This window comes from Mercenaria mercenaria, unplaced genomic scaffold (assembly GCF_021730395.1).
Source record: "Mercenaria mercenaria strain notata unplaced genomic scaffold, MADL_Memer_1 contig_3260, whole genome shotgun sequence".
Taxonomy (NCBI): Eukaryota; Metazoa; Mollusca; class Bivalvia; order Venerida; family Veneridae; genus Mercenaria; species Mercenaria mercenaria.
In genome coordinates this window covers 1-54,192 of record NW_026461382.1, presented here as the reverse complement: position 1 = coordinate 54,192, position 54,192 = coordinate 1, and the positions used below count along the sequence as shown (strand labels likewise).

General features: G+C 34.3%; 1 protein-coding gene and 1 long non-coding RNA gene across 2 annotated transcripts; both read right to left on the bottom strand.

The window, feature by feature from the left end:
- Window positions 1-10,327: 10,327 nt before the first annotated feature.
- On the bottom strand, window positions 10,328-13,807 carry LOC128552884 (uncharacterized). Its single transcript, XR_008369196.1, has 3 exons — window positions 13,550-13,807; window positions 12,684-12,824; window positions 10,328-11,014 (listed from the first exon to the last, which is right to left on the bottom strand). It is a non-coding gene; the product is annotated as an uncharacterized LOC128552884 (long non-coding RNA).
- Window positions 13,808-19,487: 5,680 nt separating this feature from the next.
- On the bottom strand, window positions 19,488-50,708 carry LOC128552883 (serine-aspartate repeat-containing protein F-like). The gene is made up of 7 exons (XM_053533952.1): window positions 50,643-50,708; window positions 50,230-50,290; window positions 45,385-45,551; window positions 39,098-39,338; window positions 32,811-32,903; window positions 32,367-32,456; window positions 19,488-30,468 (listed from the first exon to the last, which is right to left on the bottom strand). Exons 1-7 carry the CDS (start codon window positions 50,660-50,662, stop codon window positions 28,108-28,110), a joined length of 3,033 nt encoding a protein of 1,010 aa, XP_053389927.1. The 5' UTR covers window positions 50,663-50,708; the 3' UTR covers window positions 19,488-28,107.
- Between the last annotated feature and the right edge of the window lie 3,484 nt (window positions 50,709-54,192).

Here is a 54,192-nt window from a genome sequence, read left to right as displayed (position 1 = left end):
CAATTTGGTGTAGCCTTACGAGATCATCACATGTGATCAATCTGTCTGTCTCGAGTACAAAAGCGGCTTTTACCAGTTTCTTCATAACAGTAATGTGTATTATTAGGGAAGGACATGACATCAGATTACCTTTTTCTTTTATCTGACGTGTGTTCTAAAAACGAACTTTATCATGATCGCTTTGCTATCTGCTGGTGTATTGAAATTATTTAGAAACAAATTTTGTTGCAATAAACATAGTGAATAACCTTGAAATAATTAATGTACAAGTCTGTTCTATAAAACTTACATCATTTTGCGGCAAAACAACAGTTATCTTAATTTCCCCAGAGCAAACGATAAATACCCAATAATGCTTACCGATGACAACCAATTTGTATCTCTATGTAGTTGTCTGATTTATAATACATTCAAATCGATACAGAAACAAAGTGAGCCAAAATAGGAAGAGCATTTTTGTACCAGTTATTGGACTATGGTTGCCCTGAGCATTTACATTTTCAGCGAGATACATTTTCCATTTAAGTACTTACAAACACTTAGTCTAAATGAAACAAAAATGTATTATTCCTTACCCTGCTAAATGTCTACAATGAACTTGCCCATCTTTGAATTTGGACAGTACCATTAACTGTTAAGAAGGTTGCTGACCAAAAAGATACCGACCAAATGGCGAACAGTGCAGATGTTGATCAGACTGCACGGATGTAAGCCTGTATCTGATTTCTGATCTCTCTGTCGTGGGGGCTTTGTCTCACTCTGTCCCTCTGATCAGAACGCTCTGTGTCTGTACTAGTAGAGGATGAATTATGCGCCCCGTGTGGCTGCATTTGAACTATGTAAAGCGCCTTTGAACGTGAAATTGATCATGAAAAGGGCGCTATATAAATTTTGTTGTTGTTTTTTTGTTTTTTGTTAGATTTAACGTCGCACCGACACATGATAGGTCATTTGGCAACTTTCCGGCTTTAATGGTGGAGGGAGACCCCAGGTGCCCTTCCGTGCATTATTTCATCACGAGCGGGCACCTGGGTAGAACCACCGACCTTCCGTAAGCCAGCTGGATGGCTTCCTCACATGAAGAGTTCAATGCCCCGAGTGAGGCTCGAACCCACATCGATGAGGGGCAAGTGATTTGAAGTCAGCGACCTTAACCACTCGGCCACGGAGGCCCCAAATTTAGTATAATAATAATAATAATAATAATAATAATGTGCAAACTGATCATGATCTGCACTGATCGCAAAGGCAGAATTAATAGTGTCTAGTGATAAGGGTTAAAGAGGTAAGCCTTCATCAAAATATTGAATGAATCTCAAAAATTATATTATTGTTCAACACATGTGAGCATACCTTGAAATTTTAGTCATGGTAATGTGTTCCCGTAAAATTTTAACATGACGTTCGACAACCAAATACAAAAAACCTTTAAACATTGTGTTGTCTTGTATGTAAACGGTAGAAATCTACACAAAACACAGACGAAGTAAAATATAAAAGGAAACGACGACAAACCAAACAAATAATGGACCACCTTAGAAAGTTCCGTGACAAAATGCTTCAACCGCTTAAACATGCATTCTTAATTCTCACCATGTTCCATAGCTGCATGTAAACATACGAGTGTTGTTCAAAAAGAACGTAGACTTTTTCTTTAGCTTTTATATACTTTAATGAAACAAAACAAAAATATATATATATATATAAATCTTTCTGCTCACTGCACTGCAAATTTGACATGATTCTGATCATACAGTCAGGAATTACGCCACTTCGAAAACAGTCACTTACACGAACCCGGCGCACGGTGACCATATTTTAACGACTTTAACGACGTCGAGCCTTCATCGAGATGCTTTCATTAGGTTTGCATTATTCAATATTTGTAAATTTCTTTTATTAATTTTGATGAACAACGCCTATGTCATATTGAGTTGTTTGGTTAGAATACAGAAAATTATGAACACTTTTGACAAGCATCTCAGACAGGGTGCTAAACGTGAGTACTTGGTCTTTATCCACGGCGTCATACATTGACGTTAGCGCGGAATCACGAATTGTGTGTTTTCTCCCTTCACCTCCACTGTCTTTAAGTAAGTATGGGACATTTGTGAATCGTTTGTACTACTTGAAAATCAAGACACAGATGACCGAACATTGTTGTGGCGTCTGCTTCATTAGTTTTTGAATTTCAGTTGCTTTTCGCCAAAATTTCTATATAACTTAACAATTGCCTGATGATGACGACATAGCATGTATTATAAACAGTGATACTCACTTAGTTTAAATGTTGTTTACTTTCGCCTCTTACGTCCTATTGATGCCTTACTCTCGGTACATGTCGCCCTAACGTGTTGCTGCACTTTGACGTATTTTAAGTGCGAATATTAGCGTTAAAATATGAAAAAGCGACTGCGCCGGTAATCCGTAGTTATGGTAATTAAAACGTTCCGCGCGTCTCGCCTATCAGCAAATATGTAACAAAAAATGTATGACCAAATAAGAGAAAGATTCCAAATTACAATGATATATTTCACATTGGTCTTTACACAATATGAGTCTTCTGACACCAAAAGTCTACGTTATTTTTGAACCGCCCTTGCCGCCCAGTGAATTCCTTACATACGAATTGGTAATACAGGGCACAATATGTAAATTACAAAAAGAAAATGCTTAGCTTATAAATAGACATAGTATTATTCACATTAATTATATGTTTTGTATATAAAGAAAAAAAAGCGTTTACCTTCGTATAAATAACATTGTTGCAATGATTGAAAAATGGTCCTTTCCGCGAGATTGTATGCGCGAACTGACGAATACAATTGCTTGGTTGGAATAAAGCTTTCAGAGTTAGACTTTTTTCTGACGGTCAAGATCAAAATTAAATCTGCACGACTATATGTTTTTCCTGCATTTAAGAATATATTAAATGAAAATCAGGATTTTTGTCAGATGGCGGGTTACTTTTTAACATGGGCTTTTGGTTGTTCTATTTAAAAGTTGAAAAGATTGATATTTTGATATTTATGTTGATTTTCTGATATTCATGAATAGCAAAACACTTACTTTTGTCGCAAGCCACGGTAAAGATGTTAATATACATAAGGCCATTAAAAACGCAAGTTTGGGTTTTGCATGATTTCTAGCCCATGTTAAGGGATATGATATAACAAACATATACAGAGCTGCTATTCCAATCATTTATGAACAATTTCATCCATGAAAAAACAAAAATTAAACAACCGTTGCCACGTCAGAGCATATTCTGCAAATACACTGTACAAATGAATTGTGACCAAATTTGTTTTGCACTGTCAACGCGGTCAATACCGAGTGTGTCAACCATTAGCTGTGATCACTGCATGGCAACGCCTCCTCATTGACCGTGTGAGACGTCGGATGAATTGGATCGGGATTTGACGCCACTGTCGACGAAGTGCCGCCCTAAGGTCGATGGCATTATCGAGATGCAAATTCCGAATTTTTTTCTTCAAGTAGTCCCAGCAGTGTTCAATTGGATTAAGATCAGGCGATAAAGATGGCCACTGATCAATGACGTCGACCTTGCCACGTAAGAACTGACAAGTAAGACGGGCAACGTGTGGCCTAGCATTGTCATGTTGTAAAAGCATTCCTGGATGCTGCTGAATAAACGGTACAGCTACAGGCCTAAGTACCTCGTCGATATAGCGTTTGGCCGTAAGCCCACCACGCCCAGCAGCTCGCCGTCCACCTCTTCAAAGACCATGATGGAGAAACACCAGGTCAGTTGTACCGTCATGACTGATCCCTCCCCAGACCATTGTGGGCGCCCTGCCCCATCTATCCACCTCACGTATGCAAGGCTCTTGTGAAAGTGCAAAGTGGCCCAGTTTCTACGCAAACGGCAGTGATTGCCAGTGAGGTGAGCTCCATGATATGGACGTCGGCATCTTATCCCTGCGTCCCGCAGACGTCGGCCAACTGTTTTAGCACTGATTGTCGGACGAGTGCGGCCTTGTGTTTCACGTGCAGTTTCTGTGGCAGTGCGGAAACGCTGCCTCAAGTCTGTCAGCCGGATGTGCCTGTCTTGCCGCTGTGTCGTCACGCGTGGTTGACCTGGACATGGTCGATCTTCTACCGAGCCCGTAGCAACATATCGCTGATGGAGACGCGAGCTTGTGGACTCACGGACTCCCAAACCAGCAGCAACATTTCTGAATGTTCGAATTTGGCCGATTGCCCGGGCGCGCGCCACATTTGAAAGTATCATATTCCAAAAATTAGCACTGTTTAATTTCTACACGGTTGAAACTCTTTATAATCAATGACAAAGCTTTTGCAAATACCGACATGATTTCTTCGTGCACCATGTCCACGAGGAAATCACTTTGTTAGACTTTATCCGACCGTGAATACACAAAATGAACTTGTAACCAGTTTTATCGATTGTACAAAGATAATCCATCATCAGGAGACATAAAATAATATTGAAAGTTTTCTGAGTTAAAAAAATCTCACACCCAAAAACTTGCGTTTTTAAGGGCCTTAAGTATATAAGAAATGAATGCTATTTTTAACGTTGAAACAACATCGGTTCACCTTGCAAATTATCCAAAGTATCGCTAGTTAATTAAGGGATTGACGAAACAGACTGACTACATGACGAATATAACAGCATCCTGTAAGATCTGCCTTTCGTGGATTCTGCAACCTGTACCGTCAATCAAAGGAAAATGTATCGTCCAACTTACAAAAGGCTGAACCATTTCTTCAAATCAAATTTTTCAGCTAACTCACCCAACTTCCTTCTGAAATGCCTCACAAATAACATAATAACCAGGATGGAGCTTTGTCCGATGTGTCAAGCTATCAGTCTTAGTACATTAGTAACCGTTAAAGAGTCAAGCTTTGTGCATCTCTGTTTGAGGCGCGAAACATTTTACTTACTTACCTATCCATAAAGTGATCAAGATTAAAGGGAAAAGAAGCTGATTGTATTTCAGAATGAAATAATAATGAATTCTCGCCCTTCTCCACTAACAACATTTCGACATCACGGACGATATATTTTCACATTTCTTACATTCTTCCCGAATTTTCGACTTCTTTCATTGAACTTACATTTGTATTAAAACTTTCATACAGTAGTTGACATTTTTGCTGCTGGAATATGTCGTACGAGAGATGAAAATGACATATTTTGTTTCGGGAATGCAAGACAAATTTTCTTTTTTAATTAGAGCTACAGAAAAGATAGCCCGCTACAGGAATATATCCGTATACTTGTGAATAAAACAAATGAACAAAATAGATTCAAATATACATAGCGGCTTCTTTCAATGCCTCAAAGAATTAAAGATAATCGTGTTAAGTATGATGTTTTGTTATGAAACCAGAGCACAGAGATAATAGAAACTTAGAAGTTAAGAGAAGAAAAGAGAAAAGAAGAAAATAGTCTGAAAGAATGTAAAAATGACAAAGTTTTAATGGTTGGTATTCGATTTCAGTCAACAAGATAACAATGACATTCACAACAATCCATTTAACATTTAGGAAAGGGAAAATATTTATTGATTCTTATAAGCCAGCAAATATGAAATAGGAAGGAATTGATAAAAAACAAGAACTATAAGAATAAGCATGTATAAGTTTCATTTCCTTATTTATATTTAACATAATTTGCATATTCTATTATTTTCTGTTAATACAACATCTTCAGGTACTTATCATGGATCATCTTAAATGTAGACAATTAAATATGTGGATCCATTCGCTGAAAAATAAGAAAAAGTGACATTATATAACTTCTCATTTCGTTTATTATGTTGTGAGTCCATTTTTGAAAAATAAAATAATACTAATATTATTAATTTGGAGCAAAAAGTATTGCGAAATTGGAAATACTCAACATAATAGTACTTCCTCCTTCTATGTTTGTTTTCCCGTAAAATATTTTATTTGATTGTTTAAATTTTATATTTGAAACATAAATTTATATTTCATATAATATTTTCGCCTTTAACTTTCTGTCTCATCTGTTAATTCAGTATTGCTTCTTTCATATCAATGTTACTATATAAACCATAGTTACAACACGAGGCCCGCCTAAAGGGGCATAATACGCCTAATAGGACAGGGCAGTAAAACTAGGCGTCTTCAATTTAGGGAGTGTATTTGGGGGGTATGTACGAGGTGTGGCTGAGGGATACTAAGATACAATGTAAAGACGCAGAATTCAATAAAATAAGAGGGTAGTATCCCTTTGGCCTTGACCTGAGAGCCACTGAACCCTTAAACAAAAGACATGTTTCACAAGTGGTACTAAGTCGCTGTGTAAAGTTTGAAGGCCACAGCTTTCTTTCTGACTTAGAGCCCGGTAAAATACCAGACATTAAGTCAAGTCCTTGAGACATTGACCTTTTGGCCACTAACCAAGATCGACAGGAATCTCCCTCTAGTGGCGTTTAAAAACTGTGTCTATTATACTATATCACTTAAAGTCGTGAAAACAGTTTCAGTCTGCAGGTTAATCTGACCTTGAATTTTGACCTATTGATCCCAAAACCGATACGGATCCTCCTCAAGATTTGCTGAAAGGGTATCAAACCATGTGACATTTCGATATTGTACACACTTGGAAATCGATTGATTCAGGTAACACTTTTGCCTATAATTTCCTTATTACTTGACTGATTTGAAGACAGGAAAATGAGTGCTTTACCGACGCAAAACAAGTGCCGGATATTCTCAGTACTTTTCCTAAACACTTCGCCCAAATATTTTCACGGACTAAATGTGTAGGTAACGTGTATACTGGGCTTTGGGCGACGTGTTTGAAGTAAGTATTAAGAATGTGAGGCTTTATGCCAAGGAAAACATACATCTTCCTGTCTTCGATGCCTTTTATCTTATCAAAATCCGTCAAAAGATAACAAGATAAAAAGAGAATTGTGTTTCCATTCTCATCCATCAGAGGTTCGTCAAAATCCCCGACGAACTAGGTAACCATGGTAAACATCTGGTATCCGAGAATGAATTGCTCCCTGAATCGAGTAATTTTCCCCGTGTATTCGATAGTGAATGGTCAACAAGTAGAGTATTAAAACTGAAGCTTTATACTTTCTATCTTAGAGCCTGAAAACGATAAATAATACCAGAAAATAAGTAAGATGTACATTAACTATGATTTTCGGTGCAATTTACTACAATAATGGAACCGATTACCTTACGTGAAACATTCACATTGTATTCTGCTGGTGGACCTATTCTTATTCAGTACTATTGAAGCTAGCTGCTCTTCTTATTGCCAAACTTGCAAGTTTTAACCTGGTTGCTTCTCCTTGAGACTACTAAATCATTTTTCTGCTTTTACATTTCAAGCGTACTTTCGTGGAACTGTATCATTTATATTATAGTATAATATTAGATAAAAAGAAATGTTATACGCTAAACGATGTATCTAACTTCTAGCGATAGGAGGTCTGAAACTCTTACTAGATTACCTCCGTTTTAAATAACCCCGAGTTAACTGGCGGACGAGATGATTGGTGGACGAGTTGACTGTAAACCATCCCAACAGCCTTCAAGGCTCCCGCTAATTTTGCCTGTGCATTGTCAAATATTTACCTGTATAAATACACCGCATAACGAATTGTTTTTCGTACAAGACGAACTGTTATCTCCGCATGACAAATTGATAAGTGGACATGATAAATCTATAACGAACTATAGATTGGACGGCTCAAACTAGTAAATGCACAACAAAAACTAAGAAATGTACTGGACAAACTAGTAAATGTACATAACAAGCTGCTTCATCTACAAGACAAATTATGATTTGTACCGAATATAATGGAAAATGCACAAGACGAACTATTAATTGGACAGCACAAACTAGCGAATGCACAACACAAACTAAGAACTAGTAAATGTACATAACAAACTGTTTTATCTACATAACAAGTTATGATTTGTACCAAACATATTGGGAAAAACACATAACGGACTGTTAATTAGACATCGCAAACTAGTGAATGCACAACACAAACTAAGGAATCTACCGGACGAACTTGTAAATGTACATAACAAACTGCTTTATGTACATAACAAATTATGATTTGTACCGAATATATTGGAAAATGCACTCGACGAACTATTAATTGGACAGCACAAACTATCGAATGCACAACACAAACTAAGAAATCTACCGGACCAAACAAACTGCTTTATCTACATAACAAATTATGATATATTGGAAAATGCACCCGACGAACTATTAATTGGACAGCACAAACTATCGAATGGACAACACAAACTAAGAAATATACTGGACAAACTAGTAAATGTACAAAACAAATTGTTTTATCTGTATAACAAATTATGATTTTTACCGAATAAATATTAGGAAAAGCACATGACGATATCAAGACAGTTTTGGCGTTCCATTGTTGCAATATCATTTTACGAGGCTGGAATATCGGCACGTGTGTGCCATTATGCTCAATATAAGAGATATTGATCATGATAATTTTATATGTTTTATTGATTAATATTTGTGCATAATTATTTGTATTGTATATGAGTATAGGCTGAACGCATTCACATGTAAACATGATATATTTACAGAGAAGGAACACTACCACTGACCTCATAAAATAGGCCTTTCAACATTATCTCCCTTGTTCTTATCGTTAAGGAGTGGAAAATGTAATCAATTTTATGGACATGTTTAAAGGTTGATTAAACCGCAGTCAGGTTAAATATATTATATTCTAAATGTTTATGATCCAACACCGATAATGTCAGATTCTTCTCGAAATAAAAATGCTTTAAAATAGCGATTAAGGTAGTGGACATGTATTGACAATCAGCAAGTTGCGTATTCCCTGTCTGTCATTCCGGTATTCTCCGTTTATATAGAGAATAATAGGTTAGTGCCGTAGATGAGAAAGTTTATCTGGCGAGGTGGAGGAGGTTATCGGGTGAGCCGAAGGCGAACCTGATAACGTCCGGAGCCGAGCCAGATAAACTTTCTCCATCTTAGGCATTAACCTATTATTCCATTTATCTTGTCATTACTTCATTTTCCGATATTTGGCAATTTATTTTACAAAAATAAGTGTGCGACAACCGCTTTAATGACGTCATATTCGTAATGACGTCACTTATATAATGACGTGATTACCGGCAAAATCGCAATAACTTCTTCGTTTTTGAATAAAAACTCATTATTTGACCACTCATTTTCTTAGTTCGGACATTTCCAACACAATGATGATGGTTTCGTTGCAAAATTTCTTATGACAACAATATCGATCATAAGGTCACATGATCAACTGACCGTATATCACTGGTCACATGATCAACTGACGGTATATCAAGAAAGATATACGGCACCCTGATATCGGGTCGAAAATACTGCAAGTGACAGGATAAAATTGAATACAACGTGGGCGTTGTGCTATATTTACGTCCGTAGAATATCGAATTGCCTAACGTGAATACGGAAATTGCCGACTATCAATGTGTCCGGAGTAACGTCAAAAAAATTGGGAACCCGTTAAACAATGTATTATGTGATCATAATTCACTGATATATTTTTTTCTAATTTACCCGTAACCCCTTCCCCCCCCCCCCCCCCCCCCCCCCCCCCCACCCCCACCAGAAAAAGGAAATAACTGGGAATGGAGATTATGACGATAACTGCCAATTCTATAAGGTTTTTTTACCTTCATTAAGAAAGAACTCTCCTTTTGAAATATATGTGTACTTAAGTAAATAACAAATACACCAAAATAGTAAAATAGATAACGACCAGTGTAAATGACACCCTTTTATTTGCTTCAATTAGCATCAAATTTCCTTTTGGAAAGTACTACAGCACCTGTGATTCATTAGCTTCAAGGTCAAAAACTACCATAGACTTCAGTGCAGAATATTGAGTCTATGACACAGGTAAATAAGTGTTGACACTGTTACCATTCTGCAACTTTATAGCCTTGGTTACAATTAGTAAAGGTAAGGATCTATTATAATATATTTCGTGATCTATCATGGTAGTCAATCAGTTATAAAGTTCGGCAAATCACGTGTTTCCCCGTATGTGATTTCGGTATTGCGGAATGAAATATTCGCATTCAGCTGCAGTTTACAGCCGAATTGGCAAGCGGGAATACATAATTATTTGGAAATTGTCGTTCAATTATTAGCAGTGTGCATTTGTAGCCATCTGTCACAGCAACGTGCTGATTTAGTTTATATATATATATATATATATATAGATGTATATATATATATATATATATATATATATATATATATATATATAGATATATATATATATATATATATATATATATATATACATGTAGTCAGAGGGAAAATATCTTATCATTCATAACAAATGTAACCCAAAACATATAACTCGAACCCCGCCTGTACACGCAAAGTAAAACCTAGTCTATTTACAGAAAATGTACAAACAACTGAGATACAACACATTTCAGTACATCTATTCTGAATCACTTTCCTCGCTAGTCTCGCTATCTGATTCACTTTCGCTATCCTCGTAGTCGTCTTCATCTTCTTGGAATGTAGCAAAAACTCTTGCTGGCCCTCAACTGCCTTCGTATATTCTAATAACCGCTACATAGATCGTAGACCCATATTCCGGAATTGAGTCCAAATTCGCGACCAACTCAACTCCAGGAACATTTCCTTTTCCAAGACGCTGGTGTACAGGAAAAGTAGCCGATTAACCGAAATCAGTTGAAGGCGTGTCTACACCGATCCTATTAACAAATCGTTCTGTAATCAACCAGTGAACACTCTCATTTTTCCAGCCAGGAAAATGAAAGGTGATTGCATCATCTCGGTTCCAAATAAAAGTGAGTCGTTTGAAAATTTTTAAGACCATCCAGAGTTCATAATTACAACTGACCCATTTGGAATTCTTTTGTTGTGTTTCGATTCCCAGGCTCCTAAGTCATCCTTGGAAACTTGGTAATCCGGATTCTCGGCTACCTTCGCCTGCAATAAACACCAGTTACACCACATTGTTTATTATTTTAAAGTTTAAACAAATAATTTGTATAACAGTACGTTTGGCAGTGTTTTAAAGACACATCAGACACTTTTCTATATGTATATAGGCAAAACTTTTCCTTCAGACAGAATTTCTTTAAACTTTGTGTACTAACTGTGAATCACATTTAAAACGGAAATATGTATTTAAAAAATCACAGGTACCTGTGCTTGATCTTGAATTATCTGCCCTTGAAAATAGATTATTTTTTAATATTTTCCCATTTTCAAGGGCAGACAATTCATGACTAATTGCTTTATTTTATATTTCTGTTTTTGATTTGATTCTCTGTCAGTAAACACAGTTTAAAGAAGAAATTTTATCCGTAAGAAAATTTTGCCCATGTCAATATAGACACTATAGCACTATGTTCTTGACTATGAATATGACAAAATGATACCTCAAAGCCCTGCTCTTTCCTATTGACCGAACTTCTTTAAACTTTATGTACTGAATGAAAATGATTTTAATACATATTTTCATTTTAAACTTGATTTTCAGTCAGTACACAAAGTTTTAAGAAATTCTGTCGGTAGGAAATTTTTGCGTATATACAATAGAAAACTATCAGATGTGTCTTTCAGGATTTTGCAACATCTGTTTATGGATCGTATCATTGAATTGATCGAATGTTTATGCACTCTATATTTTGTCTCAGGAGAATTCATCCCTCTCGAAAAATGATTTATATAATCTTATAACCTTTATTCATGTCCGTGACTCGGTAGGTTGGTTGATCGGTCGTTATGTTGCTCAGTCTCTTGATATTCCGTCACTTGATGTCATACTGATTGCTCGTGGTAAGTACAATTGAGTTACGAACTTTCGTAGCAACGTGCTATATATTTATAAGATTTTATCAATGGTAGATGACCTTCTTTGTTTTTTTAATGGTTCATAACCGATTTCTTCTGACAGATCACTTGTCCGAAATATGCGTTTCATAAACAGTGTTTGTATCTTATTGACAAAAAACGAGAACTTAACTTGCCTGTTTTTGTGGAATTTGTAAAATTTCCCTACTTTCTAGTGCAATAATGGCCTAAACTTTGCTATATCTTATATATATTGCAGGATAAACGAAGGTAACAAAAACTATGTCTGATTTATTTACTTCTACTTCCAAAAAGAATGTTTTATATTAAACTTTTATAATTGCTGTAAACAGTACTTAGTGTAGGGATGAGCACAAATCATTTCCTCAAATTTTAATTATTGTGTTACAAGGGACGTGTCTGTAACCGAATATTGTTATATGTTATGAGATTTGTCTCTATGAGCATGACAAGTTTTCGATCAATTTCACGGTCACTGAATAATGAAGCCATTTACTGTAAGGTTAACAAAAAACAACTAGAAACGGTACTTGAAAAATTAAAGAATCACATGTACATTTTAATTGATTTTTGTCAAAAATTTTCTCAACCCGCTTGTTTAATAACGTTAACTTGAGCAGTTAAAAAAAAAACAACACAGAAATCAATATAAAAAGAACCTTGCATCGCATGTCTCATGAAAAACGACTCAAAGCATTTTATCAAACGCGTTTTCCTTTTATACTTCCTTTTATACTGAAAAGTTAACAACATAAATAATATATATTTTCTTTGTTACTTTAACATTGATAATAACTCCTGGTCCTGCTAACTTTCCATTGGAATTTCGTGTACCCTCTTAGATCCTTCGGAAAAATGTGCTCATGCGTCCAGATGTATCCCTATATGCTCCACTGTTTCAAACTTATTTAATTCATACCTTTGAAAAATATAAGGAAAATGTTGCAATCGCATATATTATATTAACAGAATTTTAAGTTCTTTTATATGTGTGATAAAGCTAGGCTAACTAGGAGTAAATGGCTGAAAATGTTTTCTAAAATCAAATTTAGCAATATGTGTATATATGTATATATATATATATATATATATATATATATATATATATATATATATATATATATATATATATATATATATATATATATATATTTACAGAGAGTTTTATAAATAGCAGATTATGACAGTCAAAAATACGTGAACAGTTGTTTCAATATTTTCTAGATTTTACGTTTGAGTCGCATGTCTCCAGATGAACATCAAACATTTTAAAACAGATAGCAACTGTTGTAAGATATTAAAATTGATAAACTAGTATTGTAAAGTAGATGTCTTAATGTGTATCAAATAAATGTACTAAAAGTTATGTCCCTCTAATTAATACCAATTCTATTGTAATAACGTTTCACTTCTTTCAAACACTCTGAATTGATTAAAAGGCGTAACGTTGCTGAGTGTTTGAATAAAAATATTGTTTTATATAGGAGTCATTTATAATCTCTGTATATTACAACTGATAACAAATGAAAACATTTTTAGATTTTAAAAATATGTTGACACAAATTTAGAGACGTGAAATTTTAAGGCTGACCCTAAAACAGATTTATAGATCATTTTAACAATAGAATATTTCTGATGCTTTACCAATAATCATCGAATTGTTCTCGGTACAAGGTTGTGAAGATATAAGGTGGATCGCCTGGCCAGTTGGGTGGGCTTGGACCAAGAATGTGAGTTAAGTCGACAAGTTTTAAATCCACTTTGCCAGTGATGAAGGCCAATACCGTTAGCGTAGAAAAAATCGGAAAATGCATTATCCCTCTGGATAATCTGAAATAGGTTTTGAAAATGTTAAAACTGATTTGTTGTAGGTGTTAAGATTATATATGTTGGTTTGGTTGCTTTTTTTGGTTTAACACCGTTTTTCAACAGTATTTCAGTCATTTAACGGCGGGCAGTTAGCCTAACCAGTGTTCCTGGGTTCTGTACCAGTACTTATCTGTTCTCCGCAAGTAACTGCCAACTTCTCCACATGAATTACTAGAGGACGAATGATTTCAGACACAATGTTTGATTATATATGCGCTAAATCAGAAAATGGTGGTATGAACTTAAAATAAAGTTGTTTATATTTTAAGAAATGTTGGTGTATGCTGTAAATTTAGCTCTGAGTTTAGCTTAATAGAGATTTTTACATTGAAGACAGCGCGATTCGTGGATTTGCCGATCCAATTATGTCGTTCTTTTCGCATGAACTCTGAAAGCAATTAATTCATTTCTTATTTTTACATTATATTTCCTTTTCTATCATTTATAAACAAAATTATATATTCTAACATGGCTCGATTTGATGACTCGGTTGACGCGTGGACCTGTAGAAGAGCATTATGACGTATACATTACTCCTCGGGTAAAAAAAGCCCAGCATAATGTTTATTAAAATATGTCGATGAACATGTCAGAATAAAAACAAGCAATGCCTTCTTGTGATTAATCGTCTAATTTACCATGGTTCATCGTTCAGATGCTTCAGTATTTAACCACTCTGGCTAACGCCCTTGTGGTTCAATTCCTACGCATCTGAACTCTGAACAGTGGTAAATTAGACGTCAAATTGCCGCATGACGTCCGATACATTACTCCTCGGGTAAATGAAGTTCAGCATAATATTTATAAAATTATGTCATTAAGCATGTCAAGAATGAAAACAATCAAGACCTTCGAGTGGTTGTGTTTCCCATCTCCATATCACATCTCCATATCAGTCTATGTGATGATCATATATTAGCAAATAATAGCCTTCACCTTAGAATCACAAACGGTCGGAGACCTCGGACGGTGCGCAGTTATAATCAATGACTGGATGATTAGAAACAAACTGAAAATGAACACTTCAAAAACTGTTGTTTTTTATGTTTGGAAGCAGACCTTATTTGAGCAAAGGTTTTACAAATTCAGTTAACATTGCTGGTGATTATATCAAACATGAAAGCACAGTTAGATATCTTGGTGCATTTCTTGACGAAACCGGAACTTTAAAGATCATGTAAATAGCAAATGCCGTACAGCCACGTTGAATTACCTACGAATTAAAAACATCCGAAAATTTATTAAAGCAGCCACTTTTAGTTTTGTATTTAGTTATTTCACATCTGGATTACTGCAATGTCATTCTATTTGGTGTACCTAAGGTGCGTAAGATGCAACGTATTCTAAATATGTGTGCAAAACTTGTCCTTAACAGGGGGAAATTTGACAGTTCCAAACAAGCATTATATGAATGAAATTGGTTGCCAGTGAAAGCAATGACTGAGTTTAAGATACTGTCTTTCATGTACATCTGTCACATTGGCAGAACATCTATGTGTCAAACAGAACTACTTATTACAGAGTATGTTCATAGTAGACAAGGTTTAAAATCGGCAGAAAATTCTGATTGTTGTTATGTTGTTCCATACAAAAAGTGCAAAACATTTAATGATAGAAATTTCGTAACTATTGGTCCAAAACTGTGGAATGAACAGCCGTTACCATTAAGCAAAAGAAGATCACTAGCTTTGATACAATAAAAAAAAACATCTTGAGACTGTATTTTAGACACTTCATGGGATTATTTTTAATGTTTTGATAATTGTTTTGATTACAGCAGGTGTGAGGTTTTACATTTTATCATTTGTATTGTAAGGCTTTTTAAATTAAATGTGCAACGCCATTGAATATGTCATTGTATAGAAATTGGCGTCAGTTTTAGTTTTCCTTGCTTGCACAGAGAGGGATATAATATAGGACTAGTGTGAATAGAACATGATACTACATAGGGTTAGACTCTGTATGAAACGTGTATGAAGGTAGAATAAAGTTGTAATTTATATATTACCCATGTCTATATTATCAAAATGAATTTATACATATATAAATTACCCTTTTTAACAACATTGCATGAAACAAACTCACCGTATGAAATATATTCATCTGATCTTAGCGGATACAGTGTTTAATTGACGAAATTACATGCGGCTTAGTATCTGGATCTGTAATGCTCAGTTCTTGGTAAGCAATTTTATTATAAACCATTCAAAGATGGATAACACTTGTACTGGAACAAAAGCATGAGCATTTATTTTATTTGCTAACTTGGATGGAGGTCGTAAATGGAACCAATTTATAGGAAGTATAAAAGTGTTGAATTCTGGAATATCATATTAAACAATATCTAAAGGATATGATATTCCCATTCTATGGGTATATGTTTCTGTTTTGGATATAACACAGTATTTCAATTTTGTAACGGTTTGCAGTTAACCTAACCAGTGTTCCTGGGTTCTGTACCAGTACAAACCTTTCCTCCGCAAGTAACTGCAAACTTCTCCACATGAATCTGAGGTGGAGGACGAATGATTTCAGACACAATATCTTTTATCAAATCGTCACGGAGAACACACGCCCCGCCCGGGGATCGAACTCAAGACCCGCGATCCGTAGATCTACGCTCTCCCTAATTGAGCTATGCGGGCGGGTCTTGATGGGTATATGAAACGACTTACCTTCTTACTGACAACACGGTCAAGCACAACAAGTATAAAAATGTCGAGGATGTCGGTAAGATCATTCGAAATAGAAATCCCTTACTCTCGTTCTAGGACACTTCAGGCTAGATGTATTTTCTTGTTAGTTTTTTTTACAGACTTTGTATTAGTACATATATACATAGCAATCAAAAGAAGGATTCCTATGCAAGATTTAGAAGTTTAAAATGAGATATGAATAATGATACAAATGCATACAAAGTTAATGGCAGCCTTCATCTCAAAATGCTGCATGGTAACAGACGCGCAAAAAAAACAACTGTGCGTAGTATAATCAATTATCTAACACAAAACAGTCGGCCTCCAAAAGGTGAAATTCAATTAGTTTTATCAATATGGATGTCAGTTTAATATACAAATTTACAATATTATTAGTATTGTTCTACTATGTCATAAAGGGAAGTTTCGTGTGGAAATTTGTATTCATGTTCAGTTTAAAGGTTTACTAGTCTCAGATTTCATACAATTGCTACATATAGTTTTATATGTTGATATGAACAATTATAACATGTAGTGTAAAATATAAATACAAAAGTAACATGCTACAGTATATTTAAGTTCTATTCAACTGGTTTGAAATAGTACTCAATCAATACATGTAACACAGTGTAGATGTGTAATACAATTAAAAGGCTTGAGGTCTACTGTTATTGTATTACATTTACAAATGACTGTTACTCTATAGACACAACTGATTTCTATGTCTAGTAAAGCTATTAACATTTAAAAAGGATTGTCTACACTTGAAGAAAATAAATAAATATAAAGTATATGAGTTTATATCTTTGATATAAAAACTAACATATTCACTAGGCTGTAGTAAAGCTGTTAAAACTTAAAGACAAACTTGAAATTAATGCATTTACCTTTGTATCATGCTCACATTTGTGCTGTCGTGGAATTGTAAAAATAAATGTCTTGTACATATAAAACATATTGTTTCCAGTTGAATCGCATTCACAAAGAGACGAGAACATTGTACAAAGATACGAGTACAAAGACACGTGAACAATGTACAAAGATAGTAAACAATTTGTAAATATACCAGAACATTGCCATTTTCAACAAATAGTGATAGTAAATAGTAGTATTCATAAGGCGTATACATGAGTTATTATCAATTAACTTCACCAATGATCTGTACAACATTTGTTCTGTCTGTTCTATTTAGAAACAGAGAAGAATTATTTTAAATAAGTGTCTCTTGTTTTGTATTCTATTTCTTGCTAAAAGTTATTTCTCAGTGGAAAGTAGTGTGATTCAAGACTGATCCATTAGTTCTGTCATTACTGGAAAATAGATTTGCATTCACTGAGGTGCCGTATTCTTTATCTTTATATTCCCAAAAGCATTACTACTAGTAAGCAATGTCGCCACAAAAGCGGCAATAACTATACAGCTTCTATCCTATGCCAATTTTGAAGATACCTCTGGAAGAACTGATTCTTATCTGATTATTATCTTATATTTAAAGCTAAAGTTTATTCGACAACCAAGGCATCCTTCATGTCGTATTTTCAATTGTACTTTTAATGCTACTTTTAACATAAAGAAAAGCATAATGTTGAATTAATAGGTGCGTAAAATGCACTTGAAAACAAAATATGAAATATTATCAGTTTCAAACGTTTATTAAATATAGATCTACTTCAGTACAGACAGATGAACATCTAAGCAGACAAGTACATTAAGAAAAACGACCATCACACTAAAATATGCGATTGCTAGAATTTCGGAATTTCGGTTATATCATTGAACAGACACGAAATAAAAAGTACATACTTTTGTTCCCCGTGTAAGATCAAAATAATGGTATATTCTACTCGCAAGCATCAGATTTCAAGTTTCCAGTTTTGACTGTGTCATTTACATCTCAACTAAATTTATACCATACTGTTGAGAGACGAAGCATAAGAAACAAAACATAAATATGTCAGATAGCTTTTTAGACTATGTACACATCTCAGTGACGAGATCTTGTCATCTGATTGTCTCAAGCACTTATTTATTACCCGCTAAAGTGGTTGTTGTTTTTCTAAGGTAGCGTTTAAACGTAATTGATCTGCATCTGCGTCCAAATTTTTCATTTTCTTTCAGTCAGCAGTTATTAGGATCATATGTACTAGTAGTCAGGGCTAACTTGGGTCACTCCTTAGTCAAAGACAGACAGATGGGCTATTGTATTGTGTTGTATGCGGCGTCCGTCCACAGTTTTTAACTTTTCAGTTCAAAGTTCTTCACTGATTTATTTGGAATCCTTAAAATGTCAATCTCCACTTAAGTCAGATCATGAACAAGGGATCATTTTGATCTAAGCTATGGGACTTATCAGTTTGCTACGCATGGTAGAATGTTTTAGAATATTTTTTTCTTAATTTACAAGACGACTTACAGGTATGATTATTTATATATATCATATGCTAGATGTGCTCTACCGAGTCTTTTCAAGTACGATCCCTGGGGAAAAACTTGGGACCCTTCGGAGGGTAAATGTTTTACTTATTGTCATATCAGGAACCCTTACTATCAAGGGTTAGACGACGCAATTGTACATGCGGTATTTGCTAGTGCTCCTGTGAACTAACTGTGGGCCACTGCAGCGTCATGACTTCGCAGACGTTTTTAAATATTTATAGTTTGTCTTCTCTGAATTGAAGGTTTATATACAAGATACTGTTCATAGAATAACACAAGAACAATTTTCAAAAATAGTTTTCTCCAGAGATGCAAGCGAATGCAACATATCTATATATCAAACACTTGCTTGTTGCTTCGGTTACATTTTTTTGCAACCTAACTCTTGGAAACAAACTTTTAGGTGCCACAGGGATCTATACACATCATCCTATGAAGAAACAATTTTTCTTGTAATCTTTGTCTCTAACACAGTGTCTTGTTATCAATTGTTGGTTATCTTTTGTACAATAATTTCTGTTCCACTTATTAAACAGAATGTTATCTGTTAAAATAGTAGACCACTTCTGTAATTGAAACACATATTATATAAGCTTTATCATTGTAAAAGCAACTATCAAACGTAGTATATAAAAGACAAAACAAAAAACATCATGTAAGAATTCAATATATTTTGTCTCACTGTCGTTTACGAACTAAATTATATAAGAGGAACAATATTCTTTGCAATAAAACATGAACGTTGTATCGTCTGAAAACTGTAATATTGAAGTTACAAGCTGAGTTACTTCAAATTACTTAAAACGAAAATTTACAGTTAAGTATGATTTTTATTGTATTAACAAACGCAGATGTGCTGTATATCGACATAATATCAGTACTTCGAGTTCGAAATGAAAGCTCCTTAAATGTTTATAATGCCTTAAAACATTGTCATGACGTCACTCCTTTGTTCTCGCTGTACTGTATTTTTAATATTGGACTGCTTTCAATGGGACTTAGTACAGTATTTTTCACGTGGAGTCCAATATTATTTTAATATTGGACTGTGTATTTAATATTGGATTGCACGAGGAAAACGATTTATATACAGAATCAATGTCTTCGTGTAGACCAATATTTATCAATACATGTAGCGTAATTCCATATAGAAATATTGTAATCAAATGAAAGCAGTCCAATAAAATAACACAGTACTGATAATAAAAAGGAAAATTAATATCAAAATTAAATTTTATGTATAGATCTAGTGCATAATATATCTGGACAAAATCGCAAAATTTTAAAAATAGCATTATACATATTCTGCATGCGTCAACGTAATCTTACTCCCTAAACGATGACTTCCTAGAGCAACAATTTCTTCAATATTGTTCACGCTTCCAGTTTTAAAAATTGTGCAAGAATTTATTGCTCTCTGTTAAAAAGCAGTTTTATAAGACCAATCATGATAGTTCTTAGAGGCCGTACTGTCAATGGCCTTTATGATTTTATTAAGTTTAAATGAAATGTCATTAATATTTTTCAAGTAATGCTCCGGACAAGCCTTTTTTTTGTATAATAAAGGGAGATAATCCAACAGCTAGAGCTATGGTTCTTTGACACTGCTCTTTGATTGCTCTGTGATTATGTGAAATTTTAATAAAATGCCGTTAATACTTTTCAAGTGATACAACGGACGGACGGACGGAAAGACGGACAAAGTGTCAATCAAAGTGCCCGCCCTTCGGGAAACAAAAATAATAGTAATAATAATTCACGATTTACGAAAATTAAGTGAAGCATTGCATCCATAGCTGATATTTTGTTATGTCACATTCCACATTTTCCGAATTTATCCGTTCATCTGTACATAGAAAAAAACTAAACAAATGCTTACACGTTAATGTTCATGTAAACCCCTGAAAATGATATGAGCCGCGCCGTGGGAAAACCAACATAGTGCGTTTGCGGCCAGCATGGATCAAGACCAGCCTGCGCATCCACGTAGTCTGGTCAGGATACATATTTTTCGATAACAGTTTGTCAAATTGCAGTAGGCTTTGAAAGCGAACAGCATTGATCCTGGCCAGACTGCGCAGTTGGTTTTCTCATGGTGCAGCTCATAGATTTGTTGTGGGTATTGACAGTTACAGTTTATGTTTATTTGAGTATTACATCCGTATTGAAAAAAACTGTAAAAAACAGGATGTTCCTTTCAAAAAAATAAACGTTTATAGCACCCTACGTAGAATAAATTGCCTTCATTTCTTGTGTTTGAAGCCATTGTGAAGCATTTGCTCACATTTGTTCAGTCTGTGAGATTGCCTATTGAAAAAGAAAAACAACTGCAATTAAGAGACACATGTACTTGCATGAACCTTAGTTTTGTCGAAATATCTTTTAATTTTGTACTCGTATATTCTATTTCATTTTATGCTATTTTATGAACTACTGAGATGTTAGTGAAAATAAATCTAATAGATTCAAAGTGAATGATATCAAATATATTTTTCAGTATTCCAGTTGGGACTACATTAAACATCCATTGTGATCATCAGGCTGGTAACATTGCCCGATCGGGCTTTCGACATAAAAACTAATATTTCTTGAAAAATAATGAAGATAATTCTTTCAAACTTGGTCCATTTATTAAGCATAACGTATGATGCATGTTAAGATAGAAATAACTTTGTTGCCTTCGGTTTTTGTTAGAATTACTTCTCTTTTTTCAGATTTTTATGATGCATAATTTTTGAAGCCCTAAAATTAGTTTTTCATGCAGTGTTAAAACGGAAAAAGGTTCAATGGCTTTCTATTGCTACAAACTTGTGCACCAATACCTTTATTCAGTATATTTAGGGTGAATGATTTGTTTCTAGTGCAGATGTATGAACACTTTTTTTTTACAACTAATATTTTATTTTTTTAAAGAGTTGTAAGTGAAAGCACAGTAAAATGTTAGGCAATGTTACCAGCCTGATAATACTTAAATAAGGGTAGCTTCGAGTGCATCAATAAAATTCATATTGAAAGCAAGTTTTCCTTAGTTTTCAGCTTCCGCCTCGCCACTATGCATCGTTTATTAACCATTTAAAGGGAACGAAAATAATATCACAAGTTTAGTATGATTTCGACTTACCAGTAGCCTGGTAGCTATATCCGATAATATATTAAAAAATGTCTGTTCTGTAAGTCTTCTTGCACTAAATTTGAAGATTTTCGGGCAAATTCATGTACAACCCAACAAAAACTGTCATTGAACTAATAAATCACAACAGTATATTGTCAGGCGTGTAAACAAATAACCCATTTTCTCATTTAGTGCACATGCAGCATGCATTTTCTCCAGTTGTCCGACTCCAACTGCTTTCAGTGAAACATTATCTTAATCCGCCATACCCTTGTAAATTTTAACACAAAGAACGTTTCCTTGTACACACTTAAATGAAAAGAACATAATCACTTTATCCTTGCCATGAATTAAAATAAATCCAGTTTTTTGTTTCTAAAATGTCACAAAATTTCTTTCCTCTCGCCGCCACTCATGAATACTACTGTTTATTCCGTACATCAGTGTACATGTGTAAACACAATAGCATCACGAGAATCCCGGGCTAACGAAAGTCCAATATTACGAAGGCGAGAAACCCGAGAAAAACGCAGTCGTGCATTATGAGAAAAACGTGCGTAAAATAGTCATGAGGATCTACAGAGTATTTTAAATCATATAGCAACTGTTATTAAATGCGGTAAAATGAATAAAAACCGAATTATTTTAAAAATATTTTACGTCAATGGTTTATATGTAATTTTTTGATTGGTTATGTCATTAAAACAATGTTTTAAGTAAGATATAAGCCTCAAACGATCCAATATGTAAAATACTGGAACTACGCGCTTCGGACAGTCCAGTATTTTACATATTGGATCGTTTTCGTCTTATTTCCTATACTTAATGTCATATGAATATATATGAATATGAAAATATGATTTTTTTATTAAGAAATCTTATCATTTTTCCTTACGAACAATCAAACATGGTGATCGATTCGTTGTCATATGTAACAGATTGTTAATCGGTTGCATGGGCCAAATTAATGTAACTGCTTACTAATTGATGAAGTTCTTTTGAATATATAATCAAATACGTTAGATTACTTTAGATATAGTAATTATGATAACATGATGGTTATATTCGATTAAGTTCTCTTAAATCATTTAAAACTTACCTCAAAGTGTTAACGGTCCTTTACAGTATTATGGACAATCATAAATACAGAATTACAGACTTTCATCAAACAAGCACGAGCACAATTATACATTTTACATATAACATCCATGACAGCTCAAAGTTTCTTCCCATTTTATACATTTCTATGTAACACTTTTACCTGGTCTCTCGCAGAATTTTTGTTTGCAGAATGATAACATCATCCTCTGTTGCATGCAATATTAGGTTTACGTTTGAATTAAATCGCGAAATTAATAACAGAGACAAAGAGATAAGTGAATGTGCATCAAAATGAACTAGGAACCTGGACACAGATGCAACGCAAGGAAGAGTAGGAAAACTCTCAATAAATTGTGTTTAGTCGAGCTAAATTTCTTGCTTTGAGTTGGAAGTCCTTGTTGAATTTTATACGGTTTCTCGTCTGGATAGGAAGTGAGATACATATATGCTAAATAAAACACCACATCTGCAATTTACTCTTTTGCAAATATCCTAAAATTTCTGCATGTACTTTTTGAAAACTATTCATACATTGAGATCAATATATCGGCAATAACATGCTAAGAGATAAAAAATATCGAATAACACAGAGATAAAATTTTATTTATTTTAATACCACGTCCTATGTTTTAAAAATCACAAGAGGAAGCGTAGTTGTTGTGTGTTTAGAAAATGGGTGAATATCATTTATAAGGATTCCGATTTACTTGTCGAAACTGGTAAAATATCAAACAAATATCAAATGATCTTTTTTGACAGAGTATGACAATGACGTCATTTTGTTGTTTTTTGCCGTTCATAACCTTTACCGATAGAACTAAATTCTAGATATTTTAGTGTATTTTTGTGACTTGTTTCATAATACGGTTGAAGTAGTACAAGAGCTGTCCGTAAGACAGCGCGCTCGCGACGTTTCTCAGTGCTTGACTCTGAATTAGAGCTTTGCCAGTTAAAAAATTTCCAGATTACAAAGGGACATACTTCTGTCAAAATTCAAATCAGAGTAATGGGGATTGTTTCTCCTGGTGTAGACTTTGATAGTAAATAACTATTTGAAGTTTCAAGTCAAAAGCTTTAATAATAACAGAGATATTGGCTTAATAAAAAAAAATTAACAAAAAACATCTAAGTTAAAAAGGGGCATAATTCTGTCAAATTTCAAATCAGAGTTATGGGGATTGCTTCTCCTGGTGTAGACGTTGATAGTAAATAAGTGTTTTAAGTTTCAAGTCAATAGCTTTAATAGTAACAGAGATATTTGACTTTATCAAAAACTTTAACCAACGCCGACGCCGACGCCGGGCCGAGTGCAATAGCTCTACTTTTATTTCGAAAAGTTGAGCTAAAAATGAACAAATTTATTTGATGTCATTATCAGATTTTGTTAAAACTGTTCGAAGCGTGAGCTGAATTTCAAGAAAGTTCTTTCCCTCATTTCTTAAGATATTGTCGAAATGATAATTTTTGGGTTAGCCGTCTTGTTCTGTATAGACGGGCCCCTTACATAGTCCTACAACCTCAGAAACTGGACTATAATAAAATAAGATTGTTTAATCGTAAAATAGAGATACAATGTGCTATGTTGATGTTGACATTGTTTGCCGATGATGTAATGGTAAATTATATCTATCTGTTCTGTTTCATCTTCTTATTTATATGTTGCAATATATAATCTGCAAAACTAAATAAAAACAACAACATACATGTATTATATTATATGACCAAAAAAGAATACCATTTACGATTTTCCCATTCACATGAAGTCTTTACTTAGATAAGATCATCAACTATTAAAATTACATCAACACTTTTTCATATATTGACCTGGTTTTCGACAAGTTAAAATCGTAGCGAACAGTACATGGTGCGAAGCCTTACCCTGACAACAAACAAGTTATAGGCAGCCACTAAAATATACACCATGCACCAATACAAATTTAAATTTTTATAAAATAAAAAAATGACCATCAAAGTTCCATTCTTAAAACGCCATATAAAAATAGTAGGTGGTAAGTACTAGCCTATATTGAGCGAATAGCCTTGTCTTAGAGAATTCATAACAAGTCATTAAACTCAATTCACCTACATATAAACACAATCCAATCATGGGCCGGACCCCTTCTTTAAGAGCGAAAGGCCATGATCCAATCCCATGTAATTATACAGTCATGCTTTTAACCATCATAGTGTAAGAACAATTTATTTTATTGGTAAATGCATTATGATATCTACTTCTAGCTTTTGAGACATGGTCATGGCAAATTATTCAGTTACAGAATTAATGTTATTACGACAACCTATCAATAACATAGTATATTGATTGAAATGTGTGTGTTTATTTAATAAACAGATAGTACATGTACATTATGTTAAACTAAAGTATAATACTATGATTATACAGAGGTATAAATTTCATTTAGCCTAGCAATGCTTATTGAAAAGTGATTTATTTCATATTTCTATGTTTAATTAAGAATACGTGTTTCACACTCACGTCATTCTTCTAAATTGCTAAAAGTGTTTAAGGCCTTGGCAAACAGACAGTCGTTTATCTGGAAAATGACAAAAAAGTACTCGAGATTTCATTACAAAACTTCTTATGGAGTTACAGGGCAATAAACATATTACGCATATTAATTTGTGTAATCATATCTTATATCTATGTTTGTAATTCCTATGGCAAAGGATACCGCAAAAAAAAATCCGAAAGAGAATTGTAGCTTGAAAATTATTTCAGCACTAGACGCTGTCCCCACAAGGGTCCAGGTTCGAATCCTAGCAAATGTACAATACTATTTCTCTAATTCTGATAAGCTCATAACACATTGATGGACCGTGCTAATTTCTTAGATTAGGAGCTGGTAGGTGGTACCGACCAGAGCTTATTCCGACATTTGTTGGCATGAAATATAGACAGTAATATCCTTATCATGAAAAAGTACCCTACATGTACGTAGGACACAAGTGGGACATAAAAGATATAAAATTATTTGTCCTAATCCTTTGTATTTTGTATGCAATGTCGGTTTGTATAATTATATGGATTTTATGTAAATTTATGTAGTAAATTGCATTAAAATGTTCCTACGATAATGTACATAAAATCCATATAATTATTATTCAACAAACTCGAGAGCCTAGTGGTGGAGCGTCCACTTTGAGTGCGGAAGGTTGTGGGTTCGATCCCCGGCCGTGTCAAACCAAAGACGTTAAAAATGGTACCAGTAGCTCCCTTGCTTGGCGCTCAGCTTTAAAAGGGAAAATGTCTTCTCTTCTGTCATACCAACGTGGCGATGGATTCTATCAGGAATGAGGTGTCGAGAGCGATTAATATAAGTTGAAGAACTTGCTTAACAATAGACCTAAAATATATCAGAATAAACTAATGCATCTAATTGTATGGCATATGTTATGCCTTAGTTTCTTAATTTGAAATATAACAATTATTTTGTAAAAAAAATATAAATTTTAAACTGATCACAGGATCACAGCTTATCCATTTAGTATTTTATTACATAGTTTTTACTATTTCAGAGTCTGCAATTTTCACTCTTTGCATTGCTCTCGGTGCTTCCGATGGATCTAATACTAGTAACATTAAAACTGTGTTTGAGTCTCTGACAATGCATTCAACGGCGTGCGAGAAGTTTTATCCTCATAACTGTTCCAAATATGCTGTTCGTTCTTTTCCTCTTAATTCCAAATCTTTTGACTCTTATTTTTGATTGTATATCTTCAGTTCGGTTTACAGAGAAGGTATAGTGAAAATTCGATAACTGGATTTTGTTGTCAAACTAAAGACGCCATTATCGTAATAGTAAAAAAGGTCAAACAAATGAAAGTGATCACACATTTGTGTTTATAAACACGACCTATAAAAAAACCTGTAATTTGATGTTATCACAAACTCTCTACCACTGTTAATGGAATATAACATGAGATGATATTATTGAATTTCATCTATATTTTCTGTCTTAATCTCGTCAGATCATCCATTCGGAAAATGACGATAAATATTCAAAATATTGTCACGAAACGTAGTATTTCGTTTGGAGTGGTAATACGGAAATTAGATACATGTGACTCATTTTGTTTTGTCAATGAGACAAAACTGTAGATCCTATGGAAAATACAAAATACGATAGAGGATAGTAATTATGTAGCTCTACAATATTATCTCAGCGCTGTGGCGCTAAGAATCCGAATTCAAAACCCAGCAAATGCCCAAAATATCACTGTAGTGATATCCCAATTACGGAAACGTACCTTAAGGGATACAACGGGACTACATTTATTCATCCTAATTATTTGTTGTTTGTTATCAATCTTGGTGGGTGTCTTTGAATTTTATGTACATTTACATAATAAAATATATCCATTTCTCATACAATTGATACATCTTACTGTAAGGTATATAAAATTATTAAATTGTTTGCAATATTTTCTTTATTTGATAAGTAATTTTATTCTATATCTATTTCATTTATCTAGTAATCGTGAACGTTTATTTGCAACCCGTGACCATACAATATATTACCGCACTGGACTCACGTTCGTACAAACAAAACTGTATTTTCCTATTTGGACGGTTCAACAATCCCATGTTAAACATACGATAAAGTACCCAGCTGGGAAAACCGTATTGGACTCGCCTGGCGGCTCGTCCAAGATGGTTTTCTCAGCTTGGTACTGGTCCAAATATATCTCCGGATTGTACAGAAGAATGTTAAATCGCCTAATAATATTTGTTTTGTCCTGGCAGTTGCATAATTATTACGTTATAATTACCTAATTATATATATTACTGCTTGACAAAAATAGCAGATCGAGGTCTAAAGAACACATGTGAATTTCCTATGTTTTGCCATCGTTTTGATACGTCATTCGAGTTGTGTCCTGTTCTACATATAAGTTGCTCAGTTGTCAATATTCTAAAGGTTACCCAAACGAATATTAAATAGTTTTGCTACGTTCAAATGATTTTAGCACTAATTTAAATTATTGACGACGACACGAGCATTTTCAGCCGCCAAAACGTTTTCTTCATGGCTGTCATGTTCATAGATTATACAAGGCGGCCACACAACCAATACAATTTCATTATGTTCCTTGCTTGTGTCTCGATAAGGCTTATTGAAAGTGTATGTTTTAAGTCCATACTTTTCATAGACATATTCGAAGCTTTTACCAGTAAAATTGAACTTCAGCTGTACAGGTGGATCACTTATTACTGCTTTCCAGCAAGTGTTTATGCACACAGTAACATACTTCCGGAAATGTTTCAAACATGTGTCATTACTGTCTAATTGCATTATGTAATTACAAATGATTTCATTAGTATCAGTACAGATAGCAGATTTGCAGGGTTCCGCACCTACTTCGTCGTTACTTGTATAGCTTTCTGCAGTGTCAGATATTTTGCCTTCTTTTCCACATACTTTCTGATTGGTAAGGTCAGTTACTTTCTCTACCGTGCAAGATATTTTGAATTCTTTGTCTCTACCTTCCTGTTTGCTAGAGTCAAGTACGCTATCTGCAGTGCCTGATATTTTGCCCTCTTTGTCGCTCTCTTTCTCTTTGCAATGATCAGTTAACCTATCTTTAATGTCAGATATTCTGCCTACATTGCCGCTTCCTTTCTGTTTGGAAAGGGCAGTTACGATATCTACAGTGCCAGGCATTTTCCCGTTTATGTCGCTCTCTTTCTCTTTGCTAGTGTCAGTAACGTTTTCTACAATGTCAGATATTCTGCCTTCATTGCCGTTTCCTTTCTGTTTGCTAGGGCCAGATACGATATCTGCAGTGTCAGGTATTCTGCCTTCTTCGCCACATCGGACCTCCTTGCTAGGGTCTGTATCGCTTTCTGCAGTGCTAGGTATGTTACCTTCTTTGTCATTACCTTCCTGGTTTTTACAGTCAATATTGCTTTCTGCAGTGCCAGTAAATTTGTCTTCTTTGTCGCTCTCATCCTGATTACTAGGGTCAGACACGATATCTGCAGTGTCAAATATTTTGCCTTCATTGCAGCCTCCTTCCATTTTGCTAGGCTCAGTTACATTCTTTGCAATGTCAGATATTTTGCCTTCTTTTCCGTCTTCTCGTTTACTAGGGTCAGCAACGTTACCTGCAGAGCCAGATATACCTTCTATGTCGCAACCTCCTTGTGTGCTAGGGATAGTAAAGCTATCTACAATGTCAGATACCTCTTCTTTATTGTCGTTTTCTTCCCCTGTGCTAGGTTCATCATCGTTTTCTGCAGGTATTTTGCTTTCTTTGCCGCTCCCTTCTTTCTTGCTGGGATCAATTTCACTTTCTGCAGTGGCAGGTATTCTGACTTCTTTGTCTCTACCTTCCTGTTTGCAAGGGATAAATACGCTATCTGCAGTGCCATATATTTTGGCATCTTTACCGACCTCTTTCTGTTTGCCAGGGTCAGTTTTGCTATCTATAATGTTAGAAATTCTGCTTTCTTTGCCACTTCCGTCCTTCTTGCAAGGGTTCGTACCGGTTTCTGCAGTGCTTAGTTTGTTGCTATCTTTGTCGCTACCTTCCTGCTTTCTACAGTCAGTTTCGCTTTCTGCATTGCCAGATAATTTGCCTTTTTTGTCGCTCCCTTCCTTCTTGTTGGGGTTAGATATGATATCTACTGTGTCAGATATTTTGCCTTCTTTGGCGCCTCCTTCCATTGTCTTAGGCTCAATAATATTCTGTGCAATGTCAGATATTTTGCATTCTTTGACTCCTCCTTCGCGTTTACTAGTGTCAGCAGCATTATCTGCAGAGTCAGACATTTTGCTTTCTTTGTCTTCACTTCCCTGTGTGCTACGGACAGTTAGGCTTTCTGCAATGTCAGATATCAAGTCTTTATTTTCGCTTCCTTCACCCTCGCTTGGTTTAGCATTGCTTTCTGCAGTGCCAGGTATTTTGCCTTTTTTGCCGCTCCCTTCCTCCTTGCTGGGGTCAATATCACTTTCTGCAGAGACAGATATTTTGATTTGTTTGTAACTGCCTTCCTGTTTGCAATGGTCAGTATCAATATCTGCTGTGCAAGATATCTTGCCGTCTTTGCCGCTTTCTTTCTGTTTGCTAGTTTCAGTTTCGATAATTGCAGTTTGAGCTATTTTGCCATCTTTGTAACTACCTCTCTGACTACCTCTCTGTGGTGTGCTTGGGTCAGGCACGTTGTCTGCGATGTCAGATATTTCGTCTTTATTGCCGCTTCCTCCCTCCTTGCTATGATCAATATCACTTTCTAAAGTGCCAGATATTTTCTCTTCGCTTTTGTCTGATACGATAACAACATTACAGTTTCTTTGTTCTTCGTCAGATACGCACTTTGACCAAAATTCCTATAAAGTTAAATCACAAAGCACCCGTCATATTGAAACCAGCATATTTTAACACAACATTGGAAATGTTTATTAGTATTCAAATATAAATAAGATTTTTGAATAAAATTAAGTTTAATACAGAATAACATTGCACCAAAATTCATTGTCATTGTATACTATGTTACATTTACAATATCCCTGTGTCTGCAAATGAACGTAAAATCATTTTGGTAAAAATATTACAAATGACGTATTTTGTATGTAATGTGGGAGAGCCACTCTTTTTTAATGGATCAGTGTCAACAATGTTGGTAATAATTTATTATTTATCAAGTCTCACATTTCACATTTTATGAGACTTTTGTATCTGCTTATTCATTAAGGTATCCGATCCACAAATAGATGACATTTCGATGTCTTGTGACCCCAAGTGTATCATTTGAAAGAGCCGTGCCTACTAAACAATAATCAGTAAATAATATTGACCATAATAATATGCACGAATAACTACACTTATGCTTTTGACTGCGAAATGATAAGTCTTACCTTTTTAAAACTTGACATCTGTTGAAATATCATTGAAAACTATAAAGTTAAAGGGTAGTAAACATTCTATAACATTTTTGTCATGTAATTTATCATTTCTTTTCCAGCAGACTAAAACATTAAACTACTATTTATACCAACATTAAATTAGCTTACCAGGCATCAATATGTGATATATTTTAATAGCACTATTATATAAAACGTTCTTATTTGTGGACCGGATACCTTAAGTGCAGATTCTAATACCTGATAAAACATAAAGAAAAATTGTTTATGATGCTGCTTACAGTTTCAACTAAATATTAGGGTCAAATAACTTAATTTCTGTTCTGTGAATAAGGCTTGATTTTAATTTGCGATGGGGATATCAGTAGTAGAAAAAGATATTAAGGTATTAGATCACTAATAGAGAACCTCCTTTTTGAAGAGTATTCAATTCCTACCATAAACCTACTTTTACTGCAATTCTTGGGGGGGGGGGGGGGGGGGGTGGCGTATGTTCAAGCCCTACTGGGACCAAATTTTTTTTTCCTTATTTTCCTTTTTTTCTAGTATGTTTTTATTTCTTTCAAGACTTATTATTGATTTCTTGTACAAAAATGAAAAAAGATTAATCTTATAAGCGATTTCTTGGTGTTCAAAGTGAATTTACTACTTAAACAGAAGGGGTAGAGTTACACATCTTTAAAAATATTGAGTTACACGCGGTGAAGGTTCTCTATTTTGCTTTCACTCTTAGATTATATATTGTGGAAGAAATTTAGGTAGGTTTTACGTCTGCCCTAAGGTTATTTTTAAATGGAGTAAGCAAATTTCAAAACAGAAACACAGCATTTGACCTTACTTTTTTCAATGTTGAAGTATGAATTCTGTCTCATTAAATCCGTTTACTTGAGGCACCATAGAAAAAACGATATTGACATTTTTATTTTATGTTTTATACTTGTTTACCAATAGTTTGATGTTTCTTTTATTAAACTTAATGGTAAAATGAGTTCTCTGCAAACGTTTTGGGTAGTGGCTATCACTTTGAAATTTGTCTCTACTTGTGCTTGAGGAGATACCAAAAGTTATACAAAATTTATAAAAAAACGGCACGGTAAAAGTTGTTTAAAAATTGCAAAATAGTGCAAAACACTGTTACCTTTCAGAATATACCAAGCAAAGGCCATTTTGTAAACATTACTATTAGTTACCTAATACCTTAAATGAAGATGATTTATGATTCAGTCATCTTTGCTCTTGCTAGTTGTTTCTTTAAAGGATGACTGCCAAGCATTATCAATTTCAGTACTGAGACATAATGTATTTCAATGTAGCATCGTCATTTGATATTAGCATATTGATATGATTAATTTAGAAACATCTACCTGAACAATGCCTTCCATTACATCGCTGCGCATTCCGACAATTTTTCGCATCTTTAAAAAGTAGTATCTTTCAACATCTGAACACTTAATCTGAAGTAAATGAAGTAAAATGAACCAATATGCCAACGAGAGAATATATTCCCTTGAAAAACACGACAGGCTTTAAGAACTATCCTGAAACTTTTCAAACATCTGTAATATACTGCTACTACAAGGTGATATTTGACAAATGTATATATATAGCCATGATATTGTGCAAATGCTCGTGTTTAAGTATGTTGTAATGTTCATGACATTTTATATTTAGCATAAATGACATTTTGTATGCTAAATAAATCGTATGTAGTTGTCTTATTCGTGAAATAGGAAACTGTTTTGAAACAAGAGCATCGTTTATAAAACTTATCAAAGTATGGTAATTTCAATAACTCAGTCGATACCTACCATACCAAACTCCAGCTTTGTATTTGTGCTGAATGCTGCCAAAAACTGTGATATTGGTAAGTTTGCCTTTGTCTCACAAAATGTATAGCATTCCTAGAAATGTATAAATAAGTGATGCATTTATGAAAACCAAATGTTAGCTTCAAAAATGTTTGCAAAATCTCTTAACCTACATTTGTAATTACCAATTGTTTATAAGACAAATTACCATTTGTCTCAAACAAAAAAAAATCAAAAGAGATATAACATACAATCGTATAGTTTAGTAAAATTTTAGACAATTTAGGTCTGATGTGGCAACGTTTGTGGTGTATGCTATAGTGTATTGGAACATAGTAGAAAAGTACCACCAAACACGAAAAACTTATAATATAATTTTAATTTACCGACGTTTCGCCGAAAGTCTTCATCAGGGTAATACATAAATAGCGGAAATGACGTAACTTCAGCGTGCACAATAGCACCAACGCGCTTAACAACGTTAAATGCATAAGCGGCAAAATGCATTTAACAAAAATCAAAAATACAGCATAAGGTATACTTGTAATATTAGGCTATCGGATCAGTAAGATATGAAAAGTTTATATATATATATAGTAGAGAGAATTTATACGAACTAAATCACCACCACGATATACCAGACCAATTACGGCAAAGCGCCTAGCAGTACAAACGAACAGGCACATGCCACAGCAAGTCCACTAACCCAATAAGATTAGTTTCGGTGCTGCTTTATATACGAGCCCGAATTGTACTACACATTCGTACTGGTTCAACATTTGCATATATATACTCAAATCTCTGTTTTCATGTATAGAGCAGTTAATTCGACTTCAGAAATATTGCTGTAAAATGTCTTAGGCATTTCATACTTAAGTATTTCATGCGTTATAGCTTCTATATAGAAGTCTAAGTAAATGTCTCTTCCGCTTGGGAGAATAAAAGATCTTTTATTAAAGAAAGGTAAATGTTCATGAAAATCATCTATTATGAAAAAAAAACTCTTTAAGCCTCATTCTGCGTGAAAATAAAAATGTCTCCTCAGGTAGTTGTATCTTATCATGACTTTTTATTCTTGGGCAGAAATTTTTCTAATAAAATATATTCATCATAAGTAATAATTCTATTAGAAAAATTTAAAACCGTCTTTTTACCACGTTGTATCTGGCGTTTGCGCTTTTTTATTTCTTCCAGGCATTCCTTCTTTTTTTTCGAATGCACCACTTTGATTTCTGTTTCCTATCGCTGACACTGATACGAGTATCTGCACTGTTTCTAGAAGTTTATGAATATGGATCTTAAGTGTTTCTTGTTCATTGGTTGAGCTACCCGCGGGTGGACACCGCGTAACTCTTGTTTTTGCCCGGAATGTTCACGGTTTTTGGCTGATTCATGGATGGAAGTTTAATTAATTTCTGTGTGGTGTTTCTGTGACGAAGTCTTGTCTTGTTGACGTTTTGATATGTTATGCTTCACATTTTTGGACTTCAGAGTAGATTTCCGTCGCGCTGAATATGTGCTAGTTAAAGTCTGATCATTGATATCACTCCGTCGATTCGGATGGTGTTTTTTGACTGGATGGATCGGCAAAAATAAAATCATCGTCACTTCTTCTTGCTGCAGATGATCTTCTATTTGTCTTGTTAGAAACTGAACTATCAGTTCCATTTTTTTTTTTTTTTTGCTTCTTGATCTCGGCGGATCGTTGGCTGAACATTCTTGGCAGTTTTTGTATGCGACTGTATTTTGGGGCAGTTGTCTGTATTATCACCTCTTTCCTGTAATTTTAGCAAGTAATCAAGTTTTTGTTTGTGCTGTTCTATCATTTTGGATTGTTTTTGGGCAAGTCTTTGGTACAAATCATTGTCTATAGCAGACATCACTTCGTTCGTTGACGTTGAAGCAGTACTGCTACGAAGTATTTCTACTTCTTGTTTCAGTTGTACATTTTTTCTCATATGATCATCTTTTATTCTGTCGCATATTTCTATACTAACCTTGTTTAATAGTCTTTCAATTGACGACTGAAGATCCGAGAATCATTTCCGACACTCACCTTTCATTTTAACTTCTGTCCTTTAGGAATCACTCCTGCGATACAGAATTCTTCTAAAAATCTAGAATGCAATCCGCTTCTTATATGTTTATCCACTAAATAGTTTATAGTTTGTAGTGCAGTTAATATGGTACAATACAGTTTGGTACAATACATTACAGTACAATACAGTTCTGTACAGTAAAGTACAATAACAGTAAAGCATTATACTATATTACACTTCATTTTATTACCTACTTATTGGTAGGGTGACTTCGGCCAAGAAAGTCCACTATTTCTAGAGGTAACCCGGACCCAATTTTTAACAAGGCATGTTATATACCGAAATGTTCGTTAAAGTTTGTAGATTCCGAAAATGCCGGCATAAATTGGCATAAATGGTTGCGAGCTGAGAAATCCAAGATGGCGTCCAAGATGGCCACCATAAAACGAAAAAGGTACTTTTTGTAAAAAATAAGGTTTTCTTCATCCACTTTTGATGAAATAAACTGCTGGCATGCATTGTTTAGTAGAATTATTGCAACACACCTTTCATGAATTGTAAAACATTTAAATTGTTACATTTAAAGGTAAAAAAATTATGTCAAAAGGTCAAAATCCTGCTAAAAATATAAATTTTACCCATTCATTATCACTAATTTGTAGTTTTGAAAAACTTATAAATCCTTTTGAAAGAATTCAAAGAATGGCACAAAAGGATTATCTGGTACAAAGAATGACAATTATTGATGTTTTACAGTAAACCTGTTCTAAAAGGTACTCATACTAATGTGACTTTGTACGCATTACAAGCAAGTAAACAAAAAAGTACTTGAAGTAGTTGATACATATTGATACATGTGTCTAATTTTCTTCCTCAAGTTATGCAGGTATGAAAAACAAATGTTGCGGTTAGTTTCTAGTTCTATTTTATGTTTTATATTCCCCCAAGGATGGTGATTTTTTTATCCATTATGAGGTCAGAACATCAGAATAGTTACATATTTGGTTCATTTACGGTAATTGTTTTAAATTCTGTATATTAGTACATTTATTTATATTTGTTATCATGGACGCGGATAATGTCGTATTATCCATAGACAGGTTTTCAATGCTATTCAATTATTGTGTGCATATTGCCTCAAGCAAAGATCCTCAAGCAAAGTTTTGCATACAAAAATAGAGTATATTTTTGCATAACTTGAAATATATGCACCTTGATAGAACATTATAAAACGTTTCGACGATGTCACTGAAATAATTAAAAGTCTATTAAATCAGTTTTACAGGAGCTGAAAAAAATAAACATCGACATATTTTCCAAAAAAATATATAAGTATATTCGGTTTTAAATGTCAAAACTGACAACTTGACACTATTATCCTGCTTAAACGTAAGAAAGCTATTTCTTCAACACCTTGTTTAATAGTTGACTGATAACCTGTCCCAAATAGGGATATGGTAGGTTGACAAAAATGTCGCCCCTTTTTCGTTAGAGAAAGGGGCATCAATTCTGTGATGCGTGTATGTGGTCGCACGGTCACATTTTTTTTTACAACGGTGTCCCTTTTAGTGTGGTGAGATATGTTCAGTGGGAAGGACTCTAAGTGTGCCGGGGTTACAATTTCTCAGTGATCATTGCTAATGATCAGTGTGGACTGATCACAGCTCTGAGTACTTTTCACAGAACATTGATCATCTAGTAGTGTTTACGGGTAGTGTTCACGGTACTGTACTGTGAATATTGCTCACTGGGTAGTGTTCACGGCACCGTGAGTACTGAGTACTGCTCACTGAGTAGTGTTCACATTACCGTGAGTACTGCTCACTGAGTATAATTCATGGTACTGTGAGTACTGCTCACTGAGTAGTGTTCACGGCACCGTGAGTACTGCTCACTGAGTAGTGTTCACATAACCGTGAGTACTGCTCACCGAGTAGAGTTCACGGTACCAAGAGTACTGCTCACTTAGTAGTGTTCACGGCACTGTGAGTACTGCTCACTGAGTAGTGTTCACGGCACTGTGAGTACTGCTCACTGAGTAGTGTTCACATTACTGTGAGTATTGCTCACTGAATAATATTCAGGGCAACGTGAGTACTGCTCACTGAGTAGTGTTCACGGCACTGTGAGTAATGCTCACTAAGTAGTGTTCACATTACCGTGAGTACTGCTCACTGAGTAGTGTTCACGGCACTGTGAGTAATGCTCACTAAGTAGTGTTCACATTACCGTGAGTACTGCTCACTGAGTAGTGTTCACGATACCGTGAGTACTGCTCACTGAGTAGTGTTCACGGCGCCGTGAGTACTGCTCACTGAGTAGTGTTCACGGCACTGTGAGTACTGCTCACTGAGTAGTGTTCACATTACCGTGAGTACTGCTCACTGAGTAGTATTCATGGTACTGTGAGTACTGCTCATTGAGTAGTGTTCGCATTACCGTGAATACTGCTCACGGAGTAGTATTCACGGTACTGTGAGTACTGCTCACTGAGTAGTGTTCACGGTACTGTGAGTACTGCTCACTGAGTAGTGTTCACGGTACTATGAGTACTGTTCACCGAGAATGAACTTAATGACATGTTTTTGCATAAATACTTTTGAAATCTGAAAATTGTCTTGAAATCATATGCTAAATATATACTTTTATCTATCCGATATTTGAGTTTTATGATTATTTCACCTTTTAACCTTTAATCTGCATAATAATTTTAGGCAATTTATGTTATAAAGATACTCATAAAATATGACATATCGTAGTAAAATATTAAACAGAAAAATAATTAAAATTTATATGAAAATGTAGACATGATTGTGTGTTTAAACATTGTAGTCATCATTACTTTTGTGGCGGCCATCTTGGACGCCTACTTAGATTTCTCAGATCGCCACCATTTATGCCAATTTATGCCGACAGCCTGATAAACTTCAGACCTTTACAAACCTTTTGGTGTATAACTACGCTCAACTTTTTGAATGGCCTAATTGTTGCCCTACCATATGCAAATGGCAGGCTTTATCAATCAAGTTGTATTTTCATCAGCTCTGTTTTCTAAACTTATATTGCCCTAGTAGGTCCGTTTGGCGGATTTCTCTTTCGTCATGCTGTCCTTTCCGGGATTTCCATTGCAAAAACAGTTGATATACAACTTCTTGTATCATTGACTCGGTGCTTTGAGAAACTATATTGTCCTTGTCGGTCGGTTTCAGGGACAACTTTTTGTTCGTAGGTACGAAATGAAAAAAGAAAATTACATCAGTGTGTTGATCTATGTACCTATTCCGTCCTGTTTGTTACTTTTCTTATTATCCTCGTCCTTTGGACTCGGGAGATATGTAGTATAACACACCCAGCTAAACATAATACAAAGCCCTTGCAACACCCTAGTTTGATGTTGCTTATGTGCTTTACCAGAATGTATCATTTACCACATTTATATGTACAGAAAGATACTGCAGCAAGTCGAAACCGTTCTCACAGAGATTGTATTATAATAGAACGTTCGTACATATACTTATATCCCTTCATCTTGCCGTTACTTTATGCGTGTGTTCGAGACGTTCATGGGACTTAAAGTTAATATCATAGTCTTTGCATATTTTATAATATATTAGACATCTGCGAATTAAACGCAACACACCGATTTCTTTTCGCGATCATGGTAACCCAAAACAGCACATGTAAGACTGTGAAACCTAGATCAAGAATCAATTATTTCTTGGTGTCATATATAAGAAATCTATTTTAAGATTCTTCGGAAGCATAGTTTGCAACTGAGCAAAAAGATAAGTTCTGTTTCATTGACTCTGTTTAAGAGAGATATAACAGTGCAACGTCTCTCACGCGTCGGCTACAACGAAACTCACCATGATCCCAAATGAAAAGCAATAAATTTCCAAGTAACGGCAATTGTTTACGCCCACCATACTTGAAGATAATTGTAGGGATAGTTAATTAAATTTATAGAATGTCGCAGAGCCATTAAAACTTGCTAATGTTTAGTCATATTAGAGAGATTTGCTGACTGTCATCCAGATAAAACTCTTGTGATTAGTTTTTGTTATATTAAGCATAAGCAGTTCAAGAATATCAAGAAATTGAATGTAGAATTTGTAGTTTTTAACAAATATTGCCCAAATTGAGATAAACACTTAATTGTTTACCTGCAAAATATAATGAGCATACGTGTTTTAAATAAATATATTGAACTACATGTATAAAAGATGTTAGAATATAAAAGATATTTACCTGCAGGATGTAGCTTAACCATTTGATAACATCAATTTCCGTCAAAGAAGATGTAGGCAGAGTCGCACTTCTATTGTCATTATACAAATTAGCAATCAATGATCTTTTGGTGTCTCTCCATTCATTCTTGAATATTGTCTGAATTTCGGTTGCTAGATGCTTTGGCTCTGTTAAATCAGCAGAATTCATCCACTTCCCTTTTGCCGCTATCTCTATACGACTACTAAGTAACACGTTGATACTGGACATTTGAAAAATTACAATATTTCTTTTCATAAGTGTATTAAATTTCAATAACATAATAAGTTTATTTATTTACTTTTAAACTGGGTGCCAGACTATTTATCTATATAGATTTAGATTTTAAAAATGAAGCAATATCAGTTTTCTCTGCAAGGAATAATAATTGTTTTACACCTGTGCACGGGCATTATTATGAATGTAGGCATATGAAACAACAGGGTATGCAAATCCTCTACATGTATGATAAACAACATATTATTATGTACCATTTGTAACAAAATATGTTGACATTTATAAAGAATATTTTTGTTTAATATGAAAATCAGGTTACAACGACATTTTCTTTCAAATTAGATATCGGAATTAGAGACTCCAAACATCGGATTTATCGATAGAACTTTCTACTCTAGGACTTCGTTATAAGGTATGCAGTTATAACAACATCAAATGTACATAAAACGTAATTGTTGTATCTCTCCACAATATTTTTGTAATACAGATATCTTGAAATTCAATGTATATTGTAATAGTTCATATTGATGATTAGTATGTTTCAGTGTCTGCAAACTTTGTTTAGCTGATACATTTAGCACTTCCGCTTTATTGCATTTTTAGACGATTTTCATTTGACAGTTTTAACAAAAAGACTGCAAAAATCCTTACATGTCATATATTGAATTAAAGATGGAAATAACTATTGATTCAATTGTATTCTATCTTTTTATTTTTGATAAAAATTACTGCTCATACCATGTCTTCAAATGACACAAAAACGTAAAAATAGAATCACTCCTGTTTATGTTATATACAATAGATACAGCGTAAGTGTTTAAAACCATAGACGGCTCATCCAACAACCTACGGCGAATTTAACAAAAGTCAAGAGGTACACAGCAATCTGGATGTGCAATAGACATACTCTCTGATCATTATCAAAACAACACTTTTCGGCGCTACACAATACAATTTAAGGTAAAAAAAGCCTAATTATGAGTGCGAAAGACGTATAGAAGATTAAGCCATGACAAACGTAGCTAAATTTTGTGTCTATATTATTATCATTGTATTGTACGTTTTTGTTTTATGATTGATACTGTACGCTTTACGTCTGTTCCTCCATTTTTCCTTATCATTATATTAAGTTTGATATTCATATCCAATGTTCCGTCATTTTTATTGCAGAAGTCATGACTATAACTTTTAGTTATTTCTTTCATTCTCTTTTTATATTTGTTATTGTTATTCAATGATTCATCAATTCTAATGTATGTTTAACAATCATATTCAATGTTTCGTTATTAATATTGTATATTTGTAACTGTTAGTCATTGTTTAATTTCTCTAATGGTACTATTTGTCATTTATATTATATATCTTGTAATTGTTATGATTGTTTATCTCGATATTCTTATTATATATCAGATATTCTTATTAATGTTTTTGTAAAGGTCGTTACTGTTTTATATGTTTCGTTATTCTTATTTAAAATTTATGTTTGCCACTGTTATTTAATTTTTCGATATTCTAAGTGTAACAGTTGTGATTGTTATACTATATTTGGTTATTATAATTACAAAAGAAAAAGGAATTACAAAAGAAAACCAGTGCGATTGAAAGAAATAACGACATTTATGCAAATATAAGCATCTTAACACTTTAATCTTGCCAATGTTTTTCTGTCGTTGTTGTGGGTGGCAACATAAGTTACTGTACACAACGATTAAATGACAAATCAAACAATATCGATTTATTGCCCTTATTCCTTTCCTTTTTTGTCACTACAGTTTTTTTCTTTTAATTTAGCAGCCTGTTGTTTTTGCAAGGCGAAAAAAAACAAGGACAACCGTAAGATAACATAACTTTCTGTGCAGTTCTTTATATATTGTAAATGTTTCAGGAATCATTGGAATAAAATATGTTTTAAAAAAGAGCGACAAAATGACAAGACGGTGAACCGCTCAAAACTGTCGTTTGGTAATTTTGTAATTACAAATGTATTTTGGGATGGACAAAACGACAAAATGAAACAATTAAGAAATGTTATTGGGAACGTTGATCTGTCGTTGTGATGTTCTGGCGCATCTGCTAGAATGACAGTAATGAGGCACCGTTATTGGCATGCGAAAAGGTTATTTTTCGGCGACGCCGTCTAAATTCGTTTTCGTTACCTATGCCACATGACTTCAGTTTGCAAATCAAACTACTTGATAACGCATTATAGATAATTTATCAAAATGGAAGATTTATGCAACACTCTGCCTGATTGGACAAGAGTGTCAATTTCTTTCACTCTGTTGATTGTGCTACGCTGAGTGAAATGTAGACAAAGCTTTTATCCTAAACGACGCTGTTCACAGTTTTAAAGCTATCTTTGGCTCAGTATATTTAGCAAGAATATTGATATATCTCAAAATGATACGTAAGTTTAATAAATATGATAAAAACCTGTTCAAATACCAACATATATCAAATTAAAGAAAGAGCTGAATACGGTCTGCGTATCACATGAATAAGGGTGTGATAAGAGTCTTTTATGTAGAGAAGTGCTTTTTAAAAGATTTTCCTTGTTACAATTGTCGTCTGTATATGAAAAGGTTTCTTGCTTTTGTGACTTATTCAGATTGCATATTAAAATGAGTACTTGTTTGCTTTGATATATTTGTTATAAATTATTTAACTGATTTATTATATATGAATATTTTTCTTTAGTATGGTATGCAAATATTGAACTCAGTTGAAATCTGTTTTATAATATATATACTATATAATGACTGAATCTCATTACACTGAAATTAAGGTACGCTGCATACAGTTTATCAATGTGATATGACTACGGTCAAATTTTGCTTATGAAACAGAAATATTGAAATAATTACAATTGTATGTTTTGCTTGACCTTCACTTTTTTTATAGATGTGACGTCATTGTCCAAAGATTCATGAATAGCGAATATGCTATTTGTTAAAGCGGGATCAGTTGGCCTATTTTAGAAATAAATAAAAATAATAAATAAAAAAATCCTTTAATTGATTTTTTCTCATGTATTCTAATCAAACTTGATTTGTACAAAAATGTAGCATCTTTATTAGACCCGCAGCCAACTTTGTTCAGCTGGGACATTTGACCCTTTTTAGGGGCTGCTAGAGCTAAAACTAGAAATGCCTTTATACAGCGTCTCATGAACAGCTTGGTGGATCTTTGTCATACTTGGTCTGGAGCATCATTATAAGGTCCTCTTCCAAATTTATTTATATAGGAACTTGGGCTCTATTAGGGACCACTATAGCTAAAAGTAGATATGCCTTTCTTCGCATTAACCACTAAAATGTAATGGATTTTTATCAAACTCGATGTGTAACAATATCGTAAGGTCTCCTGCTATTTTGTTACAAATGGGGATAGGGCCCAATTTAGCTAAAAATATAAACACGTTTAATGACCTCTTCTCATGAATCGCTTAATGAATCTTCATCAAACTACTGCTGTAATTATTCGTCTAAGGATAAACGAAACAAAATTGCAACCCTGCGAAACCTTTGCGAAAAATTAAAAGAGAACCATTTAAATTGTTAAAGTGCGGTGTTTAGTTTTGCAATTTGAAAAATGTTAGATGAAAGATGAATGTTAGATGAAAAATTCATAAACTTCTTTCCTTATTACAATTCGCCGACCATCATTTTTAAAGATATTTCTTGTTTGTTTTAGGAATGCGACATATTTAGCAACGAACACGCAGCAATTTAGTGTTTCGTTTTTGCGGAAGGACGAATTAGAAATTACCCACCATACAGTTCCTTTGGTCTGGTGATTCGGAATAAGCCCGGTTTAGTTTCTTTTAAGGCAAACCAGTGGAAAGCTTTCTTACCAACTTGTAGCGGAAATCACAAAGGATAAATATAGAACAATGTACAGTAAAACACGAGATATACAATAACAATACAGAATGTTAATAACAAGTTGTACAATAAGAATAATGAAACATTGAACTACAGTCACAAACCTACGATAACAATAACGGAGCATTTACTATTTATTCCGAAGACACCATAAGAATAACGAGATAAACAATTAATTACTAGATATACATTATGATTGAAATGTTTTACAATTCAAATAACGAAACATCGAATATCAATAACACGAATACTAAGAGTAACGAACTATTCAATAACAATAAAAGGTTTGAATTACAAAAAGAACATTGATAAACAATAACAAACAATGATAATAACATATGCATAGATTATTCATCGTCAGACTCCACATTTAATAAAAATAAAAAAATTAGAGACAAGCGTGAGCAGTTAGAAGTCAACAACCAACAAGACAGGATAAGACATAAGCTGGCAAGCAGTCACAACAGTGATGCACATAGAATGAAGGGTAAATGAAGAAAAGTTAAGATATATTTTATACGATGTCATATAGAAACCAGTTGGTCCAGCCTATGTCTTTTCGTCACACTCTACGCAATGTTTGACAAGAAATATATATTAGCAGTCCAATTTTATTAATATTCTAAAAGTGTACTGATGTAACCTTAACACCAAAAAGCCACTCCCAAACAGTTCCATTTGAAAATGAAGACGGCCATTGTTCCTTTTAGGAATTGGAGGATATGATTCTCTGGAAGTCAGATCAAGAGCTTTCTAATATATGTCTAACTACGTACAATTACCGAACAAAATGTTTCTTTCAAACTTTTTATAGAACAATTTCAAACGCAGCATATACAAATCATACATGTTCATAGATGCATAAGTTACATGTTAACAACGTTTTATGCTCCAAATTAATTCGTAATTCGTGATTGTGTAATAAATGTAGTCTGTATTCAAACCCAAAATTTTGCTCGCAGGTGATAACTCCTGAGACTATTCAAATTTTGAATAATTATTCCCGATTTTTCTCAAAACATAGGTAGATAATCAGAGCTAAGAGAGAATTTGGTGAGATGTTAAAAGCGAAAAAGTGGAAATGCAGAGAAAATATAAAAAAAGAAATAAATATTTATAGCCGGCAGCCAGATTTTATCATTCCCATTCATCAGATGTTCGACATGGTACCCGAGACGAACCGGGGAACCACGGTATAGATCTGGTTTGCAAGAATGGATTTTATTCAATCATGGATCGGGTAAGTCGAATACTGGTTAAATGCAAAAGTGTCCGAAACGGCTCCAGAATGTCTTTTCATGATCGACAAAACTAAATTATTGTAGATTGCAAAACTTTGTCAACGAGCATGCAAACAAGTTTGTACCTGTTTACTATCAAAAGATTTTGATCAACGATTACTCCCATGTTACTGAGGGATTTCCCTTTAAAATACATTTTATCATGAAATTAGAAAAAAATCAAATCTAGAAGTCAACATCTTGTGGCACGGCGGCATTTACACTTTAGGAGAGATTAACGCACAGAACATCGCATGTTTCCACTGTCAGAATTGGAATATTAAATAGAGCAGAAATAGGATAGTGAGCAATAAGCTTTGCAAATTGGGAAACCATTCAATTTGCTAGGAATATATATACCATATCTCACTTTTTTGAATGGTACAGTATCTGTCTCTGCTTGCTTAAATGTTTTGTGCGTGTACACAGGGTATTCTTGAGATGCATTATACATTATTTTCTTGAAGTTTGTCGCAACGTCTTTTTACGACGTTTCCCATATTTTTGTGATGACATTACGTCATTGTATTATTTCAAAAGCGCTTGCAGTGAAATATCAACATTATTGAAAAAAAATCAGAAATCTACTGCTGTTAATCCTTGGATATTGAACTTTTTTATATATTGCATAACGGTTATCGTCAATATTAAAAAATCTGATCTATTACCAATATGGCCCTTTAAAAAACGAAGTATTTATTAATCCAAAACATTTTCCAAACCCTCGTTTATATAGCCATGGAAAGTAAGATCGAATTTTACTAAAAGGAGTTTTGCCAATCCGCGACTGTCATATTTAACCTTTATTGTCAGATTTTTTATTTATCATTATCAGCAATTGCCTGGCTTACAAAATACAATTACTTACAGTTCTTGCTGCGAGTCTAACAATTCTGATTTTGAGTACTCTTTTTCTTTCTGACACCTTGTCTTATCTCTTTGTTCTCGGTATTCCATTTGTTTGAGATCTGTGTTCTTTAAATATGCAAATTCCGTAAGATCTATGGCATCATTTTTTGTAGTCTTTTTATTAACCTAAACATAAAAATATGAAAATGCAATTACATTCACTTGAAAATAATGACAACGCGACACACTAAAAGCCACACAGCTTGGAAAATCTATATATTTTTTTATCTATTTATTTACTTATTAAACATAAAGTATTACAGCATGTCATACAAAAATAAAGCATTAAAAAGCCATTCTCAAAAAGCATATAAACACTATTAAAGTACATGGCACGACAGCTATACATAGTAGTTATAAATCTATCATACATAAACGTTAAACAAAATTTTAAGAGAAGTATATAAGTGATGTTAAAAAGTAAAAAAGTTGCTAGTGGTTTATGTGTACATGTATGTGTGAGAGTAAAAGTTAATTGCAGGACATATAAAATGAAAATACCTGAATAGTAATTGTATGTACTGATGAAACATTTAATAATATCTTTATAGAAAAATTATCTTGACGTCAGGTATAGCCTAAAATACAATTAGTAATGGCTGTGTGATGCTACAGCCTTGGATATAATAGACAGCTCAACAATGACTAAAATGACAGACAAATTATTTTAGTACTATACAGTGACATGTTTTTGGCTGTAACTTGTAACATAGAATATTTGTAGACTGTAAATTTCAGTTTTTCTGGCATACTCATACGCATAAGATAATCGTCCCTTTCAAATAAAACAGAACGTTAATCACCTTACATTTTACATTGTTAAATCACATAATAATATATGATTCGTTTTCAATGGGTTGAAATATCGCAGAATAGACACATACGGTCTTCCAGTGCAATTCTTTCATATCTGCCAGTTTCTATTCTGATAGACTGCTTTTACAGTAACATTTCAGTGGACAATTTTACTTTTTTTAATTATGTCTCCCACCACACAATGGTGTGGGAGACATATTGATTTACTCCAGTCTGTCTGTCTATCTGTCTGGGTGTCTGTCTGTCACAAAGTTTCTCCGCACTCTAAGTCGAACATTTCTCATCCGATTTTCACCAAACTTAAACAAAATGTGTTTGACCATACGACCTCGGCCAAGTTCTATAACTAACCAAATCGGTTTAGGGGTTTGGAGTAATGGCCCTCGAATTACCACAAATCGGCATTTTTACTCTTGTCCGCACTCTAAGCCGAACTTTTCTCATCTGATCTTCACCAAACTTGAACTAAATGTGTTTGACCAAGAGACCTCAGCCAAGTTTGATAACTAGCCAAATCGGTCCAGGCATTTTGGACTTACGGCCCTTGAATTACCGAAATATTGGCCTTGTTAGTCTTGTCCGCACTCTAAGTCGAACATTTCTCATCCGATCTTCACCAAACTTGAGCAAAATGCGTTTGATTATGAGACCTCAGCCAAGTTCGATAACTAGCCAAATCGGTCCAGTCATTTTGGAGTTACGGCCCTTGAATTACAGAAAAATTGGCCTTTTTACTCTTGTCCGCACTCTAAGTCGAACATTCCTCAATCTGATCTTCACCAAACTTGAACAAAATGTGTTTGACCATGAGACCTCGACCAAGTTCGATAACTAGCCAAATCGGTTTAGGCATTTTGGAGTAACGGCCCTTGAATTACCGAAAAATCGGCCTTTTTACTCTTGTCCGCACTCTAAGTCGAACATTTCTAATCCGATCTTCACCAAACTTGAACAAAATGTGTTTGACCATAAGACCTTAGCCAAGTTCGATAACTAGCCTAGGCACTTTTGATTTATGGCCCTTGAATTACTGATTGGATCCACTCGTCCAGACCATATAATTGGATCCACTCGTCTAAACCATCTAGAGATACTAGATATTTTTCATAGGGGCAGTTGTGGGAGACATGCACTTTTCTTAAAACCATCTCTAGTTTTCATATCGTTGTTCGAACAACAGTCTTTTGAGCATTTAACAAAAATTGCATTTCTGCTGAGTTTTTTGTATAAACATTCTACCTGCTAAACCATAGTCACAGAGTCACTGACCTGTTCCAGTAAATGAGATCATACGGCTTACGAAAATCTATAAAGGCGCAGATTTTTAATAACTTCTTTCCGGTGTATCTATCACACTTGTGAGAGTATGCATTTGGTCAATTATACCGCTTTTGTTTTCGAACCGATTTTGTTTATCGATCAGCAGTTTATTGGCCTCGACCCAGTCATTAAGCCGTGTATTTAAAATATAACAGTATAATGTATAATTATATACATGTATATACATGTATATCTTTATATGTCTGCCCTGATGATTGTAGATGAAACCGGTTGGTAGACAAACATATATAGAGAGAAAACCCCATTGGATGTTTTTAATTTCTATTTACACGTATACACGAATTGAAATGAATTGGTTGCATATATCATATACCGTTGCTGTCACTACTCCGATGCAATCATGGAACAATGTAGTAATTTATACAAGTTATACATACAGAAATTTATTAAAATACATTATCTTTGATAAGTTAACGTGTGAATTCTAGTTTGTTTGGACATATAATGTGTTTATAAACGACAAAACGTACGTTTATTGATTAAACATTGAAAGTCTACAATATCTTTTATTATTTACTCAGCATGATACCATAGATATTCATTCTGCAAACTAAGAAAAATGCCCAACTTTATAATGCTGCCTCACTGGAATATCACGCCGTAGACACGTGACGTAATATCCCACATCCCACCCAGTTACATTATAATGACACCGTTTCTCATGTCTTTGGTATGAAGCGGTCAGGGAGCGAACCCACGATCTCCCGCACTCGAAGCGGGCGCTCTACTTCAAGGCAACCGAGGCGGTTGTGTAAAATGAAAGCGATGATAAAGGTGCAGTCGTTCCTAGTAAAGTAAGCCTGGCAAATATGTTCTTATTCGAATTGTTGTCGTTATATACAATATGTATATGGAAAACATACCAAATGGCTATATACACAAACATGATATAAAGCAAATATACTTGGCAATATTTTTATAACAGACGAATTCTATTTAATATATAATAAAAAGTAAATAAAATTATTAGTCCCCTATTGGTTGAAAACCAGTTTCGGGGACTATAGGAATGCACTTTTCCGTCATTCCGTCCGTCCGTCCGTCCGTCCGCAATTTCGTGTCCGGTCCATAACTCTGTCATCCATGAAGGGATTTTAAAATTACTTGGCACAAATGTTCCCCATGATGAGACGACGTGTCATGCGCAAAACCCGGACCCCTAGCTTAAAGTTCAAGGTCACAATTGGAGGTCAAATGTCAACAAGACTTTTTTCCTGTCCGGTCCATAACTCTCCCATCCATGAAGGGATTTTAATATTACTTGGCACAAATGTACCTCATAATAAGACGATGTGTCATGCACAACTTTCAGACCCCTAGCACAAAGGTCAAGGTCACACTTAGCAGTCAAATGTTAACATAGCATGAACAGGGTCTGTTTCGTGTCCGGTCCATAACTCTGACATTCATTAAGGGATTTTAATATCACTTAGCACAAGTGTTCCCCATGATGAGATGACGTGTCATGCGCAAATCCCGGACCCCTAGCTCAAAGGTCAAGGTCACAATTGGGGGTCAAAGATCAACAGTTTTTTTCCTGTCCCGTCCGTAACTCTGCCATCCATGAAGGGATTTTAATATTACTTGGCACAAATGTTCCCCATGATGAGACAACATGTCATGCGCAAAGCCTAGACCCTTAGCTCAAAGGTCAAGGTCACAATTGGAGGTCAAAGGTCAATAAGGTTTTTTCCCTGTCCGATCCAGAACTCTGTTATCCATGAAGGGATTACAATATTACTTGGCATAAATGTTCCCCATGATGATACGACGCGTCATGCGCAACACCCAGTACCCTAGCTTAAAGGTCAAGGTCACACTTTGAGATCAAAGGTCAAGAGGATTTTTTTCCTGTCCGGTCTATAACTTTGTCATGCAAAGCAGGATTTAGATATCAGTTGGCACAAATATACCCCTGGATGAGACAACATGTCATGCGCAAGAACCAGGTCCCTAGGTCTAAGGTCAAGGTCATATTTAGAGGTCAAAGGTCAAATTCAAGAATGACTTTGTACGGAACATTTCTTCTTCATGCATGGAGGGATTTTGATGTAACTCGGAACAAATGTTCACCACCATGAGGCACCCTTGTTTTTAGAATTACGTCCCTTTGTTTTACTATAAATATATTTTATTGTAACTTTTTTATTACTGGCGGTAGAGAAAAATCGAGATCACTTTTCTGTGGTACAGCATGCATGTTACATCCAATTTTTAGGTGTATTTTGACCTATCTCTACCTGGTAAAGAGTTTCTTGTGGACTTATATTATATAGAATTTTTTTTTTAATTAATTTCCCTTTGTTGTTACTATAAATAACTTACATGATAATATTTTTATAATCAGCCAAAAAAATTCAATATGAAAACAACTGTGTTTTTATATATGCACATTTTAATCCAAGTGTGTTGTTATAACATATTGTATATGTAGTACAATATTGTTTATACATCATTGACAGATATCAGTTCATTATGTTATACTGCAGTAGAGAAAATTAGGTGCCTTCCAGTAGGGGACTTTGTATTGCATGGCAATACATGTACTACATTCACTTGTTCTTATAGTTATTCAGATATCGAGCTTTGGCTATCTGTAAAACTAGATAATATTTAAATCACACTTCGGAATAGATAAATCGCATACCTTTTCCTTTGCAGTTGATAATGTGTTTGAAATTTTCTGACGCACATACAACAAATTAGATCTAAAAATTGTAAAATGACATTTAGCGTAAGGAAATGCAATGTATAATGAAATTGTTGTAATAAAGTGCAGTAAAACTTATATGTATAACCACATTTAAGGACATATTTCTTAAAAGTTAACGTAACAATCAAATGTAATGAAAATAAAGTTGTTTACACATTAATTATCAAGTAATTTATAAACATTTTCATGAAGTTTTTACTGATTTTTGTAAACCGATATGTCATCAAAACGAACACTTAAGCGATGTTTAACGTGTTGTTAGAACTTTCTTCCATTTTAATTATTTTAATAAAAACAGTAACTATATTCTTATAAAGATGCCAAATGAATATGAAATGTAATTATACCTTATTGTTTCTTGAAACATCTTAGGCTGTGATTTAACAAGGGTTTCATTTGAACCTTAACAACCTGAAAATCAAAAACCAAAAATTTGAAACGGCAAAGAATTCATAAAATCAGACAGTCACACTTCTTTCCACAGTTTTCTGCAATCATATATAATTGATTTGAGATCAGTGCAAAATACCTCGTACACCAGTATGAGGAAGCTTAGTTTGTGACTTTCCGAGGGATCTACTTTTCACATTTTATTTACTTCGCAACAGCGGGTGTTAAGTGCTGTGTGGCGGCCGTAAAAAGTCGCCCCGACTTCATCTCAGTGTTGTTATATTTTCTGGTCCTTCGGGATCATTGATTTCAACTCATTTAGATTTGAAGATTGAATACTGCTTAAGCCGGCGCTAGGGGGCGTGGGCAGTGTTGCATTTTCCATTACTGCTCATGAACAGACTCAATCAAACCGAGTCTGCAATTTTCACTGTTTGCTTTGTTCTCGGTGCTTCCGAGGGATCTACTTTTCAGATTTTATTTTATTACAGTAATATCGTTATATTAATTGTTGCTTTAGATTTCTACCATTCTTACCAGAAATTCCCTTTTTTCCATTGCTACTGATAAAAAGTGTGTGTGTGTGTGTGTGTGTGTGTGCGTGCGTGCGTGCGTGCGTGCGCGCCTGCGTGCGTGCGTGCGTGCGTGTATGCGTGCGTGTGTGTGTGTGTGTTCGGATTTAATGTCTTTTCAAACATTTTTTCAGTCATATAAACGACGGTGTCTACTTGTAGCAGTGAGCACAATACCCCACTTTATAGTGCTGCCTCACTGGAATATCACGCCGTAGAGACGTGATATAATATCCCACGCAGACACATTATACTGACAACTGGCTGACCAGTATGTCTTTTGTATGACGCGGCCAGGGATCGAACTTCCCGCTCTCGAAGCGGACGCTCTACCTCAAGGCTGCCGTGGCGGTCAAGTACTGACAAGTCAAATGCTTTATCGCGGCCAGAAATTTGTACAAACCGGACAGAAGTTGCGAAATTGTCATTTTTGCAGGAAAGAAGCGTTTACCATAATGTCCAGTACTGGAAAGGTATAGTGACCATGCATGGACACAGCCATTTTTCTCAGAGGGGGTCAGATCAAGCAAGGGTGGAAAAAAAGTGTTAGACAATGAAAGCAGTAACATTTTTATTTTAAAAAATAAACAATGAGACAAACATTTCCAGCATCTTTGGACGGTTCAAAAATCCCATGATAAACATACAATAAAGCCCGAAACGCGTGAAAATGTTCCGAATGTAAATCGGGTGAAGTAAGCGCTCTATATATAACAGTTAGATTATGCGTCTAGATTGATTAAACTGGGCGAGTCTACTTACTTATTACTTGAGGATGAAAAAAACGTGTTTTTAAATGTTGCTCTTAAACAAGGGTGGCGGTTAAACTACCAAAGTACAACAACAGTTAATTCACAACAAATCGTACGGTATGTTTTATAATCAGTAGAAGCTAGTCGTATTTACGCTTATGAGACCTGTTTCACCCACAAGTAAAGAATTGACAGGTCCATCATGAAATATTTTCCGCAGCGTGCAAATACTTGTCCTATTCAATATGGCCGCGATCAATAAAATATCAATGCATGTCATCTGCATGAATTGTTAAGCCGTTCATCTAGTTATTTTCTATGTTTTCAGTTCTTTGGTTCAAACTACACGTAAACGAGTAATATTAAAAAAGAAATAGTCATTATACATGGGTTGTGTATTGTCTCGATTTGGCGATTTTTGAAAACGGAGCATGCATGAAGAATGGGCTATATTTTGAATTTGACTTGGCGGCGGGAGGTGTGTTGCACATTTCTTTGCCACTCATGACCCAATAAAACTGAGTCTGCTATAATATTGTTTGTTTGCATTCTAAGGTCTTTCTTTCAAAGATTTTAAAAGTAACGCATATTTTAAAAATATATGTGTCTAACATATGATTTCAATACATACAAAGTTTGTAAGAATTCTAAAAGTATCTTGTTACGGACAAAATACCTTAACACACTTATTTTCAATAATATTTTGTATACATTTTAGACATATTGTTTCGTATTGAAAGATGGTATAAATAGTAAACTATTATTTACCTAAAGATGGTTTTTAACCCAAGAAAATCCTACATGAACAACTAAATAGGTACTTTTTCCAACAACTGATCAGGCACACAAAAAATATGATCTTCTCATGGCTTACACTGACTATTATCTTATAAGTTGTGCTAAGGCCCTGCTACAAAGTTTAGAAGTGTATCAAAATAAAACAAAATAATGCGTAAATTCCTTTCAAGAAAGATATTTTAGTTTTTGGCTTTTTAGCTAAGGTCATTTTTGTTCTCAATAACAATAGCTTGGTTTACACGAAATTTGATATTATATTAAAATATGAAATGTATATTCAACAATGAGAAATTAGAGTTAAGTTGGTATCACATTATTGTGTGTTACAACATAGGTAGACTGTTGGTATTTTAATCTTTTTGAATTAATTATTTAGAAAGTGTTTCTCGTGCTTTACTTCTCTGACTGTTCAGGAGAACTTTGCTGCAAATAGTGTAACACTTAAGTCATTGTCATCAAATGTATTTGCAATATTTTAAGGCAGTAGATAGGTAATTCTACAATTTCCGTGTAATAATGAATTTGTAAGCAATTTGGCGTTCTCTGCACGTAACTATAGCTTAACACAATCATTGCTTTACGCAGCAAACGAAAAATGCTGAAAAAGCATATGGAGATTACATAATTTGACGATTTTCGCTACAGGTCCACTTCTTTAAACAAACTATAATGCGAAAGTACGATGGTTATAAGGCGACAGTACGATGATGATAACGCGACAGTACGATGGTGAAAACACGACAGTACGATACTGAAATTGCGAAATCACGATACTACGGTAACGAAAATGCGGTAATACAATAGTACTATCGCATTATCGCGTTTTCGTTATCTTAGTATCGCATTATCATTATCGTGTTGTCGCATTTTCGTTATCGTAGTTTCGTGATTTCACGTTTTCATCATCGTACTATCGAGTATCGCGTTTCAGATCAACACATTCAAAGGCGATGGCCCTAACAGATTTCCTCGTTTGATTTACCTATTAAGCCTCACAATTTAGCAATTGTCAAAAAAAAAACTTAAAACCTGGCAAACATTGATAGTCTTGGTAGTTGAGCAAATTTATAATCTTGAAGATCTGATTACTTGGAGAATGATCTTGGAGTTGAACTTTTGAGGTGTTGATCTCATGGAGCTGAACTTTTCTGGGTGTTGTGGTTGTAGTAAGTGCATACTGGTACTGTACGATGTGCATTGCCTGTGGTCGACTGATTTTACGATATTATTTTTATATCTTTTAATTAACGCTTGATAATTCTTTTGATTTACTAATTTATCACAACAATTTAGCAAATTTTGGAAATATGCTTCAACTTACAATTATAGAAATAACTTGACACATAGCAAACATAAATAATATTGGAGTTGAACTGTTGGAGATC

Bases quoted from the DNA above. Each gene is read 5' to 3' on its own strand.
- LOC128552883 (XM_053533952.1), bottom strand. From the start codon at position 50,662: ATGTTTCAAGAAACAATAAG. The intron at 32,904-39,097 runs GTAAATATCTTT...ATACATTTCTAG, and splicing joins GGTTAAGCTACATCCTGCAG to GAATGCTATACATTTTGTGA. The intron at 32,457-32,810 runs GTAGGTATCGAC...CATTTACTTCAG, and splicing joins CAAAGCTGGAGTTTGGTATG to ATTAAGTGTTCAGATGTTGA.